The sequence below is a fragment of the Pagrus pagrus genome (assembly GCF_965226575.1).
Source record: "Pagrus pagrus genome assembly, chromosome: 4".
Taxonomy (NCBI): Eukaryota; Metazoa; Chordata; class Actinopteri; order Spariformes; family Sparidae; genus Pagrus; species Pagrus pagrus.
The window spans coordinates 21,814,104-21,886,192 of NC_140188.1; the positions used below are offsets into that span (position 1 = coordinate 21,814,104).

Below are 72,089 nucleotides of genomic sequence, written 5' to 3' on the forward strand. Positions count from 1 at the left end.
TGAGGACCACCCCTGCTGAGGGGAAGAGGAGTGCAACACAGGAGCACCACTCGTTCTGCCCATATTTTAACATCCTCTTTCCCACTTCCTCCTTTACTCCTTCTCTTTCGCGAGTCATTCATTAACACCTGCCCCATTCGCCTCAGCTCTCACTTGTTCTTCTGTCATTAGCACTGTTTTTGATCATCCCACCTTGACTCTTTCTTCTTACATCATACACTACCTTTTTCTTTTAGACCTTTTGATTCTTTATCGCCATCACACCCCACGTCTTCCTTTGTCATACAATCAGTGCATACGTACAGCAAGTTACTGCAAACAACAAACGTTTGATATTAAAGGAAGAGTGTAAGGAACAGTTTGGGAAACACACTTATTTGCGTTCTTCCTGAGAGTTTGATCAGAAGATACCACTCTCATATCTATCCAAGAAATATGAAAACACATCCGGGAGATGGTTAAAAAATAAATAAATCCTCAAATCACAGAACAAGATGTGAAAATATCCCACCTTTACAAGCCGTGCTGATGTCTGACTCTAAGGCCACTGGCTGCGAGGCTAACTGAGCCATAAGCTAATTAGCAAACAGTCGCTAGCTACAGCCAAGGATGGCTGACAAAAAGCAGCAGTTGTTGGTAAGGCGCCTACACATGCACATTTGCTTTGAGGTCATACAGTATCTCTTTAATATCATGTACAAAGTTATGTACTTCATGTGACAAATAAATGTGAGTTAACTGCACTGTGAAAACACAAAAGGAGGTAGAATAACTATTTTCCACAAGTGAACCATTATACACACACATACAGCAGGTCTACTGTATGCTGATGCAGATGCAGAATTTACAGGCATACGTTTGTTATTTGTTTGGTGTTCATGTGTGCAGTATAGTGTTGAAGCCTGATCAGGAAATAGTTTTCACAGCATTCGTTGTGTGGTCCGTGTACATAGCATCTCTCTCACCACCGTCTTTGTATCCATGTTGTAATGCTCAGTTTCCACATAAAAAAAACCCCAAAATAAAACAAAGTCCTCAGAGTCTGGACAGCCTCACAGCCATTAGAATAGGTTAAATTCTAGACACACCAGCTAATGGAAAACTGCATAAATCTAAACACAGACGACTCACATCGCGAGCGGCCCACCCTTTGTGTCAGCGTTGATGGTTCCTTCCTCACTTCCTTGCAGTGAGATAAGGAATTGGTCCGGCCCTTTGGAGGGGTGTGTGTCTTAATCAAGATCACTCTGCAGAAACACAAGCAGAGTGAACAAATTAGACTTGGCAGAGACCAGGGGGGAGTTTATTAGGATTGGGATCTTGGAGGGCGTACAGGGATATGGCCGTATATACAAAGATATCCAATTTAATTTCGCTACTCATATTGTTTTGTCTGTTATTGACTCTGGTGGGGCTGCCAACACTCAGCCGTAGCATTTCCTTTCTTAACATAGTGAGGAAAAACGGAGAAGGGGGTAAAAGACAAATTGCCTTCCTTGTAAGTAAATAGGTTCAGTGTTGGGTTAAAGTACATCCTGCAGTTTCACTGTATTTGCCCTCCTATACCTGCCTAATCCGTTCTTCGCTGTTAATATCTGGCGAATTAATCCTTAATTCATCCCAGGCTGCGATCCAACATCAGATTATAATCGTTTGATCATTAAATCTGCCAGTGAAAGCTGAACTTAACCGTGTCAGTCTGATCTTTTGCATGGCTAAGCAAGGTGTTTGCATTTGAGCTGTCCCAGATCCATTTTCCCCTTAGTAATGCTCGCTGCAGAACGTACTTAATTAACACATACAGCCAGACACACATAAGAAAAAAGCTGACATACGCACACATACACAGATGTGAGCACTGGCTTTCACAAACACAAACAGACAAGGGCACGCAAAAAAACCCTAAGCCAGCCATGAATGCTTTCTCTGTACCAGAAAGTGCACATTAACACATCTTTAAAACCTGACATTTATATCACTCTTTCTCTCCACTCCCCCTCTCAAAATTGTTTGCTATATTGGCTGTGGTGTTGTTGGCTCCATTTGAATCCCCAGCTACTAATTAGGCATTTGTTTTGAATTTTTCTCTTGATTTTGCCTGGTTGTTACTTTTCCCACATTTGCATGTGAAGCGCGGGCACGCCCAGCCATTAAAACTATCTCACGGGGGGAACGACACATGAATGGCACATGAGAAAGGGCAGAAAGGAGTTCGAGGATTATCAAAGCCACGTTCTTTGGAGGTTAAGAGGAGGAGCAACATAACGATGAATGTCTTGTTATTGAGAGCAGAGAGCACTGCTCAGAAGAAAAGTTCACAGACATTCAGAGAACTAATAGGAAACACAAAGATACATCAGTATGATCTCACTATAACTTCTATTTCTGGTGTTACATCGGACACGCTGCTCTAATACATCATTTCCGAAGTCTGTGTTAAAGTGGGACACTAGTCGTGAGACTAAAGATACAGTGCTATATAAATAAAGCCTGTGACGCGCTGCCAACTTTAGATTCCCACTCATCAGCTGAAGTCGTGAAAGGTTCCTCGGCTCCAGCCTACAAACACTAACTCACGCAGCTAGCAGAACTACGGTGACGTATTCACCACACGTCTGAGCATGTGTGCACAGAGCAAACTACACATATCACCTGTGCGTGTGTACGTGTGTGTGTGTGTGTGTGGCTCCCGTGTTGCCTTGACAACCTGCTGCCGTTCCTCTTTTTGTTTGCCCTTGGAGCCGAGAGCAGACTCACACCAACGCAGGAGCAGAAATCGGAACAGAGGGAGGACGGAGAATGACATCGTACTGGGCTTTTCATCTCACCCCGCGAGTGAACGACACCCACGGCTCTCCCACCTGCTTTCACCTGTCAAGCAGCAAATGTAGGCTGATCGTGCTGATATGACTACAGGCGAGGGAAGAGAGAAAAACGTGTCTCATCTGTGAGCGCTGTGTTCTCAGGAAGTGGTTGAACTGCTAAACTGAGTGCAGTACTAGGGTCCAGGTTTGAGGCCAGCTCTTGTGTCTTGACAAGGGCTAAAAGTGATAATGTGTTTGTGTATGTGTGTGTCTTCGCTTTAGATAAGACTATAGACAACACGCTCATATATGAATAAAGCCAGCAGTGGGTTAGCTTAGCTAAGCATAAAGCGGGGAAAGAGGGGGTGAACCAAACCCCCTGGAAGTGCGCCAGGCCTTGAGGCCAATTAGACAGAAGTCCCTGGTGCACATGCACTACGGGCCCCAAAACACAGAAGCTATGCAGAAGATTCGGGTTAGTTTATACCCCTGAAGATTAACTTTTTTGGCTTCATGAACGTAGCCCCGTCTACGACTCTGTATCCAGTTTCTCCTTCATACATCCATGAGGTGAAAACAGCTAGCCTGGTTCTGTCCAAAGGTCACAAAATCCACCTGTCAGCACCTCTAAAAACTCAATAAATAACACATTTTACCTCGTTTGTTTAACCCCTACAAAAACTGGACTGTAGAGATGATACGCTGCAGGTTGACGCAGTTTTTTGTGCCAGACTATCTCTTGGCAGGGAGCAGTAACTTCCTGAAGTCTCCGCTACTTTCTTGCAACCCCATGGTGTCGACGAGGGGGTCTGTCTTGGGATAACTGGTAGAGGACAACACTGTGAAAGAACAAATCACATTTTGACTTGTGACTAAATGGTCGATGTATTGTAACTCAATCGTGAAAACCCAATATTACCTTTAATATTTCGACAAGCACTGTCCTGGGTGTCACATATTGGACTAGCTATATACATCAACATGAAAAATACACTTCAAAATAACAAAAAAATGTCCCAAATGCAAGGTATCATCAGTCATTACAGTAAAACAGTGTTTTATTCTGTTTCAGTAACATCAGCAATATTTTTAAAGGTACAAAGATCCTCTGCCGTTAGTGTCGAACAGGCTGCTTGGTGATGAAAATGTATATCGTGCCCTTCATGCTGCTTTCCACTACACCCCGCAATCTCCGTCTTACCGAGCAGCTGTGTTTGGCAGTAAACATCAGTTGGCTAGTAAGTACAAACAGCTTAAGACTGAGTCAGTGAAAATGACCTGAATCAGCCACCATCCTCCACAACAGAGGTGCCCTGAGAGTTTAGAATAGAAACAGAGCAGAGCAGGTAAACCTGCCCCCGGTGAATACAAGGATCTGTTCCTCCAGCTCTGCTCTTTCTCTCTCTCCATCTCCCTTGTTAAGGGTGTGTGTGGGATATTTACCAGAGTACCAGACACTGTAGCCCTGAGCCCACCAATATCCTGTAAACCCCCTCTAGCACCTTGTCAAACTACAGTGTGTGTGTGTGTGTGTGTGTGTGTGTGTGTGTGTGTGTGTGTGTGTGTGTGCGGTGTGTGTGTGCAGTTCAATCAGAGGAGACATCGTGACTGCTAAAACAATATCAGATGATTGGGGACCATGACGCGCCTGAGGCTCGTTGCCAAGGTTATGAGAGCAAAGAAATAACAACAAACATTCACTATACACACCACAGACAACTGAGAGGTCCAGGCCGCCCATTCATCACTGGCCTTGTTTTAAAGCTAACACTGATACAGTCTCCAACAAATGTTTAGGAGACGTGAAGCCTGAATGTACTACGTCCATTGGCAAATCATGAAATGTAACTTCCAAATGCCACAAGAAAGGTTTTGATGATAGATAACCATCAAAGTACCAGAGTTTGACGTCAGAGATTTCCAGGTTTTTTTTCAAGGTGTTACTAAAACACTAAGCGCTCTGAGCCTACCAAACACAACCATAAAGAGTCCGACTCTGTTGGAGAAGATACTTTAACATGTTGGAAATAAATTGATTCTCAACGTTACCTTGTTATATATACATATATTATTTTCATTATTGATTAATCTGTTGATTATTTTTTCTCAATTAAAAGATGTTTGGTCTATATAATGACACAAAATGCAGAAAAATGATCACAATGTTCCCAAAGCCTGAGTTGATGTCCATTCAGTTTACTGTCATAAAAAACAAATATATATTAAAATCTGTTGAAACTTTGCACTACATTATGTTACAACTTTAACTTTCTTCTGATTTCATTTTAATTTTTTTGTATAAAACCATAAGTTCTATAGGCATAAAACCATAGGTTTTATATGAAACCTAACCATCCAGGCATAAAACCACTTGGTTAGGAAAGATCCTATTTTGGCCTAAATTACTTGTTTTGATCACCACAAACACAGCTGGAGATTGTCCCGAGGTGTCCTTGAAAATATCCTCTACACACAAATGTTGAAAGCCAGTCTCAAACAGCGATCAGTGGCTTGGCAGCCTTCTTGTCTGTAAATCAACCGCCTACCAAAGAGACTGAGAGGACCGTCATCACTAGTACAGTATAAGTTTTGTTCGTTTAGAAAACCTTTTCCTTGGGTGGGAGTTGGTGGAACATTGGGCAAGTCTGCTAACTAAATGTTGACATTTTTGTAACTCTTTAGAGAAGATCAGAGTGCTGACATAAATGATATTGATCAAAACAACAACTGCCACCTGGACAGATGCTATTCTGTCCTCCTGTCTGCATGTGAACAAAGAGGATCTGGAAAAGGTGAAAAGCAAGCGAGAGTCAAAAAGTCTGAGTGGAGACTGACAGCCAGAGAAAATACAGAATGTGTTTTAATTATTATCCTGCGTCTTATCGTCTCACAATATTTCAGTGAGTGTGAACCTTTACACTAAATCTGATGTCATTCATATAAGACGTGGACACATGAGTCATACAGTGAGTCACATTGTACATGGACAGTCATTGTTTACAGGCTCTGACTTTTCCACATCCTCTACTTTCTCTGGAGTAATATTATGAATTCTCTTTATTATTATCGATATTACATTTCAGAGACACTTACCAGGATTAGGTGTTTTCTTCTTTACATTGCTGCTTACTACCTCACATATCATTGGAAGGCTTTGAGGTGTTGACTAATGATGAGCACAGCAACAATTTTCATGCTATATTATAGTCAATATTAAAACAAAGCTCATTAAATTCATAAGAGAGATGGATTTGTTGAATAAACTATTTAAGAAACAAAACAGATAATGATAGACACAATTAATTTTCAAATCCATTTTTTATATACAGCATTAAGTTGGTTTTGAATAGATTGACATTGTTATGCGGCAGACACTGTAACGTTTGTTCAGAAAAGGACTGGGACATGTTTTCATATCACACTTCCTGGTCAGTGGTGGAGAAAACAACACATGCTGTCACCGGGTGACAGTGTCCCTGGAGGGAACAACACTTGTACACTAATGCTTCACTAGCATCTCCTTTACCCATTTTTAAATTTGTTGAGGTCAGTAGGTAGTTTCGCTGAAAAGCAACCATCCAGCTCATCACACCAGTGAATGGATACATTAAAAAAAGCCTTTTATTAAATGCACAATATGTAATTTCTGCTCGGGGGTTCGCTTTCAAAACATCCAAACAAAATGAAAGCCATTTGCCGAGTGTTGCGTTATGAAGTATAAACACCTGGATTCACATCGGATTTTGCTCTGATCCCAAGTGGGAGGGAAGACGGGAGGAGAGCTCAGAGATTAAATTTTAAGTTTTGGGATTAAAAAGTGGATTTATCTTAGCTCCCGTTTAACAACCTGAGTGCAGCTGTGATCCACGGAGGTGACCTCTGTTGTTGGGTGTTATGTCCTGTATTGTTGTTCTTTGACGACACCACAGACAGGAGAGGGGAAAGAAAAGAGAGAGCCGGATTCTCTGGTGAGTGCTGAGTTTAGTGAGAGTTGACCCGAATTCAAACACACAGATACACAAACCATTGGTGTGTGCTGTTGCTTGCTAGCTTAAGGCTAATGTACAGTAATCTGGCTACAATTACAATTATCAATATAATGTGAAGAAATGGCAGTTTTAATGTTATGACGTCTATGTATTGCTGCACAAATATTTACTGAAGATAGCTTGCTAACCAGCCAGCCCCAGCCCGTCACAGTCCAGAGCTCCTGAACTAGCAGTGTAAACACCAACACTCTCCCGAGCTCTCACTCCAGACTGAGCTAACTAGCTAATGGCAGCTGTAGTTAGCAGCAGTTAGCAGTTACTCTGGTGATATGCTGCCCCCTATCTGTTTGGAGTATGAATTTCGATCAATCCTGGTTCAACTTCAACTTGTAATTTTGTTTTGAAAAGTGCTGTATAAAAAGGTGTATTATTATTATTATTATTATTATTATTATTATTATTATTATTATGAAAGGTGAGTTACTTTAGCGACAAATTGCAAAGTCGGGTACAGAGTTTGCAGGCTGACTGCAGAAGGCTGGAATGCAGGCCTGCTGTGGCTAGTTAGCCAGCCAGAGCTAAGGCAGCATGCGGCACAATAAATAAAGTGCAGTCTGTGCTATTCTGTAACATGGTCTGTTCTGTTCTGGTCTCCAGGATAATCAGGACGAATGGAGAGCAGCTGTTTTTTGGAGGGGGGGAGCAGGAGGGCTGGGGGGACGGAAGGAGGAGGGGGTGGAGGGAGTTGGGGGTGCGAGAGCGAAAGGCAGCGTTTTTACATGGGAAAAGAATGTGGATGAAATGAATGGGAAGGGAACATGCCCAAGGCTACTTGTCAAAAAAATAAGATCCGGCCTGATGCGTACAAGAGCTGCAGTGATACAGGAGGTAAAAGTGCAGGTGTAATGTCAAAGATGCAATTAGGAGTCAGATGAGACACTTTTCCACTTTCAGAGATTCTTCGGAGGCTGAGAGAGGCGGCGGCATGTGGCACAAAGGTCAACAAGGCAACCCTTAAAGTCGTGAGCTGCAAGCTGTAGTCACTCGCAGGGCTCCCCTGAGATCCCTGGGTGACTCATGCTACAGCAGCAAGATGTGACGTGCAGCACTAAAGTTTGGGGGGTTTTGAGGGCGCAAAGTGATAATAGGATTGTGTACTCGTGTCCTGTTCACTGCAGTCATTTCAATCTCACTCTCTTCTAAAGCAATCTCTCTGACCTTTTTTTTTAATATCCCAGATCCTAAAGGCCTTTTCTCGCTGCCTCATACTCATCCCTCCTCCTTTAATTCTCCTCACTATCTCCGTTTACCGATCTCCCTCTTGCTGCCTGTGTGACTGCTGTGCCGTCTCAGAGAGAGAAAGGAACAGCAGAGGGGAGATGGAGGGAGAAAAGAAAAAGAGGTGCAGACTCGCGGAGGGAGGGATGAGTTTCACAGACGTGCCACCAGGCTGTACGCATTCCTCAAGGGCTGTGCATCCTGTTCTTTTCGTCCCCACCTCCGCCGAAGCTCACACACCACACGGCACGTACGCACGCCTCACACACTCTCAAACATGTACTCCTCCTCCTCCTCCTCCCACAATGGTGCCCACTCTTCCTCCAGCATGCTCCCTATAGGACAGGAAGTGGTGACTTTTTTCTTTCTTTTTTCTTTCTTTCTGCCTGCTCATTACTGTTTTCCCTCACATGCTGCTTCCTGCAGCACCAGTGTTTTCTCTCTGACTGGGAGAGCTGTTTTCCATTTCACCTGGACGATTGGGAACAAAATGTTTTTGATAAGCTGAGTTTCCTCCCCCCTGCTTGTCATCCCCCTTCATGCCCATCTCTCCCTGTAACCTATTATTGCATCATTTGGCTTTAGGGTTTAGCAGCAGACAGGGACATGTGGGGAGAGAGACAGAGAGAGAGAGAGAGAGAGAGAGAGAGAGGAAAATGACAGGAAATAAGCTAGAAAGAAAGTAGCTAGGCAAACATGGGTTGGATGGGGACTAATGCCTAACTAAAAATGTCTCCATTTGGTTGACGCTGTAACAAGAAAATGATGTAAATCAAGAAAAACGCTATTTAACATACATAACGTCATATGTTTCATATCAGGTTTGCTCTGTGGTTAGTCAGACGTGTGCACGAAAACTGGAAACACTGGTCAGTTTTTTTGTTGTGGGATATGTGCAGCCCAGTCGCCAGAAAAAAATGTCGGCTTTTTATGATTCCGCAAACCATGGATATGTTAACTTCTGTAAATATTATACATACCGCAACAACATATCACCGTTACATGCATATGAGCTGACTTTCATGTCTAAAGGTGGATGGGATAGTGGTGTCATCTCAGTGAGACGGGCAGGCTGCCAAGCCAGAGGCTGCGGTTTTTTGAGATGATGTTTCAACATCTGTAAGCATGTTGCAAATTTGTGGCGGCAAAACCAGGATACATTTGACGAGAAGTCGCAACATCCACAGCCATGTTTGTGGCGACAAAGAACAGGATTTTTTTTAATCCAAGATGTCATCTTTTCCTAACCCTAACCAAGTGTTTTTTTGTGCCTAAAACTAACCAGATCAAAAGCATATGACCAATATTTTTCACAACATTATTATCAAAACTGGATATTTTTGATGAGATGTAGAGACAATTTCCATCCGTGTGTGTGGTGACAGAACCAGGTAAGCCAAGACCTGATTCTGTCCTAACCCTAACCAAGTGTCTTTTGTGGGTAGACCTAACCAGCCCATAAGCACAGTGTTGACCTGAACATTTACTCGGGCAATTGGGTTGATCTGTGTACATTTGAATGGGTCTTTCAACGTGAAATGGTTGTAGAGATAACCAACCACCAAGTGACATCATAATTATGACTTGAGTAATCTGAGCCAATATCTAGAACTTTTCCGAATATCAGAATCAGTGTTCATTCTTAATCTGATTGCCGATGAAATAAGTACAATTTGCCTCCAAAAGTTAGTGGAGGGAAAGTATAAAGTAGCAGAAAATGGAAATACTCAAGTAAAGTACAAGTACCTCGAAATTGTACTCAACTACAGTACTTGAGTAAGTTGCCATATAAACACTATATAGTGTATATAAGAGGGCAGCTCTGGCCGCATTTTTCTGTCTAATCCCGACTGAATCCAAGAGGGTCTCGGGCACGATGTAATTAATGTAAGCTGACGCATTGAGTTTGTGCTACCCTGACACACACTTGTTACCACGGTTACAGCTTTCCTGTATACCCTGATTGCAGACATGTACAGTGTAGATTTCCGTGAAAAGGCATTGTTCTACACACAAAAAAAATATACATGTACTTTATATCTATCAAACCTGACCCGAACCTGGACATAAATTCTTAATTGTTATCGGAACTTGTAAACTGTGAATCATGTAAATCCTTTAATCAAACTTTTAATCTGATTATTGACTGTAATCAGGCTGTTCGGCACATGCACAAATAACTTTCCTTGGGTAGTGACACAGCACAACTTGACACAAACCCTGTATAAACCCCACAGAGTTTACGTGTTTAACTGATATGAAGAGTCTGGACGCAGCAGTTCCTCCATGAACCCATTTGGGGACAAAAATCTGCTCTAACACATTTAGCCCCGGTTGACTTGGATGGATGGAACAAGACATACAAGTTCATTTATCACGTCGGGAGCGGCCAGACATGCTTTGAGTCCCAGCCCATTATATTAAGAAACACTGCAGCACAGAGCGTGAAAATAGGACGGGTGCTCTGATTCATAGCCAGTTGTCATTTGGCAACTGCTGGAATTTAGTCACGTACAGTCTGATTGTTAAAGATGTACACACACACACACACACACGCCTGAGTAAATAAGGAGTGGAAAGGATTTATAATGTCCTGGGTGTGACTGATGCAAAAAACAAGTGTCTGTGAGAACGAGATCGTCCATTTCAGAGAAAAACTGAGTAACGATTAGATGTGCAAGACTGAGCGAGTATTTGTGAAAAGCCTGTGTATGTTTGTGTGGTATGTGTGTGTGTGTGTGCACAAGCTATAATCCTTGAGGCCTTAGGGAGGTGTGCGCACATTCAGTCTTTTCCTGTTGCTTCCCATTAATTCCACCTGTATACACTGGGAATGAGCCCCTGCTGGCCCTCACCCTTCCTGCCTCCTCCCTCCTTCTACTCCTCCCTCACTCTAAATCCCCAGATGTAGGCTTACTGAACACCCAGAGAGACCAGACTGTGCTCTTCTGTTGCACGCTGTTCCTCACTGCACACTGTGTTCTCCAGCCACGACTCCGCATATTACAATTTGAATGGATGGGATGAGCATGTTTATTCAAATCCACATTTGAATGACCATTTCGCTGGGACACGTACGACGGCTGCCACATGGCTGCTCAACGTTTGATAATGTTGCCATGGGAATGAGCACGGGCCTCAGAGAGCTGAGGTGTTGCCAGCTGTGCTGAACATTAACATTGCGTGTGCCTGTTAGCACAGCACTGCAAACACACCGACACTCAAGGTAGTGGCAACATAATATACATTTAAATGACAACACCCGTTGTAGTTACATCAGCTAAACTTTAAAGTCTGATCTTCCTTCAGTTTTCTTTGTCAGATTTCACTTAAACAAGTATAGGTAAGGATGAATTCAAGCTTTATTTCAGACTACAGGCCAACCACATATGAAAGAAAACATACAATAACTAGAATGGCTCTCAGTAGAGCGCATACCTCCGCCAGGGCCCAACATCCAATGTCAAACTTGATCATGTCCCCTCATCCAGATCTGCACCAAAGGTTAATGAGGTCTATATTATAATAATAATCTTTATTTATAAAGCACTTTACTTAAAAAAGTCACAGGGTATTTGTACAGTGAAATAAAATAAGATTCTGTACAGATAAGTTGAAAGGCAATTAAAACAACATAATGCAAAAACACAACACAAAAGTGTATAAAATTGCAAACACAAGGACAATGAAACCAGGCCAATGACAGAAAACATTTAAAAAGAAGCACAAGGCCTAGAAAAAAGAAAACGTACTCAGGCCAACCAGCCCCCTTAAGAATTTATAAACACCCTTTTATAAAAATTAGTTTTTTAAAAGCAAAGCTATTCTGGGCCAAAACCCTCCTCCATCCAGGTTTACTGGAAATCCGTTCAGTAGTTCTTGTGTAATCCTGCTGACAGACCAAACAAACATACAAACAAATGGACATGGGTTAAATGCTTTAATCATAATAAGGCATTCAAAAGATATAAATCATGAAATGTATTCTTGTACCACACAATGCGTACTAGTACAATACCTTCAATTAGAAATCAAATAAAGCAATATCAAAAGAATCTAGAAGTGATAGCTATCTTTTCCTTTTTGGATGTATTCATTTATTTGTTTATTTTTACTTTATTTACGAGGTGGAGCCTGCCTCCATAATATCACACAAACAATGTATCATGTGTTCCAGTACCCTGGAAAACCATAAAATATGTATGCCATGTACCGAGCCTGTCAAAAATAAATGGAAATTAGAAACTGGCGAGTGTATGCAGCTGCAACAGCCAAAGATTCACACACATGTATATATATTTAATTCTTAAAGTTACTCTTAGGCCTGGAGGCTGCAAAATAGGTCCTGAGACAAAATTACCTTTTAAAGTCAGCCTAGATGATTCTAGGTAATATCAGTCATGATATAAAATACATTGAGCACACAACACACAATCCCTGCTCTGCTCAAAGCAGATACTGTTGCCTAAAAGAGGACCCGAACAGATATCTGAAATGATATTACTAATTTTCCAGCCCCTTTGAATCTCAGACATGTCTTGCTGGTTTATGTCTGAGTGTTAAACACGCAACACAGGGCTCAATGTTAGATTTCTGTTGCAGATAAAAAAAGTGTGGAGTCATACTATGAAAAAAACTCATATCAGGATCCAGGTTTTTAACACAGCGGAAAGAAAAATCACACCTTCCCTGTGAGGGAGATTGATGGTGTTTTCACTGGTGACTAATAGGTGAGTGGGCAGGTGTGTTCCTCCTACCGCACATCACAACATTTGAGATGTGTGAAGAGCTCAAGAGCTAAAGAATTTACAAAACTATTCCATAAAAAATACCCCAAATTCCCCAGTGATTGAAAATGAAACTTTCCAGGTACGTATAGGAAAGGAGATTGGGTTCACACTGAATACATGAGCTGGTGAATAATTGAGTTTGGACAAACAAGCTTTTTTTTTGCTGCTCTCATGTCTGAGCCATGACTGAGTGAGAGAGGGGGATCATGATGTTTTAACATGTGCTTGTTAAGCCTCAATTATTAAGGCAGGATCCACGGCACCGTGGCACGTCTAACCTTTTGAACTCAGCAAAGACGAGCTTGGTTCGCATGCATACTGGCATACATGCGCCTGCATGCACGCACGCTCCATATGGCACAATTAACCTTTTGAACTTCAAACAGACACACAGTCGGATGCACATGAACATACATGGATACGCACACATTATAGACTTTTACACGCAACCTTGTGTGAGTGCGTTGAAGGCTCTGGAATAAATCCTTGATTAGAAGCCATCTTTCCGGTCTTTCTTTCTTGAAAGGCTGCATTACACATGGTTCGACTGATGTGAGCAGAAGCTACCTGATTCTCACGCGTTTGAATGAGAGCACTTTGCTAGAGAGAGAAAGGAGTGCTGCGTTATTGGGAGCGACAAAGACCTATCTTCTTTGCTTTTAACTGCCTCTTCAAAGTATAGCGGCAAGCCACAACAGGATGTCTTTTGGGGATTCATCTTATATGATGGGCTGGGCGAGCTAAATATCCCTCCAGACTTGTCACAGCTTTATTCAACGGTTTTTCCTAATTCATGCCATCGATTGGATGCTTTATATTTAAAATGTACAAATTTGCCTCATTCTGCAGCTTTACATATCTTTGGTTGTCAAGTAGTGCTCATGCAAATGCCAACGATTGCATCTAATTGTCACAAAGACAAACACCGAAGTTACAAACTATGAATCATTATGTCCCTCTTATGAGATACGTGTTAGATTGAAATTATAAAGCCCTGCTCCTTGGTTGGCTCTGATCCTGACACAACAAAGCAACAAACAGGCTAATCGGAGGGACATCGGGCGGGTGTTTCTGGACATTTCTGGACTATTGGGAATAATGGGCAGGCCTTTACATCCATTTATCAGAACACTATTCCATCCATATTGCAGCAACATGTTGCTAATTTGAACTTGCTCTTTGAAAAGAGCAAAATAAGAACTAATGTCGCAACATGAACATTTTCCAGTAAGCGGTTGTTTATGACGAGTTATGGCACACTGAGCGAGCAGAATAGCCTCAAAATGACTCCCAGTGGGGTTGTTTCTGATGGGCCAACAACATCAGTTATAAATCCCTAGTTCTTAAGCTAAGTCTTCGTTTTTCTGCTTAATGCCGCAAAATTGATCCGACAACACAGAGAGCTACTTGCCAGGATTATAACGAACTAAAGAAATTACAAAATATATATTCACCAGCAGCAGCGTTCACATCTTAAGAGCAGGTTGGAGTTGGAGCCACAGATGAGCCGAGAGAGATTACCCTGCTCGTGCAGTTTTTCCACTTAATCCGCACCATATATGTTAACTGTTTTTCCACTACCAATCCTGCAGTTGTTTAAACACTGCAGACTGTCCTCCACCCTCCAAGCTCCCTGACAGTGCAGACCAGCACTCCAAACAGATTAGTTCAATTTGATTTGAATCTTCCCGCCTGCTCAGACTCCTAATAGGCCTGTTCCCGAAGTCTCTTTGTCCCTCTGCCTCCTCCACCTCCTCCTCCTAATCTCCGTCTCCTGTCCCCCTCCCTGCCAGACTCAAGTCCTCTGAACCCCAATTATATAAACAGGAGATGACAGCAGGACTGGTGGAGCACAGCCAGAGAGAAGGATGATGATAAAAGAGAGAGAGAGAGAGACTCAAACAGAAACAGAAGGCCTTAATTTTGCTCGAATCGTGCACAGTGACTGGCGGGGACGTAGTATTTCTCTGGTCACAGGTGGACTTTTAGGCCTGCGTGTGTTTGGTTTTTCCATGTCTCATTATGACATTGCTTTGGCACGCTCTGAGAGGGGGATGCACTAGAAGGAAATGTCAGTAAAACAGTGGCAGCTCAGAGGAATTTTGTTATCATTATGGTTTCTTCCTCTTCTGCACCCTGGCACAAGCAACAGTGTTACCTGCTGTTTTCTGTGGTTTCAGGTGGCAAAAACCATCGAAGGCCTTTGGGAAATTTCAGAGTTCCATCTTCACCTTTCACAGCAATAAGCTCCAGTTCACACCCCTTCTTGTGAGGGAAGACAGATTATTATAAAGGTACTTCTGTTTGTTTAGTAGTTGTAGAGATGGAATGTGAAGTATATTTACTCAACCATTGTACTTTAGTACAATTTTGAGGTCCTTGTACTTACTTGAGTACTTCGTTTTCTGCCACACATACTTCTACAGTTCAGAGGTAAATACTTTTCTCTTTACTCCTCGAAATGTGTATGACAACTTCAGTTTGTTGTTACTATGCAGATTTAGTTTAAGGGAACAGTTCACCCAGAAATGAAAATTCAGTCATTATATATTCACCATCATGCTGATGGAAAGACAGGCGAAGTTGTGCAGCATTTTCCTAAACAACTGAAGTAGATGGTGAAAATGTAAAAAGTTATTTAGTTATTTAAACCTTTTAAAAGCAGAAATCTTCACTGTAGCTTCTCTGGAACAAAAGGCGAGCTTTAATGCTGATAAGCGAAGTCCAAAATCCAAATAACAAAAAGGCAGGCAAAGAAAATACCAAAGTAATACAGAAACTATGGACAAACCAGAAAACCACCAGAACTAATCAGGAACACACAAGGGCTGGGGAACAGGCACAGGAGACGCATGGACGAGAACAGACGAACCAACAAAGAGAGAGGGAAGAACACAGGCTTAACTACAGAGGGGATGAGGTGCAGGTGGAGAGTCACTGGGAACAGGGCAGTGCTGATGAAGCTGATGTGAGACAGGTGTGGGGGGGGATCAGGCTGGGGAGGAGCACAGGAACACAGGAGGCAAACAGAACACTGGGAACACAGGTGAGCAGGAAGTAGAAAGTGACAACAAGACACAAGAGGATATAACTACAAAATAAAACAGGAAATAACCAACCAAAACCCGGCTACCCAGCAGATTAGCTATATGAAGAAGCTGAACCATCTGTACCAGCTTCCACATTAAAGTGATGAACACATAAACGCATCAACAATTATAATCCAGTTAAATGTGCAAATACGCCATTCTGCATAGCGACTACTTTTATTTCTGGTGCTTTGAGTACATTTTTATGATCCTTTCGTGCTTTAACTTGAGTAAAAAATGAAATGTTTGACTTTTACTACTTGAGTACAAGATCTGAGTACTTCCTCCATCTCTGGTTACAGAAATAAAACTCACTGGCTGGAGGGACTTGCCACTTCATACTCCAAAGTTCTGTTTCCCAAATCTTTGACTGCATTAAGAGGAAGAAATAAAATCGCAGAGAACATAAAAACGAGCGCTGTAGATAATTAGGCTGCCATAAATCGAGGATGCTGAGACAGTAAAATGAGACATTAAACGGTCACAAGTATTAAGCACGTCACAGGTCGTGAACTCTCCCTTGGACTTACCCGCCACAGCGTGCATACATGCACATGCACATCAGACTTCTCTCCGTGGTCATGCCAAGCGGTGCCTAAAGCTCAGCCTCAGGCAGGGTCTTAAAGGTCACGATCTCTATGCCGCTTTAGAAGGTCGCACAAAGTTCATGACACAAGGCTGACCATATTTGGCTGCTGGCTCTCTTAAAGGCTTAGAGCTGAAATTTGAAATGATAGAGAGGGAGGGAGGAAAAAAAAAAACAGTAACTGGAATGTTCATTGGTTGCAGCTGGGCATCGTTGGAGCAATATGGACCTGGGCTTAATGCAGGAAGTGAGTGTGTGTGTGTGTGAATGCGTGTGTGCATACATATGTGCATGCACGTCAGTGTGTTTACACGGTCATGCGTGTGAGAGGAGAGGAACGAGATATTGGGTTAATACGGACCAAAGCTTAGACATTTCCAGATACATGTGTCTGTGGGAGTGTGTGTGAAAAAAGTAAACACACACGTATGCAAGCTCCGGCGTGCGTGTCTGCTTGCATGCCGGCATGTGTGCGTGTGAGTGACAGAGATATTAGAGCAATATGAGAAAGCTTAAGCCGGAAGTATGGGGATGGAGAGGTTTTTGGCTGAGCTGAGCAGAGCAGCAGAGGGGAGGAGAGGAGAGGAGAGCAGGGCGTCTTAGAAACGGCAGAAAAGCACAGAAAAGAGGTCCACAAATGTCTTTCACATCATTTTGTGTCCAAGGAGACATTTAAAAACGTGTCTTCTGCAATGTATAAGCGCCGAATGGCTCACGTGAGGTGAAATGAAATAAAATGCCTTGTAGTTCTGCACAGAGTTAACTTCTTGAACGAGTCTCTATGTAACTGTATCTCATGTGGAGCAATAATGTGTCACAGCGCACAGCAGATTAACGCAGGCAATGTTCTGCTGCTTTTCTTGGTAACGGCATCATCTATTAGAGCTTCAAACAGCACTACAAGTCTATTACAAGCCTTGATTGAAAAATCAGCAGAGGCAATTTCGCGCACGCTCAATCATCGCAGAACTGCATGTAACAAATCAGTGTGGGAGTGTTTAACTGTCTCGTTTCCTCGTTTTTTTTTACACACTGAATAATTTGTATTGAAATGTTTAATAAGCTACATTCAAACTGATGTGTGTGCGTTTGTATTTGTGGGTGCGCGTTTAAAATCCAATGTACAATGAGCCTCAGATGAATGCTTCCCGAATTATTTGTAGGAGCCTGTTCTCCATTCAGAGTCTCGCTTTAGCTGAGCAAGCGGCGGCGTACGACGCAGAAACACGGCTGCTGTGGGACTGCATCAAACATCATACACAATAATCTTGACTCCTTTGAATAATTCAAAGTTCTGTCGTTGCTCTTATGAAGGCAATCCTTCACTCTCTGCGTGCCTTTATCTTCCCCGCACAGACACACAGTCCTCCTTTCTGCAACCTCATCCCTCCTCTGTCCCCCTTTTCTGCCTCCCCCCCTTGTCTCTCTCATCTCTCCTCTCCTCTCAGTCCCTCCATCCTCCCTCCACACCTTCCCCTTCCACTCCTCCGCCGACTCTCTTTTCTAACCCCAGCCAGCAGGTCTACAAAGTAGTGCTTTCTGTGCGCCAGCAGCAATTCCTGGAGGGCAGTCAGGCAAACAAACCCGGCCAGTGCCCGCTGCATGACTCACAGAGACAGAGACCAAGAGAGAGAGAGAGAGAGGGAGAGAGGAGGCAGAGTTATTAAGATGAGAGGGCAAAAGGATTTTAAGATGTTAAGAGCTGATGAGGGTGGGGGGCAGGTTGGAAAATAAAAAAGTGGAAAGAGAAGGAAAGGCTGTAAGAGAGATTAAGAGGGGGAAGCCAGGAAAGACTGGGAGATAGAGAGCGAGATGGGGGCAAATGGAGGGCAACCTGCGCGATCTTGCATGCACACGAGAGGAGCAGACAGGCACGCAGCCCAGCGAGGAGGCACGAAGAGAGCAAAATAACTTGTCCTCCCCCCTCTCTCTATCCCTCTCTATCTCCCCCCTCGCTCCCTCCCTCCCTTCCCTCCCCTCCTCCCTATCTCTCCCGTTCCCCTCGCTCCTGAGCCAAAAAGCGAAGCTCAGCACGACAGTCTTACACGACACGGTGACCCGGAGCCGATCAGAGAGCAGGGTCGACGGAGGCCGAGACAGAGGGGCGCACCAGCAGAGGAAACGATGAAATGGGAGTAAAGGGTCAAATGTGCTGATGGATGAAGGTTCCCTGCATGAGGATCATTTCTTTAAGTACTTAAAGGATGTTGATCATTATGATTATGTGTTTGTTTACATTTGTTTGTGTTTTTTCAAATTGTTGTTTGTGGTCGATTTTCAGTGTTATTTTTTTTTTTTTTAAATTTGCCACAAGCCAAACCTGCTTCAAACAGAGTTGATCATTTTCACCAGAAAACAATTAAGAATATTTTTTGCGATATTTTGTTTTAAACCATCTTTTTTTTTCTTTTTGCGCACATTTTGGGGTTTAATGCAAACGATCATTTTGCTACAGTGATGTTGCCATGTAATAAGTGGAAGTCTCCAGGAAGTCACTGAGCCCGGCCAAAATATAGCTCCGCACATAACCCACTGCAAAACCACAGCTTGTTGTTTTATCACTTCAGATTTTGCACAAATTAAACAAACAACCGATAACATGTGCTTTAAAAGGGGCCTTTGGACAGAGCCAGGCTAGCTTTTTCCACCAGTTTCCAGTCTTTGTGCCAAGCTAAGCTAATCACCTGCTAGCTACAGCTTCACGATTAGCGTAGAAACATGAGTGTTGTGTCATTTTCTTATCTAAAATGTCAAACTATTCTATTAACCCGCAGGCTCCATGGAAAAAGAATAAAACATAGAATAGTGAGGACATGACCTCATTGTCCACGATGGTTCAGGAAACAAATCAAACCTGCAACAAGAACAAGCCAGATTGAAAGAAAGGAAGCTTAGATAAAAGGATTAGACACAGAAAGATAAGAGATGAGGTGAGAGATACGACAGCACGGAAAAGTTTTCCTGAGAAATGGGATGTGCATGAGCTGCAGAGGAGGAGGAGGAGGAGGAGGAGTTCGGCTGTGCCCCATGTGAGCCGTCTCCAGGCTGGGTAGACTGCTACCTTCGCCAGCCTCCCTCTGGACCGCATTAGACATGGCGCTCAGATAATACACTGCTGGGGATGGGGGAGGGGGGTACAGACAGGGGGAAGGCTGAGCACGGGAGAATTCCTTTCAGATTTTAATACACAATGGACCAAGAAGGCAAGAACAAATAATCAGATGAACAAAACTCCCCTCGGTATGACTGACTATCTGATGTCAACAACATGTGACCGACAGTTAGGAGCCACCTCTCTTACTGTGTGTTGTAGAGGCCAGAAGTTTTTTAAAGTCATTGTTTGAAACAATGAATCGCTTTCTTGCCAATAGTTAGAGGAGAAGATTGATACCACTCTCACATGTGTATGGTAAATACATAGCACAGCCAGTCAGCTTAGCCTAGCATTAAGACTGTAAACTGGAGGAAAGAGCCTGGCGCTGTCCTCAGTTAAAAAAAAAAACACCTACAAGCACCTCTAAAGCTACCTAATAAACACTTTATGTCCCATTTGATCTACACACACACACAAAACAAGTGTAAAAACGACCATTTGATGATATCTTGTTTCTTCACTGGGGCTAGGTATAACTGGTCTGGTTAAAAAAAGTGCATATCCAAAAAAATGTCAAACTATTAGGCTACTTTTCAAAACCCTTTTGTGTTAAGATACACAACTAAGATTAGCCATAAATTACTGCTTTTATGCATTATCTCAATTAGTTAAAGGGCCAATACATAGGAATTTGAGTGGAAAACACTCAAAAATGTACTTAAATTATTAAGAGAATGTGTAGCAATGACAGTTTTGACGTTGTGATGTCTACTGTGTAGCAGAGACATCTACTGAAGTTAGCAAGCTAACCCGCGAGCACTGGCCAATCCCGGTCCAAAGCTCCTGAGCTAGCGGTGTAAACACCAACACTTCCCTGGTCCCTAAGCTCCCAGTCTGGAATAACTGTATGGCTACCTGAACTAACTAGCGAACAGCAGCTACAATTAGCAGCAGATAGCGGTCACTTTGGTGCTGCCCCCTATTTGTATGTATGAATTTGACAGGTGGCCAATTCTTACATATTGCACCTTTAATTAACCATGTCTAACCGACATTATGCTCATTTTGCTGTGACCCAATTAAACCTCCTCCACTTCTAAAGCTTTTGGTGATGTAATGTTTACATGAATGTTCAGGAGGGAGGTTTAACACCATTACCACGACATTGCTCATACATCTGAATCGACATGATTTAAATAAAACACAAGTTCACCAATAGGTCATTTTTTTTCTTTTAGATTCTTTATTTAATCAATGTTACATTAAACTAACATAAATAAAATTTTTATGAACAAAAGGCACACAGTTCAAATATAAACAAAGAGAACGTCTGTACAGTTTGTCACATGTCTACTGTCTCAGAGAGAGAGAGCGGTCCAAGAGAGATGAGTTTCAGGGGGGTTTGTTGACAAGATGCTACAGCGCTGCCGCCGCACTGCCGCAGCACATAGTCTCAGCGTGAAACTGTACACTCTTCAATCCACCCCGCGAGGGACTTAAGCGGTGGGCGCGAAGGCAAAAATGGCCAACCGGAAACAGCACTGGCTTCATGTGAAACTTCTGCATGGGGTTTTACAATATGTGGATGTCCATTTGTAAAAGCTCCCACTGAAACTCATGTCCGTTGTCTGTTTGAAGAGGCCACAAGATTCATGTCCACTAAAGTAAAAGATTCAAACACGCAGCACATAGACTTGGAAAAATAAAAACGTATGGGTCGGAGGCTGGGTAAACACTCACTATTATGATTTTTGTAAGAGATTGACAGGAGTCAGTGTCGCCATGGTTTCTCTATGGAAGCGTTTGATTGGTTGGTTGCTGCTTCCTCATAATAATAATATGGCCAGCTGGTCATTCACAGTACTGGCAGGACGCTAACTGTCTACTACAGCGTTTGTCCTGATGTGGAGTTCATATACAGCCATACGACTAAATGATAAGAGGACTAGGTTTGGTTTTTCCTGCATCTGCTCCAGATCAATAAGGTAGATAAATCCTTGTGTGTCCCATGATCACCACTACAGGCTCCTGTTCATGCTAGATAACAAAGCGTGGTATATGAGTCCAGTCAAGTCTGTTGTTATCCCAGCTGTTGTCTGCTTGTATCCACTTCTGAACGCTGGATGAAACAGTCCTTTGCTAGTCCAGTTCTTTCCAGTTTAATCCGGTCTGGACCAGTCTGTTGTTCCTTACTGCAGTCCAGTCTGGTTGGATCCAGTTGACTTGCAGACCTAAACCACTGAGTATTTGCAAACATGTCTGAAACGGCTTTAACCTGTTTAGAGCGGCAGATGGGTGAAGTTCAGTTGGTTGAAGCAACGGCCATGATCTAAATTTCCGTTCCTCTCCATCTGAAGTGGAAAACTCCACCCATCTCGCACCTCGACAGACTACATGAGCAACGTATGTGCAAATACAGACAGATCCAGGTCTGATCCAGGGCTTAGATGGCGACAGTGCTGGGTACCTCCTCATAGTGAATGATAAAGTAAGGATAGCTCTGGTCGTCGTTGAAGATGACATAGATCTGGGGGTCCACCCAGTTGTCCACACAGGAGTCGAAAAGGTCACTGGAGGGGTCACGAGGGTTGATGGGCGGAGGTCGCCGCATGGAGGGGTTTCCTACAGTTAACCTGCATAAACACAGAGGAGAGGCACAGGGTTAGGACTTTAAAAGAGAAGACACTACACTTGAATGTCCGAACTAAAATGCCTGATTAACACCTCAATGTGAGCTTTGTTCTCTTTGAACCATTTTCTTTCAAGGACTCTGACAAAAGACATGTTGCTGAAGTCAAACAGCCCAAAATCTCAAACTTAACCGGTGAACTTTAACCAAACGATTTTAAAAATGCTGCTAATAGATTTCCATTCAGCTCTGCAACCTTGGAGCCACACAAGAATGAATAATCATCTCAATGTGTATGTGTACGAAATGAGCCAGTGCATTGTAACCAGTTTGTCTTTCTTCACTTAGATATTCACGTCAAGCTCTAAAGACCAGTAATCCATCAATCTTTGTTCCGTTTCCTCTTGGGTCATAAATAAAACATGAAAATAAGAATCTTTACAGAGAAAGGCAGTGACCTTAAAGAGTCTGTGTGCCGGATATGGTTTCAGACAGGAAAGCTGACCACACTGTACAGATAACTTGCTCAGGTCTGGAAGTAACGTCTCTGTCTGTGCCGCGGGACAGATTAAACACAGGTCTGGTGTTGGGGGGAGGGAGGAGAGTATGTATGGTGTCTTTCCAAACCACAACACCATCCTCTGGGTGAGCAGACTCCCTGCCGCAGCCTGTGATGAATGATGGAATCAGCCAAATCAGCTGTTTTACATGAGTGGCTCTCGATTTGACTTGGCATTTTAAGGAATGGGGGTAGTATGGTGTACAGCATGGCTGAACAATGGTTTATGGAAAAGAACCTCACGATTTCCATGACCCAAATTAATGCTGGTGTGTGCTGGAAATTTAATTTGACAGGGCGAGATAGTGATAGGGTCAGAAGCAGAGGGATGTGTTGGATGGAACATACTTGTCAATGTAAAGGCCCCATGTTTGAAGAAACACCGCAAAAGTGCCCTCTTGGATGCCCCTATTGTAGCTAAAACCTGATTAAATGCCCGCTAATGTGCCCTTTCTGCAAACTGGTGCCCCACCACATACAGCCCCTGCCCCTCAAACGTCCACCACTAAAACCCCAATAAACCTCAATTTTGCATTTACCAAACTGTTTCACTTCCTGCTAACACTCGAGCACGATGTAATAGCTAAGATTAAGGCTGCAACTAACAATTATTTTTTCATTATGAATTAATCTGCTGCTTATTTTCAACATTAATCGCTTAATTGTTTCATGCATAAAATGTCCAAAAAAAAGTGAAAAATGTTCAAGTGACGTCTTCAAATTGCTTAATTTGTCCAACAAACAGTACAAAACCAAAGACTCTTCATGTACTATCATGAATGACTAAGAAAAGCAGCAAATCCTTACATTTAGGAAGCTGGAAGCAGAAAATATTTGCATTTATGCTTAAAAAAAGACTAAAAGAATAAATTTGTTTTGAAGCAATTGGAAATCCATTAATTCACTTATCGTTGCAGCTCTAGCTGAGACATACGACTGACACTGACACTCAATCCCTCATATAGTGTGTTTTTTTGGCAGTGTTCAAGTTTCAAGAAGCAAGAGCTGTGAAAAATCCCATCCATCACCACAGAGATGAGAAATGTTCCCACTATCAACTTGTTAACTGCGGCACCCACACACACCTGCCAGTGAGGACTTTGGCCAGGAACATGCAGTGGACTCCTTTGGGCGAGCGCTTGGAGAAGTTGTGGGAGTAGACGGCCTTGCGGGCGAAGTAGGATCCCTGGCCGAACATGGTGGCATGTTTGCCACAGACTCGGGGGTCGAAGTTGTGCTTGCAGATGCCCTCCACCACGTCGGCCGAGGTGCCGTGGAAGAGGTGGCGCTCGCTCAGCAGCCGGTCCATCTCCGACATACGCCGGGACATGTACTCCTTCTTCCTGTTAGAGCAGAGAGAGGCGGGAGGTCAGATGGGATTTGTTGATGAAAAAATAACTGCTTCAGTGCTTATTTTTTTCCTAACTTTACTTGACAACATATAATAGAATAAACAAAACACCCCTCTGTGCTGTTCATCCTTTATGTGAATATGCTGATACACTAAGACAGATCATCTCTAAGGTAATAAATGAGTAAACAGCTGCTGTTTCTATTCAAAGGCTGTGATCACAGCCGCACTTGCTCTGAACCTTGGTAAGAACATCGGGCCTAATCCGTTTTCTTGAGCAACACACACGCACGCACACACACACACACTCTCAGCTCGTTTGATGGACTGAGCGGATCAATCAGGCATGCAGAGGCGAAAGCGTTTCAGAGACAGAGAGGCTGTGACCCAGCCATGACCTCCTGCGACCCTGCAGCTTGTGACCTGACACAGACCGACATTCGCTGCATGCATCCAAGCACACACTCACACACACACACACACACACACACACATGCAAACACACACCTCAATCTCCCGCCATACAATTTGCTCCAAAATTTTAAGATGAAGCTGCTCAACACACAAACACGCAAACACGTACTTATGGTTTCCCTGTCACGACCCGAGTGTGGGAAGACGACATCAACTGACATTCACAGGGGGCATCACTTTCAGAGTCAGCGACACGTACACACACGCAGAAACACACAATACACACAGTGTCAGTCATTGTGAAACCGTGCGGTACCAGTCAGTGTGGGAGAGTTTAACTGTCACAGCTGATAGGACCTGCCTTGCTCTAACCACAGTGGTTAGCCTGCTGTGTTCGCGAGAGGAACATCCTCATCACCAAACAGCTCTCTGTCCTCCGTGTTCTCACACCACTGCCGTCCCACACAGCTGGTACCATTCGGCCTATTTTCTCTTTTTTTCTTCCTCCTTTCATGTTGTTTCTCACCCACCCTGTGTTTGTGTTCTGTCTGCAACAAAATGTGCAGCTGTGTCTTCTGAAATACTCTCGAGTTCAGCGACAGAAATGTAGATAAAGAGGTGAATTTTGTGCCGCAACAGCAAAATACGGAAAAACCACGACAAAAGAGGATTTAAGACAAGGGAGACTGCACCACTTTGTGTCCATCATGTTAAATAAATATAGATATGAAAGACTTTCTGCGCTTCTAATCTAATTAGGTCTCCAAGTGTGGTCAAATCTCTCTCGACTGTGGGAACAAATTACTATCAACTGTGCTAAATCCACCACTTAAACTCATAACACTCTCATGACATAGTAGCTGCTGATCATTTCAGCAGATTTATGTTCAATAGAGCAACCACAAGTGCGTCAAAGTCGAACGCCGCAGCTGCACCACACAGCATGCAAAGGAAAAAAATTGAAGGCACTGAAACCTGTCGACAGTGAACTTTCTGACCCTGACAAAAATGATTCTGTTTCCTTAAAACAGTGTCTGATTGGTTATGATTACTGGAAATGACTTGTTAGGTTAGATTTGCGGTTAGACGGATTGATAATATCTCCAGCAGAGAGGAAGTGCTTAAAAAAAGTGTCGAATAAAATGTTTGCGCTCCTCGTCTCACCTCTTGTACTTCTCCCAGAGGAAGGGGTTCTGCACACGCTGGATCTTGATGATCCTGAACTTAGTCTCCGAAACTGTCTTGTGGAAAAGGCTGTACACCGTCCGGTAGCTGCGGTCTTCACGTGAGACCGGTACCTGCAGGAAGTCCTGGCTCGTCATCATGGGCAACCACGTTTCCGGAAAGAGGCTGGGTGGGTTGGTGGTCGTCGGCGAGAGGGGATGTGACGTGGAGAGATCCATGGATGAGGAGGAGGAGGATGAGGAAGAGGAGGAGGAACAGGGGAGGGGAGATGAAGAGAGGCCGCCCAAAGTCCTAAAAGGAGAAATGAGATATGTGGTTAGAAAATTACAATTGACTTTTCTTTTTTTTGTTTTAAACTTTGTACTTATAGATAGTTGAACTGAAATACATACACACACTCACAAAGTACATTTACTGTATATAAAACAGTAAACACACTCGTAACCTGTTCCTTACAGCTGTATTTTTGTAGTGCTTTGACCTAAATGTGGTAGTGCTTTATTTTACGGGGCTCATAGTTTCCTTCAGTTTCCTAGACAGGAAATGAGATGGAACTGTAAATTCAAAGGACGGTTCCTGCAGGAACTATTTAATGTAGCGCTAATGAAAGGGGAAACTCTTAAGTGACTGCTCGACAGGACAGCCGACATGCAAAAATGTGAAACGTGTCCGCTGCAATGGGGTCCAAAAGTCTAAGACCAAATTGAAATTTGCCGTTTGAGGATTCAGAAAGTCATGGCTAGACTAAATGTTTCTATGAGGGAAGGCATGAACTGTAGGTCTGAAATGCTCTGCAAAAAACTGCATCAGACACAAAGTGACCACACTATCAGAAGATCAATACTCCAAGCTTTGTTCACCGAGAGACAGCTAGAAAAACAACTTGAGGTCATGCACTTTTGGCAGAAAGTATGATAAACCACAGTGTTAGTATCTTATTTATCATTCTACTGCTCAACTCTGGTAGCACATAAACACAATAATTCGAGGGATAGTACCCCAAAAGATAAATAAATAATAAATGAAAACTATGGAGATATGCAGCCTAATACAACAACAACAACAACAACAACAACAACAAACAAGATCCAGGAAACAACCGTCAATCTGGTTTCAGGTGAACTACATATTAAAATGTATTCTCAGAGCATATAGCCAATTAAACAGAACAACTCAAAAACAAATAGGGGGCAGCGTATCACTAGGTAGTTAGCTCCGTTAGCTGTGCAGCTAGCGGGCTGGACTGGGCCCCAGGGAAGTGTTGGTGTTTATATAACTAGCACATTTGGGATAATGAGACCGGGAGCACACATTTATAGTAGGAGCTTCATAATAAGGCTAATGAAAGCATGTGTTTCCAAAGTGTTTCCACTCAATGCCGCATCCTAACGTCAAACAAACCCGCTGCGATGAACCTTCCGAAATCATCGCTCTCCAACTGTCAACAATGACATCACAGCGCTGCTGAGTGGAGTGGAGGAGCTCCACAGCAGCCGCCAGCCGTCAGCAACCAAACAAAACAGCAGGGCTGCGCGACAATGAAACCCAGACACCAAACAAGACGACAGGGAGGCAGAGCGAGGGAGAGACAGGAATGAGAACAAGAGAGAGGGAGGATGAAAATGCCAATTGCTGAGCTGTCATGAAAGTGACAAAAAAAACTATTGTGTCTGGCATCTAAGTCAGTTACAGTGGTTGGGCTGTCAAGTTATCGCTCTGTAAGTGTAAATGCTGTTAGCCCTATCAGCCATAAGAGAGACTGTGTGTGTGTGTGCTGTCAAGAGACTGTGATCAGTGTGACATTTTTTTTTCCTTTCTCATCTCTTTTCTCTCTCTCTTATCTTGTCTCTCCGGTCCCGATCTCTCCCCGCAATCGATGTCTCTATTCCCCGTGCGCTTTGAAGAGATCACAGACAGCCTGCTGCAGAAAACAAGTGTCAAATGAAAAGGGACAGATAACAAGAGAGTGACGGAGTTGAGGGGAGGAAGAGTCAAAAAGGAGAGAAGATTGGGACGGATAACAAGGGAAGGAGGGAGGAGACGCCTGAAAATAACATCATGGGGATAGAGAGATGAGAGAGGGAGAGGGAGAGTGCCAATTGAGCTAATGACCCCAAACTCTTAGCCTAGCACAGATTGTTCCTGATACACACACACTGAGGACACTCGTTGACTTGCTTTCAAAATACTAAATTCAACCAAAAAAACAAGCGTGAACGCAAAAAATTTTACACTCCGCCTGCTTTTTCTCATCACAATGTGACTGTGTGATCATATTCTTGTGATTCACTGAAGCGCGCACACAACAAACGGAAGAAAAAGTCCCAGGAACAAATCCCTCGATCCAAATTCCAGCTCCCCACAGTCACATTTCACACTCCTTCATTCACCAGCTCCACTCTGCTGTGCAGCCAGTCTGGAAACCATTTAGCCCTCTCTCACTTCCTCCCCGACTCGGCTTGTCTCCTTTCTCTCCTCCGTCTCCCTCTTCCTCTGTCTAATTTTCTCTCTCTCTCGCTTTCCTTCCTCCATCCCCTGCTCTCCATTTTGTCCTCTCATGACTGTCGAGCCCCCGGTGCAGGAACAGCTCGTGCTAGCGTTCTGTCTGTGTGGGACACTGGCAGGACACCGCGGCGGCAGCCTGCTCAGCAAAGGAAGTGAAACATTCTGCAAATGGGGTGAGATGACTCCACTCGTTTCCAATCTGGTATCACTTGTTTCAGGGATATCACTGAGGCGAGTGCAGCGGGGCCAATCGCTTCACTGCTTTAAATAAAATAGCAGCTGAAAGATGAAAAGTCCTTAAATTATGTTCTGTCTTCCAGAAAAGACATATCTCATCTTGTTCATAGATTTTCTCACTAGTCATGAGAAAAAGAAGATGTAAGACCAATTTCTATCACTTCAGTGGATATTTCTTGAGTTGTGGGACCTGCCGGATGCATATTTCCTCTGTCCCCTGTCTCATCTGTCCTCATTTGCCTCATTATCTCATTTTCCGTCTGTCTGGCTCAAGCCCACTTCGCCCTGCACATGACGGCTCCTGTGTCCCGGTGACTCTGTCTGATTTGCCAAAAAATCTGAAGTATTAATGTGGGCTTCAAGTTCAGCTGAGGCTGCCAGTGTGGAACGGATTAAAGGTGACTGTGGCGTTCAGAGGCTTTTGAGTATTCAGCCCTGACTGCGACATTAGCATTGTGTACGGACCTCTGTGTGCCTGCCAGTCTCCAAACAGATACTCGCAGAACACAGAGAGCCACGGGAGACAGTGTATCTCATACTGAAGAGCCAACTTTGTGTGTGTGTGTGTTCCTGTGGATGTGTTTCCAGGCACTTAAAGTCGAGGACTTTGTTCTAATAGTCAATGAAGCTTCATATCCGAAATACAAAATGTTCTCTAACAAGGTTGAGATCTGAGAGCCGAACAATCTGCGAGGCTCTGCCAGAGAGTACAACGGGAACCAGAGGAGGGAGTAAAAGACAAAGAGAGACTATCAATCAAGTGAATGACTTTTACCTCTCGACTGAGGACTGACTGTCCTGACACTTTGCCTTACCGGTAATTGGCTACAATTATTGCCGATCAGAATGTTCTGTTATTCTTCGTAGACAGTCCCTTTCAAACGTGCAACACAACCCCGAACTTATCGAGACATTTCCCAGCAGGAGCTAGGGACGAAAATGTCCAAATCAGTCCAACATCGACAACATCAAATAACACAATGTTTCTGATCAAATAATTTAACATTGATATGGTAGCAATACTGTAGGGACGATGACTATTTTGTGATAATATATCGCTTTACTGTAACGCAGCCTTTAAAACCAGGAAAACACAACATATATGCCATATCACAACATGGCGATATCCTTAATCCAAGCTGATGTATAGTCTCATATCGTAATAATGATATCACATCGACATGTTGCTCAGCGAGTGAGTGGGCTGTTTATATAAAAGACTTGCTGAGGATAATATACTGCTCAGAAACAATAGTTTTGGCAACCAGATCACATCAACAACACCAAGACAATTAGCTTATTGGTCAGCTCATTCCTTTATTTGATGGGATTATTGGCAGAAACAAGAGACTACGGCCCAACGTCAGCACACTAACAAGCTCACAACAACAACGGTAGCATGAAGATGTTTAGTAAATAAAATGTTTACCATGTTCATCATCTTAGCGTGTTGGAATGCAATTTTTTTACTAATTAGCAGGCATTCAATCATAAACCAAAGAACTGGACAAATCAAAACTTTGTACTAAATCAAAAATCAGACGATCACCAAAGATTACAGTTTATCCTGAGGGGGATATGAACAGTGATCCAAAATTTCAAAGCAATTCATCCAAAAACTGACAGACTATTACTGTCCCTAGAGCCGTCACGCTAGCATAGCTAAAACAACAAAAACTCAGGATCATAACATCCAGGCTGGGGGTCTATTTGTCAGTTCACCTCAAGAGCAGAGGGGAACAAGGATGTCTTGAATGTCTTTACTTACTGTAGGTGGGGTGTTAGCATCACGGAGGACATGAACATGGGCCGCTTCTTGATCTGACGCCTGAACCCGAAGACCGCGTTCTGCTGGAAGCCCTCCCTGATGTTGAGGATATATTGGTTCTGGAGCGTAATGAATCGCACCTCCTTAAGACCCCTTGAACTTGCCTCCTCTATGAGCTTCACCACCGGCTGTGGAGGAGCAGAAAGGTAGAAAAGGAAGGGGTGGACAAAGACATGAAGAAGAGTTTAGACTCAACATCCGACTGTTCCGCATTTCCATTCATCGGAGGAAGGAGGAAGGGAGAGCTTGGAGAGGGGAAATGTCTGTGAGGTGTGGTGCAATCTATTGATAACAAAAAGCTAAGCTGGTAATGAGTTTCATCATGAGACACAAGCTCACACGGACAGAAACAAGTCAATCTTTACTGATTTGGTGAAATAAATTGCAATGGTGTTTAGAGGTGTTTAGGTGTGTACAAGCGTGTGTGTGCGTGTCTAAATCGATCCCATCACAGTGGCGAGACAATCGATTGGTGTGGGCAGAGTTAATGTGTCTGGCCTCATGTTCATAGAGCGTGCACTCAAACAAACACACACACATACGTGCACCCAGTGGCTCACCTCGGAGTATTCCCTCCAGCCAAAGTTGTCTCTGCAGTAGTACTTCCACACTGTGTGACAGCTGGGGTTGGGGTGTGGGTTCGTTGTGGGGATGGGTAGAGGGCTGGCTGGGGTGGTCAGTCGTCGGACGCCGTCGAACTCCAGGTCACACACTCGCATTGCTCCGAAGTCTAGGGAAAACACTCGACCCCTGGAACACAGATTGGAAATCGTTGTGAATATAATAACTAACCACTGCAGCCAGCGTGAAATAACATATTACACAGTCAGACGGTCGGATAGCATGTGGCTGTGGCACGATGACCTTGTTGTTAAATGGTTACAGCCGCATGTCTGGTCATGTGGCTGCTGATTAAACCTTAATTTAACCCGAGTGCCCTGGAGCAAGACGACCAAACCTCTAATTGCTCACTCAGTAAGAGTCACACAGGATGACAGTAACTGACGACTGATGACTTTCATGCCACATATTAACATGCAGAGAATACAGGCAAAGAAGACATGTATGATCAAAACAGTATATTTACACTAGGGCTGCAATATACTTGCAAAGTATTTTCATTGTTGATTAATCTGTTATTATTTTTTTAAACAACCGATTGGTGGTTTGGTCATTAAATGTCAGAAAAGGGTGTAATGATTACAGTAACTGATGATTCACGTTGCAATATGTAATAAGTTTAGCCAAAAACATTCAAACATTAACTAAAATGACCAACAATCTGAATGAGAGTTCTGATGTTATAACATCAACAAAGTTAGCATGCTAACCGGTTAGCCACATCCCATCCTAGTCTAAAGCTCCTGTGCAAGTGATGTAAACACCAACACTCCCCTGGTTCTCCAAACTCCCAGTCCAGACTGCTAACTACACGGCTAACTGAGCTTACTTGCTAATGGCAGCTACAGTTAGCAGCTTATGCTAAGCTAAGCTAACCAGCTGCTGGTTGTAGCTTCACATTTAGCGTCGGACAAGAGAGTGGTATCAATCTTCTCATGTAACTCTTGGCAAGTAAGTGAATAAGCAAATTTACCAAAATGTCAAACTGCTTTCCATTTTTGTGGTGTTGACATTTACGCTACAGATCATTGATGCTGTAACATGTTTAAATGTTAACATCTGGTAAGCAAATAAATGGTGGAAACATAATGTAATCATGTACATACAACCTCCCTTAACCCCTCTCTGTCTCGACAAGCGGGGTCAAAATCCCATTGTCTATGTGTGTGTGCATCAGTCTCTCTACATTAGTCGTCCATAGGGCCTCTGGCAAATCCTTTCTGGGTCAGACATACCACTCACATAAATGTGGGCATCATACATTGGCACGCTATGCCATGGACTGCAGACAGACAGAGAGGGCGAAAAACACACACACACACACACATACATTCACACCAAATACACACAGAGAGACATGCAAACTTTGAAAGACAGCCACATGGCCAAATCACACAAAAACATGCACCCAGCCTGATGGTGTTAATGGGTTCATTGATTTTTGCTGGGAAACTAATTGGATGTAATGTCAAAGGTTAGACGCGGGTGAGTGTGTGTCTGTCTGCAAACGTGTGTGTGTAAAGCAGGTTGTGTTCTGCCTCAGGTTTGTTCTAAATAAAGCACATTAAATTAAAGCCTTTAGATGTTTCCCATCTAAAACACAGACAAGCTGAGAGGAAGTGCAATGAATTATTAGTTCAGCGGCCGCGAGAAGCGAAAACCTCATATCAAGTATTCAGTTTCATCTACTGTAATTACAATTACCGGTCACTGGGGTCACAGGCACACGTGCACATGGCAGTTTCGGTCAGGAAGGTGCTGATAATAGCTGCTGAGTCATTTTTTAAGAAACATAAACGCACATGGATACAGATACTAATTATATACAGTATATTTAAAGACTGTTTCTGCTAAGTCATGGGGTGACTGCATTTGTGTAAGAGGAAGTGAAATAGGAATTCATTCACTGAACACGTGCAGAAACAAAACAGCAACTAAGGAATGAGTCAGTCATTATCAGATCACCCTGTTATCAGTGAAGCGCGGCAGATATATTGCGCAAATGTAGGTTTCCGGTACCGTGATTAGGCCTTCATTCTTATTTCAGTAATGGATCACGACCTATGAAATTTTTTCTAAACTGCATTCAGGCATTCGGGTGAACACAAAAGTGTGTTTCCATTTCATACAAAAGAAACAGAGAATGAAATTTGAATACAAAGGCAGAGAAACAGATGAGAAAGGATGATGGCGGCGGAAACAAATTAACTGTGAAAACAGTAGATCCTTTATTTCACCTCTGGTCAGCCCTGTTCTTTCCTGCTCTCTTTGTTTTCTTAATTTCTCCTCACTTTGTTCTCTCGTCTCTGTGCTCTGTTCTCTGTTTCACTGTTTCTTTATGTCTCTCCACAGATCTCTGTTCTCTGTACTTTGTCTGAAACAGGAGGCTGGTTGCACCTGCATGGCCTGCTCTCTCTTTCACTGTCTCAAAGCACAGAACACTTTCTGCCTGCAACAGTATGTTATGATCACAAGGGCTTCTGCGTGTGTGAACTTGAGAGCGTCGTACGATGCACACACACACATATTCTGGTTTTATTATAAGGAAGTTAAGTTTAACTGTGTCACATTTACAGGCAGCCTCTGAGCCTCTCTCTCTCTGACACACTCAGATGAAGACGGGTCTCCAGAGAGGTCAGTCCTTTTTTCCCTACCCTCGCTCCCAGACTAGTTTGTGCCGTTCTAAAAATAAAATTCCGCCGGTTAAATTAAGTGCACTGAGATTCTGTGCTTTCACAGCGAGGCCAATCAAAAGTTGGAGAAAGACACGAGGCACACCCACCCTGGCACGGTCAACACTTTTCAAGACCGTGCTTGAAATGTTGGACCGCTCCGAGCTTTGTGCGAAGGTTCACACATGCAACGGAAAATGCAAATCTAAAAGAGAAGGTTCGAAGCTGTGTATTTTGGTCTTCCAGGAAAAAAAGACTGCAAAGCGCTGACTAGGGAGGGGTGTTTGTATGCTAAAGGTGAAAGAAGAAGGCCCTTGAGCGAAGCACGTGGCGCTGAAAATGCACCAAAACCTGCTCTGTTCTTGTAGCGCGCAGCTCCCAGGTGTGAGTGTGTGGATCAGAGCAGAAAAAAAAAATAGAGACACCATGTTCAGCCAAACATTCCCCTGGATAAATAAAGGTTAAGAAAGCTCCCTGCACTGTCAAAATGGCTGTTAATCCCTTACACTGCCTTCAGCACACACACACAAACACACGCACAACTTTGAACTTTCTCACGGCTGCACACACAAGGACCCACATACCAGCATCAGTCATGCTATTGTGAACGTCACAGGCTAGAAAAAAGAAAGAAAAAACATGTACGCACGCCACGCACACATTCATTCAACAGATTAACACACACACACACACACACACACACACATACACACACGTGCACGCAATCTTCACCCAGTCAAGCCTTGATAAGTCAGTCAGTCAACCAAGTCTGCTGACGAAGGCTTCTCCCTCTCTCACACACACACACACCACCTTGATGTCATAGGTAAGTGTTATTTCCTCATGTTCACTAGCTATTCACTTTCTAGTTATCTGTTTAAATGTGCTTCATTTGATTTCTGTTTTTTTGGCTCTTAGACAAATAACACGAAGCCAACCACACACACAAGCACACACACACATGGAGCGAGAACAGGAAGAAATGTACTCTGTCGTCTCCTGCACGTCCTGGATTGTTCCTTGTTAAGAGTGTGTCTCTGTCCTCCTCTGTAGCAGGTCATTAAGCTCATAGTTCAGGGTGTCCTCGCTCTCGGTCCTTTGAACCTCTCTTTGAAATTCTAAAACTCTACCCCGGGCAGAAAGCGTGAAATAAACAGGGCGAGGGGAAGATATAAATGAGTTTGACATTAAAAATAACACGAATGATCTGATCGGAAAAAAGAGGAGAAAAACAAGCACACACACATTTCCACGTCTCTCACACCTATTTAGGGACAATTGAGGAATGAAAAAGAGATACAAAGAGAGAGAAAGAGGAGTGACAAAAGGAAAGGTGGAGGTAAAGGCAGACTCTGAGTAATAAAGGCAGAGCGACCCTGACCTCGCCCCACTGATTCATGGCATGGGCTGTCTGACACACACACACACACACACACACACACACACACACACACACACACACACACACACACACACACACACACACACACACACACACACACACACACACACACACACAAGAGTGAACACACACGGTCTGATTATCTTGACACCACCTCTTCTTTCACACACGCACAATCAGCACATGCAAAGAAGCCCTCTCAGACACAACCATCCTTGATTTTCTTTGATTGGTGACACAATAAGGGGGTGTTGGCATCCTCCACGCCGCACACACCAATGACTTTGCTCACACACACGCACCTTGGTGTCAGGTCGCTCTGCCCTCGGTGTCCGGTGACTTTTTATGTCAGTTAATGACGAGCAAGGCTTTTATCACCTGGCCGACAAAAGAGTCTCTCGCTCTCTCACACACAAATGAAAAATGGGTGCTTTGTCATGGTTACGCAGATGTTTTTCTTACGCAGATATTACTGGGAGCGGGCCCAACTATAGGAGATTTGGTTTTCCTGTAAATAACAGACAGATCACGTAATAGTCTTTAAATCAGCTGAGGAGCATTAGATGTTTTCTTATATTTTCTCCCCCTCACACACACACGCACACGACAGCACAGCATGGATAAATCTGTTAGCAAAGCAAGTGTACAGCCGAAGATTATCACGGTATAACTTTTAGAAGCGATGACTGCGACATTCCTTCTTACTGCTGAGTTCATGACTAAGGCGGATTAGCCAGACTTCCATTCCTGCTTATCATATGGATGGGATTAACCTGTGCTATGGATCATACACACATGGGAACAGCTCGGCACAGAACACACACTCACATACGTATTACAAAAGGCCATGCAGGACAAAGTCAGATGCAGGCACACACACACACACACACAGGAAAAAATCCCATCCACTCCCTCTCTTCCGCACACACACAGGGCAGGAGGCAAAACAGGCCTGTGTTGCCATACCGACAGAAGAGCTTGTTAAGTCATCTGCTGCTCTTTAGATCGCTAACGATGTTATCATTTGGCTGTGGTTACCACAGTGATGCCTGCGCCCGGTTGGTGTGTACTTGCGCGCATGAAAAGACAGGCTGGGTTCTCTAAAGAAAAGTATCAAAAGAGCTCACACACACACACCCAGTGCAACACAAAGCTTCGGGTAAATGACTGAACCGGGCGCTGAATAGCCAGAACAGTGTGAACAGTGCTCAGTTTACTGACTTTCACGTCTGTCATCTCATCACCCGATAGGCTGCTCGGCTCTTAGAGCACCAAAGCCAACGGTGCGTTTACCCAGCGTCAACACATCAACGAAACACACAAATTAATAACATTCACGTCCACTAGAGGCAGGTCACCACCTTATTGCAGTTGTAGCCTGTGGTGCTGGATTAGACCAGGGCAACAATAGAATAAAGCTCTTTTTCAAACCAGGAATTAGCCTGTGTTTACTTCCTGTAGATGAACTGCTACAAAACCCCTACAACCCTGCCTGTGTGTCTCAGGAATGGAAATGTTATACGTCATGTTAAATGTTTTACATTGTGTATTCACTCCACTGTTCTCAAACAGTCAAACCTGTTTTTAGGGTCAGGGTTACAAAAACTTCTTATACACATTCTTGGGTTGAGCGTTACGCCTCGAGCGCTTCACAAAAAATGTCACTCCAGAAGAGGCAACAGGGAGGATTATGATAAAGCACAGCCACGATGAGAATTGTATTTCGGAGCTACGTCCTTACTGGTGACATTTAAAACTGGGTGACGGTGCCTGGGATGATATAATTAAGTGATTATCTAGCTTGTGAGAAAAGTTGGCCGTGTGTCAAGAGGCTTCAAAAGCTAATTATCAGATCAAATGTGTGAGTCGGACTCAACTTGTAGAAAATCAAAAGAAAGATCTCGATTATCTTGTGTGCTAATCAAGCCAAGAAACAAATACAGATATCTGTGCTGCGTAAAATGTTTTGTGCACGTTACAAACTAAATTACTTCTGCTCAATACTGTCACAGCCGCAACGAACGATTTCATTGTTGATTAACCTGTTTCTTGATTAACTGATTGGTTGATTTTTGTCTGCAATTTGTAAGAACTGGCATCCTGTTGAATTCAAATCAAACCAAAGAGGGAGCAGTATATCGCAGGAATAACCAACTGCTGCTTACTATATCTACCATTAGCTAGTTAGCTCAGTTAGCGGTGCATCTAGCAGTCCAGTCTGGAAGCTTTGAGCACCAGGGGAGTGTCGGTGTTTCCACCGCTACCACAGGAGCTTCGGCCAGAAAAAGGTTGGCGATTAATTTAAGAGTTGACAACTAATCGAATGATTGTTGCAGCTCTATTCAATATAAAGGAATATAATCATTTAAATCACAATAATGACAACAAATGCATCTCAAACATACTGGTGCAATTATTGCGGTGTTTCTAGTTTCTACTGGAGTTTCAGGCAAGTGTGCCAGATGGTCCTGTCTGACTGTGTGAGAGCGTAACACACTCAAAAGGTGTCTGAAGAATTTGGGTTGACACCACCAGGTGCATATCCTGTTTGTGGAGCAATATGCACTTTGCATAGAGTTTCAGTTGAAAACATGAGTCAACAAGTCAAACATGAAGACACATACAGATCTCTGAGCACACAAGCAAAACTGTGTGTGCGTGACACACATACATATAAACAAAGAGAAAACACGCGTGGTCGCTCAACGGACTCGGTTAATCATGAACCACGAGTTGATGTGATGGACGTGGTAGATAGTTCAGGATGATAACGCTGTGTCATTGACGTGACTATGAGAGTGTTCATATCTGCTGATTACATTAACACATCGCTAAACATAAAATAGTTAATGTGCTGCATTTTACAACTTAAATTGCTTTAAAGACAATAAAATTAAATAGTGAAACAACAACTCTAACCCTAATGCAACTGCAAATGGTATGACATTAAAGGTGAAATATGTAAGAATTAACCACCTTTACAATTCATACTCCAAAAAATAGGGAGATATTACCAGAGAAACCGCTAACTGCTGCTAACTGAAGCTGCTGTTAGCTAGTTAGCTCAGTTAGCCATGCAGTAAGCGGTCCAGACTGGGAGGTCGGAGAGGTTTAATGGAGAAAATATCTTTGACATATCATCAAATCTGCAATGTCTTCACATTCTGTCAATATGCGATGCTAAACATTGCCTCTTATCGTTAACTTGTGTGATGCGTACTAAATATCTTTGGGTTTTGGACTGTTGGCCAGACAAAACAAGACTCCTGAAGAAGCCATGGTAGGCTTTATGAAATAGTAAAAAATAATCATTAGTCTTAACAAAACAAAAATACACAAAAAGCAGACTGCTGGCAATATTTTGCAAAATCTTCACTAATATGGTGACATGGGATTAGGGCTGCAACCAATGATTATTTTCATTTTCATGAATAATCATTTTGTCTAAAAGAAAATATCACAAAATGTGTAAAATGCTCATCACAATTTCCAAGAGCGATCTTCAAATTGCTTCTTTTGTTCAATCACTGGTCCAAAATCCAAACACTCTTCATTTACTGTCATAAAATGACAAAGAAAAGCAGCAAATCATTACTTTTAAGAATCTGGAACCAGCAAATGAGTGACATTTTGCTTGAAAATTGACTAAAATTGGAGCTCTACGTGGGACACTGCAATTATCAAGATATGAGGTCCATGCTGAAGGAAGGTGGGACTTGGACATGTGGGCTATAATGGAGGGGACATCTCGAGTCATGTATATCTCTCAACCTGTGTTTCCAAAAAAGTCAATGTAGTGAGCACGGACGTTCCCACTGTGTGTGAATGTGCCTGCATACAGTACGGTTCCACAGGAAGCGCTGCGTGCTCCTTTATGTCACCCCACTGGGGTTTGCCAAGTGCTTGCATGTGTGTGTATCTATGTGGGTGTGTGAGAGAGTGAAAGAGAGGTTTATCTGCTGTCTGCTAAAAGGCGTGCGTGTGAGCACTGCAAGCCACTGAGCTCCTCTGTGCAGCCCATTCGTGTGAGCGTCTGCGTGCCAAGCAGTGCGAGTGTGCGTGTGTGTACACAGTGGTGTGCATGTTTATGACCGAGGGAGGGAGAGAAGCTGCCAAGTGCGTCTGTGTCAGTGACCGCACAAGGCAACTGAGGGTCATTGAAGTTCACAGCTTTGTGCCGTGAGTGCCGTAAAGTCTGGTTTGAACGGCGCTCCGGCCAATCACGGGGTGAGTTTGGGAGCAGGGAAATACAGGAAATAGATAACCAATATCAGGGCTGGGTGATGGAGTGCCGTGTCTACACAAGGGCACGATAGCTGGTAAGATACAGATTAACTAGAAGACACGTCGAGGCCAAAACACACAATCCACACTTTCGCACGTGCATTAATAAGCCACATTTACTGCATTGCGAAGTGTGAAAGTAGCACTCAAACAGGCACATTCACTTGGCTGCAGTCCATCAGCCACACATGCACAGGACAGCTGTAGAGTCACCGTGGTGAGACCAAAGAGGAAGCTCGGGCCGAGGTCTACTGTTTCCAACACGCCAAACCAGAAGTGCTTATCATTCACGAGCAGCCTATCAGCTTACTGCACCATTGTTGCCATGTCAAATATTTGTTAACTCATAGGTACTTGTGACGTGACAACAATGCACCTATCAGTTTACCACACAGTGGCCTTTTCAGCAGGCCTTACAATGTACTGTATCTTTGCAACTTTTTCAATTCACTGAGAGGATTTCTGTCAGAATTTTCTACTTGTTCTCGAGGGACTATTATAAATATCATTTGAGTGTTGTTATCCATAATAAACAGTCGTGATAGAAACCGAAGCTCCCCTGCAAATGCGCATATCACACTTTCAGTTCCTATTCTGAAATGATTGAACCGAAAAGAGTTCACAGATCCAGAACAGAAATACAGAAACACTCTGTAACTGCTTCCCCCAGCAGTAGCTACCTGTTTCTAACCAGAGGACGTACACACAGTATACACACACACACACACACACACTCACTCACACACACAGTACAGGATAACACAGCCTGCAGGTTGCAGCAACCACTGCAGAGGGACACTTACTGAAACTTGAGCCTGACTTGCTCATTGTCCGGGTTGCAGTACAGTCTCTCCAGCTGTTCCTGGGAGTCGTCTGCTATGCTCTGCCACGTCTGACTACTGCTCCTGCGGATCTGCCAGTGGTAGGGCAGGACGGTGTGGTGGTGGGCACAGTCATTGCCATAAACACACTGTCCTTGGAGGAAATCCACACAAATGTCCACCGAGTCCGACTGATGTGTGTGATACTGGAGCTGGGTGAGCAGCTCAAAAACCAGGTCAAGGGAGGCCTCTTCACTTTTATCCTGAAATAGCACTCCTTTGTCAGGCTGCAGGATGAGGGGATGGGGGTCTTGGAGGCTGGAGCAGTCTTTGACTGGAAGGTTTTTAGCCCCAGAGGTTAAGAGGTCATTGCTTTTGATGCCCCCCTCCTGGTGAGGAGCCTGGGGTGCAACTATGGGAGGTATATCCCTGCTGGGGGGCGTTATTGTCACTGGGCTCCCAGCCGCCCTGAGGCCAGGTTTCGGCTGAAAGCACCGGCTGTCGGGGGTCGGATCAGTGATCTTCGGGTGCTCTCCTCGTCGCTCAGTCTCCTCCAGCTCCGCAGTAGTATCGGCTATTTCCAATTCACCGTCCCGGGTCAGCAACCCAGGTACTCCAGCTCCAGCTGTGGCATCGTCAGCAGCTCCTGGGTCTTTGAGACACACCTGGCCCATGCAGTTCTGTTTCACCACGGCCGCAGCGCACAAGGTGCCCGGGGTCCGGCCCGGCTGGTTCCGGGGAACAAACACCCCATCCCCGGACACCAGCGTGTCCGTGCTCAGTAAAGTGGTCAGTATAGGATCCTCCAGGGCGCGGTGAAGGCATTTGGCGTCCAATTTCCTCTGCGTCTTCTTGAAATAAGGTTTCACCAGAGGTATTTTATCCGGGAGCCCCATGATCGGTTCCTACAGCCCGACAGTCCTGAGGGAAAGAGAAAGAAAAGAAACGGGTTGTCATCAAACTTAACACCTATAATCCCCCCAATCTCAGTTTCCAAGGTGAAGTCATCCCGGCGCATAAAGACATGATTAACAGGCTGCCTGGACGCGCAATTATGCCATAAAAATAACCGTGAAAACTCATCTTTCCTTTCCTGGAAAGGAAAAGCCCTCCCCGCTCTGTGTGCTGAAACGAAACCTGTCTAACCTCTCCGACAACAACTACAGGCTGATCCCGTAATGACCCTGCAGATATAACAGGAATAACGCAGCAACAAGCCACCATAATGATCTGCTGACACAGGCACATTATCAGATGAGCCTTTATTGGAGTGTTACAGGAGTGTACAGCCTGTTAGAGTGACTCTGGTTTCAAGAGAGGAGAGACGGGTTCACGGCGCGCCTCGCAGCCAGGAACTGAAGCGGAAAAATATTACCTAATCCCGAGTACAGAGTCAGCAGCCTCAGATTAATCATATGAAGGGAAAGAAAGGGGGGAAAAAACAGGAGGATACACAGATAATCAGTGTATTTGTGCTTTTATTCTGCGGTCTTTTTGGTCTCTTTGCTCACGTCATGCCTGCAATTACAGCTGCGTCTCCGAGCAGGAGCGATAAAATCAGCACTGTAACAAAACCTCTCTCTCCCGGGACCATATATTTTGATCACGGGAGTCCGATACGCGGCCCCTGCCGTCTACGTGCCGCTTACACATCGCTGCCCGAGCAAGTTTGCACGTAGGCTACAGTCTACACACACACACACACACACACACACACACACACACACACACACACAGGCACTGCGGCGGAGCAGCGACAAAAGATAAATTGAGCACCCCGGTTGCTCTTAAACGTCCCCGCGGCTCTACAAGCAGCTCTCCCCCGCTTCACGAGCACTCCTCCGACCCGGACCCGGAGCTGTGCGGGACTTCTCTAAAAGCCTGAACACCGAGGCACTGCAGTAGTCGGCCGGGGTGATTTTTTTTGTGATAGCGCAGCTCTCCCGGAGCGCATTTCAAGCACAGACGGACACCCTCTGACTGCGTTTCTCCGACAAAAACCCTACCTGCGCGATAAAGTCCGCCCCTCTCCCCCCGGTCTCGACACTCTTCGGTGGGTGAAATCCAGTGCGTACATCGGCGGAGCTCCGTATCCAGTCCGGGGATGATAGTATCCGTGTCTGGACTAGGCTGTAGTCCGGTTGGGTATGTCGCGTCCCTCTGCTGCCCCCGCCGCTCTCATGCTCCGTCTCTATTTCATGCTGTCCGCCTCTCTCTTTGTATCCTTCTGCCGGATAGAGAAGCGCAAGAGAAAGCAGCAGACACCGACAAAGAGTGGGGTAGCACAGCTGTGGCGAGAGGACGCTCTGGCTGCCTCCCGGCTCCGCACAGCCAGGCCCCGCCCCGTAACCTGGTCAGGGGCGGGGCTTCGCTCCAGAGACAGAGGGGGAGGGAGGGAGAGGAGAGAGGGAGGGAGACAGGGAGGGGGGGAGAGTGAAAGAGAGAGAGAGAGAGAGAGAGAGAGAGAGAGAGAGTAGTCTGGTGGTGTGCTGAAGAAGCTTCATGGGGGTGTGGGGACCCTCAGGGGCCCTGGAAGTAATAAAGAAGCAACAAAACATGTCATTACTTCATATATCCATGACAGAAAATGTACTTCAGTAAACGTAGTAACACCTCAACATGCAAAAACTCCACTACAAGTAAAAAAAAAAATGTTTTGGACAGTAAAGTACACATGTATCATTATATAATTCAAAATGTGCTTTTAGATTTGCCGGGTTTACCTGTAAGGGCCCCAGGAAAAACAGAGTTGGGCCCCAAGTCATTTTTTATAACGGCCGAGTCAAGTCAAGATGAGTCCAGTATTTGATCTTCATATAGAGAAAGGACACGGTGTAAGTACCTGTCTAACTATGATGTTATTGGCCAACTTTTCTCACCTGCTCAAACAGTATGACAATGAATTCAATATGTTTTGTAACCGTTGATATTTAGGTCAATAAATATCATGTAACCAAAGAGAAAACGCTTTATAAAAGCTCATTTATGTCTTAATTTATTCTCAATCAAAACAAAATCCCTCCCCATCACTTTAAAACAGAGAAATACTGACAGCCAGACCGAAAAAACACTAGAAAAACTAAACAAAAACAAAACATGAACACAGACAAGTTGTTCAAGTCGTTGTCACATGTGTTAAACTTCCAAAGTCCACTCTCGAGTTTCAAGTCATCAGATCAATGAATCCAGTCCACACCTCTGCTATTGACCCACCCAGCGCTTTGTGTATCCTGTCACCAAGTTCTCATTAACTAGACTGCACACAAATAAGCAGAAAAGAACCAGTCCACCAACACTGGACCAGTTCTACGCAGCTACAGGTTTTCCATTTGTTTAAACGCATATTTATTAAGGAACATGCATCACATGAACGCAATATAAAGGTTCTTAAAACCAGATGCTACAAAAGGAAACAAGACAGTTTCATATCAGGTAATAATACCAGACCTTTAATTTTATACTTCAGTGGTGCACATTCCTGAACAAATTGACTTGCAGTGAAGTCGGGGTTTAAGAGACCCTGTGGGTATGAAGCCCCCCAGGGAAGTTGCTCCTTTTTTCCTGGTTGGTATTTTAGGCTTTAAAAATAAAAGCACTGCGATGATTGGCTCCTTACAAAAGGCGTATTCACCCACCAAATGGATTTTTCTACCTGGCGACACAAAAATGATCGGCCTGTTATTTATCTACAACGCGCTACGATAAATAACTTCATGGTGATTAACAAAGGCATTAGTTATCAATTATTAACCCATTATATGTCTGATAAGAGAGTGGTAATTAGCAATTAATGTTAATCAACAATCAAAACTGCATATAAATATGGTACTTGAGCAAATGTATTCATCTCAAACAAAAGATCGTTTGTGCTGACATGAAATGTGTTAATAATTTGTTAACAAAGTCTTGCTTGAAGACGATTTTGTCACTCATGCAAACAGGTGAAACTACAGTTCATGAGGAACATTTGGATGTTTAATCACACCGGATCATTTCGCATGAGACTAAACATGAAACTTGTTCAGACATAATTATAATTCTAGCAAAGGCAGCTGTGAAGAGAATGAGTCACCTCCATAAGCTTCTCTGGTGTTTATTGGTTTCTAAAAGTAATTAGGAAGGCTGACTCTGTCCTCTGCAGCTGATCTGTCACATTTCCATAAAGGAGTGTTGTGTTTACTGACTGTGCGTTGAGTCAGCTTCCCTCTCCTCCCTGTTTTACCAGAAGTAGGTTTTTAGGAACCTGCTGTGCTGCACCGCCTTCCGCTGTAAGTTTCGTTGTTTGCAGACAAGTTCGCTCAACCAAGCAGTTTCTAGTTTCTTAAGAAAGGGCTGGACTGAAAAATGCAATTTATCACGTAGATTTATACGTCAGATCATCAAAGCAGCAACTCAGGGGTTCTTGGATGTTACGTAACATGCTGTGTGTGGCCAGAGTTATCATTTTAAGCAATTGAGTTTCGACTAACACTATGTGACATTAGATGAGTGGCTTTTAAGTGGCTGTGACAGTCACAAGCTGTGCTCTATTATTCCCTTTCAACAGGAATAAGAGGCACGTTTCTACAACTAGTTTATATAAAGACATCTAAATACTCAGTCAAGCATCTAAAACCTGTTAGTGTTTAGTGTTTGTCTCTGTATGGAGGGGAGATAGCAGTAGGATGAAACATGCAGTCTCGTACTTTTTCCTATTGTTCTAGAAAGTGAAATAACAGGAAATTAAAGCAACCCTCATTTCCCCCTCAGGATCCTTGTGGGAGCCACTATGGAGGAAATTGAATATGTTATTCATAAGATTAATTGCCCCCTTTTAACATCTCGCGTCATTAACCCCCTGAGCTTTAATGACAAGGGTCAAAAGGGCAAAAGCCTCCTGATGTTGTGCCACAGTCATTTACATGCAAAGCATCCTACGCCACAACAGCCACAAACCACCAATGGACCTCTGTGCAGTTTTACATTTTTCCATGTCCAGGCCGCAGGCTGCGGTTCAAGAGGTCAGAGATTAACAGAAATGTGTACAACCATCTCTCAGACAAACACCGAAAGCGTCAAAGCAGCTCCAATGAGGGTTAGTAATTGGGAAATTACAGGCTTGCCTCGGAAGACATGAGAGAGCTGACGTATATGAGAGTAATTGCCTGGTTGCATACCGACGGATCTCGAGCATTCCTCCTCGGCTGACATGCATAACGACGTCCTATTGTTCAAGCACTGGCTTGTCTCAGAGGACGCCCTATAAAAGAGATACCTGCCTGCCAACTCCTGCTCGCTTGTTGTTTTACAAAAGTCAGCGAGGGATCTGAACACATGAAACAACAAGTACTGCGATGATCCTTTAATACATCTGAGAAGGAGTGCTGCTATGAAGTGTAATGACCCTAAAGAAACTATAGTCAGATCAGATTGCAAATAACATAATGTACCATATAGTGTATCTGTACTGGGAGCGTTATTAGAGGATTAACTTGGTATAATTCAGATACACTGACACACAGGATCAAATGTACTGATGCCTCATCAGTCCCTGTGGCAACACTCTCGTCTACAAGTAGTCAGGTCTTGTACTCACAAAGAACTTTTGACTGGTTATAAAACAGTCTCAGTGTAACACTGATGCCTCTGTATGACCTACATAAGCAAACGAGACCATGAGCGAGTAGATAGGCTATTTCTGTATAATTATTATGGATATCCACGTATCTGGGTCGGGTAGGTCATAAAATTAAAACTTTTTTCTTTTGGCAGAGTGCTTCAGATGAACCAAGGGGTCTGACAACCTGAGGAAAGAAGCTCCTCTGTAGTCTAGTGGTACGGGACAACACTAAAACTAAACTTCACTTTGTTTCACCATCGTCAACTTTTGTCCACGGAGTCGCCAGAATCAACAGAAAATGAAACTTTCTTTTAGTAAAAGTAACAATAACAAAGAGTAGAAATACTCTAGTAGAAGTAAAAGGCGTGCATGTATATTTTAAATTGAAGTAAAGTGCAAACACTTTTCATCTATCTTCAAAATATAACTACACCAGAGTACCGGCCAGCTGCTAATTGTAGCTGCTGTTAAGTGTTAACTGTGCAGCTAGCGGTCTGGACTTGGAGTTTACATGATATTATGAGAACGAACAGGCCGGGGCTAGCTAGTTAGCATGCTAGCTTCAGTAGATCTTCAACACAATATAAAGATGTGTTTGACATGGCATCAAAACTGTTATATCTTCACATTCTGTTTATAATTTGAGTTGTTTTTTGTATTAACTAAACTAAAATTAGGACATATTGCACCTTTAAGTTCTTAACGTAAACATACTCATTATGCAGAATGGCATATTTCAGAATAAAGTATATCATATCATTGGTTTCACTACTTTTCTTGAGATTATCTGTTGCGTGGCTTATGATTTTCCTCTTGGAGTCAATAAAGAGTTCTCTTTTTTCTCTTTTGTTGGTTATATTTTGTATTATTAAACTAAATCTGTCAAGTAAAGTAAGAGCACAATATTTGCCTTTTATTAGTAGTGGAATAGAAGTATAAGGTAGCAGAAAGTGTAAATACTCAAGTTTAAATTGTATTTAAGTACATTGAGTTAATGTACTCACTTAGTTTCCTCCACTGCTAAAAAGGTGGTAAAAGGTCAGCTCTCAGTGACAGGAACATAAACCTACTTTTTAAACCTACGCTTAATCCCGAATAAAACTGACAGTAAACTGATTCTAGGAATCAAAACCACATGAAAGGATATTAGGCAGGTCTTTGTGAGTGTCAGCAAAAAGGTGTCGCGTTTCAGCCCCCACCTTCTGAATCTTATCTGTTCACATGCCTGCACACAACGCAATTACTGGGGGCAGATCAGTTAACATGGTGACAGGCCTGCAGCCTTGACACGCCTGTTTTACGCACAAAACAGCTCCACGGCATGGAAACATAAAAATACATTTTATTGTGGTAATTGGTGTTGGAGTGGCAGTGGGTGCCATAAACACTGATGAAAGTCTAGCTGTATAATTATTGTCATTATGGCCAGTAATTTAGTCTCTTTCATGTCAATCGCATTGGGAATATTTCTGGATTTTATACAACTGTAAAGAAAGCGTTGTGTAGGTTTCATAAGTGGAAAGTAGCTCATTATCTCATACATTATAACATTCAGCATACTGAGCACTTTGCTGCTAATCCCTCTTAACTAAACTTCTAATTTAGGACTTGACAGGAAGTAAGTGTTCTGCATACCTCCTCCAGCACATATCAAGCTTCACTGTTATAAAGGCAGTGTGAGTGATCTGACACTGGTGGCTTTATATGACTAAAGATCCAGATATGTGTAACTTCCAACGCCCATATAGCAGGTGCCTTGTTCTGTGAGTCAGCGACACAGCTTGTTCCATCAGATTGAAACTGGTTCCGTGTTTGTCTGAAACAACCTTTCGAGCCGTGCCAAAACCTTTTTTTATGACTAATTGTTTTGTGTGAGAGATGAAACAGCATGAAAATGGAGGACGTCATGCGTAAAATTGCCACATGAAGACTGGAAAAAACCTGTCGATAATGGCAAATGAGGGGTATTTATGTGTTATTTAATGTTTCTATTTCCGCCCCTTTTAATCCAGCCGCAGGAAGAACGCAGCGCATGGAAAACTGAGTGGAGCGACAACGAGAGTAGGAGAGACATGCATAAGTGGACGTAGCAGTAAGATAAGAACAGTACAGTTAAACAGAACATTAAAACACGCCTGCCTGCAGATACTTGTCTCACAGTGGCTGCTTCAAATCATTTGTAGGTCACTGGTTTGATGAAATCCAAACACCTGCTTTGTGTTGCTTTCAGCGTGAACCGTATCTACATCAACACGGTCAACAAAAAGACAAAGACGCCTGAATTAAGGACTTTGTGACCCAAAATGTATTTTACAGAGATATGGGCAATATCAGCAGTAATGGAATACATCCAAGTAGCTACATTTACTCAAGTACTGCATTGAAGTATAATGTTGAGGTACTTTTACTTCACTTGAGTATTTACATTTTCTGCTACTTTATACTTCCAGAAACACTATAACAGAAATCACTGTTATAGAGTGTTTGGTCAGTATCCCATGTCTCTCCTTCCTCTGCTCATGCACTAAAAGACCAAAGAAATGTACTGGTATCCCTGCCCACTTTATCCAATCAGGACAGAGAACTCCTTTAAGAGGCGGTCCTGTCTGCAGGATCCTCCTGTTTACTGCTATGTCTGGTGATTACCGCTCTGTGTTTATGTGGTGAACCAGAGAGGAGGGAGGGGATTTCTAACTGCAAAGCGGACAGGAAGTTAGTTAAAAGGACGACAACGCTTACATAATTTTGAATTAATTTTATTTATTTATAATCAGAAAATACTGAATATTATGTGTATTTTTAGGCCAGGCGGATTATCAGATGACTCCTAGTATAAAACATATATGAACACACATGTAAATATATGTATAATTTACTTTTACTTGTACTTTTGAGACTTAAGTACATTTAATATCAGATACTTTCAGACTTTTACTCAACTACTATTCATATGGGTGACATTCACTTTTAGCAAAGTAATATTCTAACATGATTTCTTTACCTTTTACTCAAGTATGACTGAAGTGAGCTACCTGCAGCCTGCAAAAAGAGATTTACTTCACATTTCTCCTCCAGAAAAATAAAATGTTTTTGCAGGGCAGCTTTGAAATGTAAACATAGTCAGAGGTATTTGAGATGATCAGTGGCTAAAATAGTTGAAATGGTTTTGTGTCTTCTCTTTGTGTGGCGTGTTTCAGTTGCACACATACAGACAAGACAAAGATACTTTTTGTCTGTTGGAGATATGTGCGTGTTAGTGAGCAGCAAATTCTACTTCTGAGAGACGACAGTCAAAAGGTACAAAGGGTTTTTCATTAAAACGGCAGGGAGATGATGTAACCAGGTAACTAACATGGTTGACTGGGATGTTAATGGGCCACAGTGCTGGAGGGAACACTCTGTGGTGGTGCTCACCCATTACAAGGCTCCCTTTAATGCTGCAGTATTAAGTGGCACCAGGAATTTCTCTCCTGCATCGTCTTTCAGCACATCTCAAGCTTACCCTGCACACTCTAGATATCCTCTTGCTCTGATTATAAAACACACGACACAACTTTCTGTCAGGCTACCTGTAAATTCTCTCTCTCTAACAACAGCATATATCCTGAAATACCTTGAAGAGCTATCACAAGCGCGCTAGTTTAAGTAGACTGACTGGAATCCGAAGATACTGGGTAGTTTTAGTGTGTGTGTGTGTGTGTGTGTGTGTGAATGAGATTGTTTTTTGCTGCATGTGTTGTCTGCACACGTGCCAGTACATCAGTTGGCAGACATTAACTTTCTTACACAGTGAGCTCTGTGCCCTGGTACACTCCTACAGCTAGTCACATGTAGTAGCATGTGCGTTAGGGCTTCATACTGTTGATGCAGTAGAGTCTGAAATCATACCAAATATCATCTTTGCATTTTTGTAGTATCTATTTCACCTTCTTTCCTTTTAGCTGGTATAACATCTGTGATGTCATAGGATACAATACATGAAATAGACTGACGTGTGTGTAAGCTGCAGAAATGCAGCCTTAGTTTTAAATATATTAATTAAAGGTGCACAATTGGCCCCCTGTTGAATTTATAATCAAAACAATCAGGGGGCAGCATGTCACTAGAGTAGGCTAACCGCTAACTGCTGCTAACTGCAGCTGCTTTAAGCTAGTTACTGTAGGTCAGTCAGCAGTGCAGCTAGTGGTGGGAGCTCTGAGCACCACAGAAGTGTATGTACCGCTACAACAGGAGCTTTGGACCAGGACAGGCTGGGGCTAGCTGGTAAGCATGCTAACTTCAGTTGGTTAGATACCTCTGCAACACCATACATAGACATCATAATGTGAACACTGTTATTACTTCCCATTCTGTTGATCATTTTAGTTCATTTTTGAATGTTTTGAACTAAAATCTTACATATTGCACCTTTAATTAATCTGACTGAGCAATAACAAAGGAACGAGTCTACAGTCAAGCTAGCAACTCTGTGGGGCTGCACAAAAGCACAGCAGTGCTTTGAGCTAAATGCTACCATCAACATGCTAACATGCTCACAATCAAGGTTTTCTTTATTTGTCACATACACCGAGTGTAGAATGGGGATTATGCATGTAAATTAGCATTCTTGCTAAATCCAGCATGTTTATGCTACATTGTTTATTTCTGTACTTGTGTTCATCAAAGGTGCACTATGTAGTTTTGGGGAAGACATTTTAATTAGAAGAGAAAAAAATCTTCATCGACAGATTTTTTTATGTCTGAACAAATTAAATACAAACAAACAAACTCTTCATTTTCATGACTGAATAAACTGAATACACAAACACACCCTACAGGACAACACAGTGTCATACTGTTTTACTTTGTTTATATTTGGCGGACTCTGCCACCTTTCTAGCTTCAAACCTGTGTTCAGGGGACCTTATTTTCCTCTGAGAACATCTTGTTTCACATTAGGAGACACCGTCTAGACACCAAGGACATTTGCACAAAATATTGTCATGCTGCACGTGGAAATCTCAATCTGGAACAACACACAGACAGACAGACCAGAATCACCCCTGATCACGCCACGAGTGCGGTAAAAAACACATCCATTTGGTCTTCTTACAACGCTGACCATCGACCACCTTATTCTTAATATGTCACTGTGCATAATGCATGTTAGCTTTTCTTAGGACGTTTCAAGCTTCTACACATACATTAACCTTTAGTACGACCTGTCTCAGTGTCACATTGGATCTGTTTGAATGGACCGGAAAGGTGAGAATGACCTACTCGCATACAGGTTCAAAGCGTACTATCAGGGATCTGTGCTGCTATGGCAACATAACAGGAATGCATGTGTGTATGTGTGTGTTTGTGTGAGTGTGTGCTCTGGTGGTCTCTTTGATGATCAATTCCAAGAGTTTGGCATTAGTGTATGTTTGAGGTTCAAGGAGAAAAGGAAGAAAGGTCAAGAAGAAAGAAAGAGGGGGAGAGGGAGACGGGGAGGGGCCGAGGAGAGGTTGAGGGTCAGCTAAACAAAAGGCTCTTTGGCCGTGGTTCCCCGGGTCAGGGCTTAGAGGGCAGGAAGTAGCGCAACAATATCCGGCACTTCAGGTTGGGACCTCCCACCCCCACCGAACCTCTGTCTCTCTCCCTCCCTCACACACACACACACACACACACACACACACACACACACACACAGAGGTCACCCAGTGTGCCTTGACAATGTATGCTGATCAAAGGCAGGCTCTGGCTCTTGGGGAGGGGGCCCAGAATAGGAGATTAGCCTGGGAGGGAGTGTGAGCTTGTGTGTGGGTGTTCATGTCTGCTGTGGGTCAGCAGGTCTTGTGTTATTTCCCCAAAGCCTGCCATTGGTCAATGTTTCTCCAGAGGGCAGTTTCTATGATAACAGGGAGGTTTTTTATCTCTTTAACCGTCACAGAAAGTATTAGACTGCTGATATCAACAAATAGTGTTATTGGTTGCAATGCAAATAATAGTTGTCATTAATGAGTCACATCTAAGACCTTTTTACAAAGAATTCTGGTCTGGATAATAAAGCTTGACAAATTTCTGAAAGAACTGACTCATACGGTACATATATGATATTTGCTCTTTGCGTCATTGGTCACATTACTCATATACCACAAAAGGATTGGCACCAAAATTATCTCTGTGAGTCAAACACAGTGTATTATGTGTAGGGTTAAGAAGGATCTATTGGCAGTTATGGAATATAATATTCACAATTATGTTTTCTTTAGCGGTCACCAAAAGATAAGAAAACGATGAGCTCTTTATATCTACACTGGCAGCCCGCCATGTTGCAACGCCATGTTTCCACAGTAGCCCAGAACGGACAGACCAAACACTGACTCGAGAGAAACGTTTGTCACGCTTTTAGGTGCCACCGTAGGGGAGGGTGAGGTGAGAGTCAGATATCATCACTTTTATTCTCCTACAACACTGGATCCTACATTTCCCATGATGCATCTTGCAGTGTGGCCTCTCATTCGAGCCTCTTTGCCTCGTAAATGCTCACGTCTTCCAAACTCTTTGGAAACTCCTCTTTGTAACAGGATTCTGGTGGTGAATTTAAAGCAGCCACAAGGAAGTTTCATTTTGTGTTGATTCTGGCGGTCCCTGTGGTCAAGAGCGCTACAAGCACCACGGCCTCCTGTCTTAGAGATTTGTTTTGAAAGCTAGTAAGAGACAGATGCAACATATCATTAACACATTTTTTTAGCTGCTTGCAAGAGGCACGATGAGCACACGTATCTAGTCACCAGTAATGCTAGTCACTAAACATTCAGTAACATGTGATGATCATTCATGATTGGCTCACACACAGGCTTAAAACTTTGTTTTGTCATGTGGATGCTTCACATATCTTGCGTGCAGTCAGAAGTAAACGAGTCATACATGACGTACAGTACATCTTGTTTAATGAGTGTGGGTGGCTAGGACTTGGTATGCATTGAGACTTTGACGTGCTTTTGTTTGCAGCCTTTATGATTGAAGAGTGCAGTAGTCATTGTATTGATACCAATAAATAGCTCATGTTGTGTCACATAGATAGAATAATGGTAATCCTAAGTCATCTCCTCATCAGCTACTGAAAGATGTGGTAGCTTCCTCGGCAGAGCCATGACTGTGTTATAATACTACTGTGTCGGTGACATTTGGAAGTGCTTGGAAGCTCAGGTTGCCGGTACATATTTTAGTCAGGTCATGCCTGTTTTTGTTGTGGTTTTGACTGTGGTTGTTGTTGTTGTTGGCAGGGGACGGTTGAACAAGTGGTAAGGAGTCTGGGCAGGTTTGACGTTTACTTTGTTTGCTTCATCATCTCAGATTTAAGCAGAAGTGACACTCCAGAGAATAACGCCTTACACGCTTCGCTGGAGAGAGAGGGTGCAGACGCCGAGGAGAGGGAGGTGAGTTGAAGAAAGAAAAAAAAAAAAGATGGGAGGGAGCGAAAGCAGACAAAGACAAGGGATGACTGTCTAGATCTGTCAAAGACCATTCAATGTGATCACATCTGGATGCAGAAAAGAAAGAAGGGAGAAGCTGATGACGGGGAGGGAAAACTTCTAGAGAAATGTGTCTTCCTGACTCACGGAGAAAAGGAGTGTAGCTCTGCAGCAGGGAGATAACAGAGAGAAAGAGACGGTGGAGGAGAGGAGGCGAGGCCGAGCAGGTGGACAAGAGCCAACATGTCGCTTGGGGCAGAAACTGTGGCTTCAGAGTGAAGAAGTGAGGAGAAGAGGAATTTTAATGACCCAGAAACCAGCCCGGCAGGTTTGGAGGGGTGGAATGCCACAGATACCTCCCTCTTCCTCCTCGAAATCTTCGACTTCACATCGGAGAGAGGAAGGACCCCTCCCCCCACTTTGTTGAGTTAAATATGAGAGGTATCATATAGAAAGGATCATCCTCACCATCGGCTTTTTATCTTGCCTTGTCATGCAATCAATATCCTTCCCGGCAGTGTTTGTCATTGTGTGTTTTGAATCCCAGAGGCCGGTTTCCATTCATGTAGAAAGTTAGTTAATGATTTCTTTAAGTTTCTGTTTACCAGAGCTTACGTGTCGCCTTTCCTTTTCCATCCTCAGCTGATGTCCCAAGCTCAACTTTGATCTGAGCGTGACGTGTCGATCACATTCTGTCAGAGTGGTGTGATCGGCTGTTTTCCTTTCTCTCTCTCTCTCTCCCTCTCTCTCCCTCTCTCTCTCTCACCCCCTGTTCTTCTAATCAGTTTTGGAGCAGATGACTCCACTGTCCTGCTGTAGCTTGGCTGGCAGGGCTGTGACGTATAGGTGTGTGCTCAGTGGGAGGAGGGCAGTTTTGGTTTTCATTCTCCCTCCCTGTTTTGGTTGCATGTCTGGTTGCAAGACATGTTATACAAGCTCATTGTGCAATGATTTGATGTTATTTATAAACCACTTTTATACAACATGATCACTTTAACTGTTAATAATTTCATTGTTTTAAGAGTTATTGATTAAATTATAGACATTATATTTTAATTATATCCTAAACTCTCTTATTGGGCCCATAGATTGATGAGTCATGTGCAGCGTTGTAAAAAGTACCCAAAAGTCATAGTTGAGTAAAAGTTAAAATATGACGTTGGTAAAACTGAAAGTCACTCATAGGAATAGTACCTGAAATCTTAAAGTAGCTGATATTAAATATACTGAAGTATCAAAAGTGTTTACATGTATATATAAACTGTGTACTATATAGAGGATTGATACTTCCAAAATCAAATAAATGGCTCAATGAATAAATTAATATGCCATTAAATGCACCAAATGAATACTGAAAATAAATGTAGGCATGAATTAATTTATACATGACATAAACTGATATTTCTGTTTTAAATAGCTTCTGTATTCATTCCTCTATTTATTTACTTTCCCATTTGTACGTATTTATTCATTTTTAAATCTATTTATTTACAGATTCATACCTGTATTGATTTCTGTATTCTTCTCCTGTGGCATTTTGCAAGATAATACAAAAAAACCCCGACATAAATAAATATGTAAATAAATAAATACATTAACAAAATGAATAAATGAAATGGTAAAACAAATGGGACAGTCAATAAAAAATATTAAAGAAAATTATAAAAATGAAGTTAATTTATGCCTACATTTATTTCAAATATTAATTTTGATGCATTTTTAACAGAATATTATTACATATTTTTTAAAAATTATTTCTTCTGTATATTGTAATCAATGTTTGTTTTGTTTTTCTTGTTTTTTTGCAGATTGCAGGAAGTAATCTGTAAAGTACCTAGTAGCCTAACTGAAGTTATCAATTAAATGTAGTGGAGCAAAAAATTCTACATTTGCCTCCTAAATGTAGTGGAGTGGGAGTATAAAGTAGCAGAAAATGGAACCACTCAAGTAAAGTACAAGCACCTCAGAATTGTACTTAAGTACCGTACTGAGTAAATGTACTTCTCCTTTCTAGTTTAAAAAAATCCCCACAAATGAACTGATTTAATTTTGTCTTCTTTTCCTACTTCACATTATCATGCTCAGGTTACAGGAATCTAATGAGCATGAGATAATTATTATCATTCTGTTGTTGTAATTAGCCCCTCCGCTTAACAGCTCAGTCTGTAAAATGCAGCGATGAATATCTTTATTAGAAATGCATTTGAGAACACTGGTTTAAAGTCAGTTGTAGAGTCAGCAGCCTGAAACCAACCACAACTGCTGTGTCTGAGGCACAAGATGCAGGTTGACCAGTGAATGAACTCGGCTGAGTGGTGCCATCATTGCCATGGCGATCAGTGCTGCCCCTGGCGTGCAGGTTTTAGCCACAGAAACTTGAGGTCCCAGGAAACAGACAGAAAAGAGGACATAAAGGATCTCTTTTTGTTCAGGAAGTGGTGAAGGTTGCTTCGCTTGCATCTCTATAAATGGTGTGAATGGTGGCATTTGACAGGATGCTGGGATGTCTGTTCAACTGTGTAATCAGCCACATACAGTATTAGTCAGTATGACTGAAATAACAGACTGGAGACATGCAAGGGAGATATTTAATCCAGTTTGGAAAGAGGAACTTGAACATGACTTTAATTCTTTTATTTGTCTGATTATTTTATTGGGAGAAAAGTACTTTTGTGTAAATGAAATTTCCCCTTCAATTGTGAACACTAACTAATGACGTGCAGAAAACAATCGAATTGGTCTGGTTTTCTTCTTCAGACATATTCATAACTCTCCTCAGAGTCTTAATATTGATAAGTATGATTGTGAGCAGTTGGCCTGGAGGTTTCAGTGTCAATCGTTTGCTCCATCTGCCCAAAATTTTGCCATGCCAAGATTGCCATGAAATGCATGCAGTATCCCCGGTCCCCAAAGAATGATTCCCAATGATTTTGCTGACCTATCGACCCCTCATCTGTCTTGATCAATACTTTAGTCTCTGGAAAATTATCAAAGAATGTGATGTCCCACCAGATTCGCTGTGGTTTTTCATGGTCTCCGTATCCATCTGTGTTTCCTCTAATCTTTTTTTTTTTTTTTTTCCCAAACTCTGTCTGTTAACGTCTCCTCCTCTGTCTGTCTTGTCCGTCTCTCCCTCTCCCCACTGATCTGTGATACGTCTTTCTTCTACTTATCCTGTCATATAATGTTTCCTCATCCTCCTCCCTCACTGACCATCCATCACTCCCAATGACAAGCACACAAAGACATCAGACGAACGGAGAGAGAAACAGAAAAAAAAACAACAACTAGAAAAGAGAGAGCCAGCTAGTTGGCTAGTGTTAATATTTCAAGTATATTGACTGAAGGAGTGGTGGAGGATGATAGAAAGAATGACACTCGGCTGTTTCCTGACTGGAAAAACAGTTTGGTCGCTCACACACACACACACACACACACACACACACACACACACACACACACTCACGCACAGAAACAGCAATGTTGACAGGAAAACAGCTTGTTGCCAGGACGGAGTATTCATTTATTGCTTCCCCCTCTGCCTCTCTGCATGCACCATAGGGTACGACAAACACACACACGCATTGTTCTGTACGTTGTTCTGTATGTGTTCCTGCTTGCATGGCAACCGCAGCATGCAGGTTATGCAATAAAGCCGCAACAAGTGCCAGAGATGAACTATGAGTAATGGAGCTAAAGGTGAACAGTTTGTGAGTGTTTGTGAGGTTTTTTAAAGGGGAGTGTGTGGATGCTCGATACACATGTTTGCCCACCGGTGTGTTTGTGTGTGGGTTCTAGGACAACTGACTCACACAGGGGGTGAACTCTATCCCCTGTACGTTCTCCACAGGAAGCGTGTGTACAGCGGTCGCCTTTGTGTTGCAGCACGGTTTGAAAGGGAGTCAATCACCTCATTTCCTGGTGAAAGGGCGCAGGGAGAGGAGAGGAGTGTAGGCAGCAGGGTGGTATAATGAACAACAAGTCGTCCTCGATCCACAGTTCACGACCTTTTGAGGGTAAACACACTCCCTGCTGAAGTGTCCTTGAGCAAGACTCTCTCAAGAGGTGCTGTTCCTGCATCCGACCCTGATCTCCTCTTGAAAGGAAGCAAAGCAAGACACAGTTTCTGCACGGGGGAGACACAGGCTATCATATTCATTTAATTAATAATATCACTTAACAGTTTGTGCTCCTCATAGAGAAATATGTAGACTTTAGCTCCACCTCCTGGCATGCTGCTTTCATACACCATGCATGGGAGAGACAGAAGGAGGAGATTGTGTCGAGCAACAAAAGATTTGGGTGAGTTAGTTCCTGTTAAGTAAGAATCAGCACGAGAACATCTCACACGCATGCACAAAACATGTGTGAATGAGCCTGTTAAGTTTTTCCAGAGATCTTTAACACGGACACATGAATTACAGGAATAGTTCAACATTTTGGGAAATACGCCTATTAGCTTTCTTGCTGAGCTAGCTGCAATGATTGATACAACGCTCATATCTGTCCATTTAATATGAATCTGGAGCCAAGAGATGGTAAAGTTAGCTTAATTAAAAGAACTGTGGTGACATGGGGATTTAAAATTTCCCGTGGCGCTGTGCCACAAAAGCCTATCGGTGTTGGCGTTCACACTGACGTCATGCCGTTAGCGTTGCTGATGTCAGGACATTCATGAACAACATAGAGGAGAGGATAATAATCACTAATCGTGGCTGTTTGCGGACACCCAGAGCTGTAAAATAACACATCTACTCGTAACAAGACAGGATAAATAAGGAGCTGCCTCAGATGGAAGTGAGCGAGAAGGTCAGGCTATCTGGTAAGTTTTGGAAATACGTCTCAGCACTGCACAGCATAGCTGTTATCGATCCGGACTCTGTTCAGGGAACAAACATTTTAAAACATACATCTTCTCATCAACTCTCAAAGCAAATGAGTATATTTCTGCCATAATGTCACACAATGACTTAAGAGATCAAAATAAAATAAAAACGGCGGACACATTGCTGGAAAGAGAAGCACAATCGCAGACACAGTGAGATGGAGTAAACCACAGAGGACACAATAATAGAAAGCAGAGACAGTGGGATAGGGAAAATATTTAACAGTGGAGTGGATAGAGGGGAGTCAACGTGAGGGAGGGAAACTGAAATAGAGACAGGGGTGGGAGTTGACACAGCAGTAGGGAGGAGGTGGTAATATGGAAAATGTGCTGCTTGCTACCGGCTTTTTGCAACAGTTAAGTCATAGAGATCGTATGATTCACGAGAGGACTGTTGACCCATCTGGATCACAGCTGCAAGTGTGCTGTGTGTGTGTGTGTGTGTGTGTGTGTGTGTGTGTGTGTGTGTGTGTGTTTGTGTGTGTGTGTGTGTGACCTTGTGTCAGTACACACACCAGTGTCTTTGCTGCCTACGTGTGGGAGATAAAGCTGCCATGTGTAACAACGTTGAGGCTTTCTTGAGAACTGGAGGGTTTATCCCACCCCACCCTCCCACACAAGTCCTCCACAGCAGTATACACACACACACACACACACACAAACACACACACACACACTGTCTCAGCACAGTCATTCACAAAATTTTCTGGGAAATATCGCAGAACGTCCTGGGAACATTCAGTGGGGATGCCAGGAAACCCATAGTGATCGATTTAAAAGAATCCTTTCACAATAAGTATAAAGGACAGAAAAATCTCCCATTGGACCAAAAGCCCGTTATCCCAAAGGCCCAATGCTCTGAAAGTACACCCTCTCCCTGCAGTTAATGACCGCCGGCTCTGTCCATGCTTTTGGTCTTATTTGGAGAGCATTTATTTGCTTATTGAACGAACACGGCTCATGACCAATTGTTCAAATTAACGCTGCCAAGCTTTCCATTCTCGCACAAAATAGCTCTTGATTCAGATAGAAGGGGACAAAAGAGGCTTATCATTTCTAGCTGGTGGCCGTCGACTGAAAATAACATCTGTCACTAGCAGATTCTTTCAGCTATACAGTAGCTAGCTAGCTTATTAAGCTAACGCTACTTTCATGAGTTGGCTGAATGTCTTATGTTTAAGATAACCCATGAAAGGGTATCTTAAGTATGCACTTGATGACTACACACATTATGCTTAAAGACAGCTGTTTTTTGTGCCTTTGCATTTCCTACTTTACCAGCTCATTGGCTTCTTGAATGATTAGCCTCAGTGACTTCTGGATGCTGTGGCCGAGCAGGGGCTTTCTCACGACTTAACCACTGGAACGACAAACACATGTGTACAAGACTTCCCATGTGGCAACTGTGAGCTCATGAGTTCCATTTTAAGGCAGCATGAGGCCAAGACGCCATGTTTCGAGGTAAAAAGTCACCATCTTCGTCTTGTATCGCAGTGTAGAGCTAGTTTGTCGAGGTATTATAAGTGGGATAAGGAACATTTTAGGATGTGTAATAATCCAATATATTAAATCAACATTTTCTTAAACAAACATCGACACGGTGGTCTCTTTTGTGTTTTCTTATACTTTCACACATACGCAATCTGGCAATCTGGAGCATGCTGTTACAATATTGCCTGGATCTAAACACGCACACACAGTCACACACAAACTCCCACACACACCATGAAACACGCCATTGTTATCCTGATAATGCTCTCCGGTGCATGTGAGGCTGTCTGCTTTTCTGGTGTCGGACCCGTCTATCCTTCACGCCAGCGGCTTCATGACCTACTGCCTAGCGTGCCTCTGTCTGCATGCATGTGTGTGTGAGTGTGTGTCTGGAGGCTCCCTGACTGCCAGCTGTACTCTCAACATACCCAGGGAGAGTCTCGCCTCGCAGGATAGGGAAGACACAGAGACCTCTTTCCACGCTAACGCTTCCATGTTAACACGAGCCGTGCACACACGACTGTTTGTGTGTGTGAAAGGGGGAATCAGAGAGTGTGGACCTGTGTGTGTGTGTGTGTGTGTGTGTGCGTGTGTGTGTGTGTGTGTGTGGGAGAGGCAGACGGGATGCAATACAGCTGTGGGAGGGCAGAGGTGACTTGGAGGGCTTTCACATTTCATTAGGACAGCAGTTCACACATGTAAACACACACACTAGCACTCACACACTTCCTGCCCACCTCGTCCACTCCTCATTTAGCATCCGATCCACTAAACGCGTTTTTTCCCTTCTTCCCACATGCAGACACGCACGGCACTCTTCTCATAAGACCCCGGCCCCTGCCTCAACCAGTAGTGCACAAACACACACACACACACACTGACACTCTCTCATGCAAATATGTCAACCTCTCGCATGGAATTGGACATTCACTCCGATTCACACATGCACCTTGAACATACGATCAAAGTGGCACGCACACCGGCAAACAAAGTACTTCTGTATTCACAGTCTTACGTGCATACATGTGGGGTATCATGCAAATCTGTTTTTTATTACCATGCCATCAGTGGCCTCAGCACACAACTCCTTCTTGACACGTCAGTGCACATGCAATGAGTGCATGCCAGCTGAATGTCATCAGGCCAGAATGATGTTTGGAGGGAATGTCTTTGAACTCGTATCGACTACGGCTACAGCTGACAATTATTTTCATGATCGATCATCGATGGACCAAATAGCTTCTTTTGTTCCAAACAACAATCCAACAATCATAAATGACAAACAAGAAGCAGCAAATTCTTACTTTTATGAGGCTGGAACCAAGAAATGTTGGACATTTTTGCTTTAAAAATTACCTAATCTGATTATCAAAATGGCTGGTAATTATTATTTTTTTTAAATCAACTAATTGATTAAATTGGCAAACAGCCAAATGCAGAACTTATCAACAACCAGGGCAAAGGCAATAAGGAAGAGGAGGAAAAAGAAAATCATATTCCTTTGGTTGAGTTTTTTATTCAGAACATTTACAAATGTTCACGTCCCTTTTTGAGAAAAAGAAAATGCTGCATGAAATTGATTAATGCATCCAGTGACCTAATCTGATGACATAATCTTCGATAAGATCCGTGTTGGAGGTGACTCATAACCAGTTCAAGCTGATGTAATTCAATATCCCTATAAACAGAGATGATTATCACACTGTGTCATAAAAGTCTTCATTCTGTGAAATTATATGCTTGTAACACCGTCTAAAATGTCTTTATTAGTTATCCATTCATGTGGCTTTGTTCAAAACACTGCTTTGTTCTGAAACAATTAGCAGAAAGCAATTTGTAAAAGTCTGTCTCATTGAAGGGGAAATAGACTCCCCCCCCCCCACCTCCACAGTGTTCGCCTGTGGTAATACTGTTGGTGTCGCTATCGCAAAGATAGCGTTAGCAACATGGCTACCGCTAACAGCCTGGCTACTGACTTAAGCAAAAAAAAGTAGTAGTAGCAGAGTAAAACACCTGTTAGTATTAATAAGTAGGTAGGTTTTGTTGCTTACTAGTTGAAAGAATTTAATTTTTTAACCGTCTCAAGGCCCAATGGTAAGAAGAGACACATATCAGGGAGGGTACAGACTTTGACACAACACCGGCGCTCTTCATAGAGTGAATGCTCGTCTGTTCACTCTTGTTTTACCTCAGTTTCTATCACTCTCCCTCTTCTTTTTCTTTTGCGTTGGAGAGTTTTCACAATTACTCCAGTTGTACCACCGTTACCTGAGGATAGCGACCGGGGAAAACAAGGCCTCTTCCTGATTTGGATTTGCGCAATGGAGGACGTGCCTCCTTTGTGCCGTAATTTGACCTTCAGTTTTCCGTGAAAAATCGAGCACTTTTATTTATTTTATTAGTCAGGCACAGAGCACATGATTCTGATTCTGAGCACACGATTACACAATGTGGATGCTGTTTAGACGCTGACACATCTGTTTTCTCAAGGACATATTTTACTTCCATCTCCTTGAATTGCTTTTATAAGGGAGAAACAGGATGTATATTGAAAAAAGGACATGCCAAATGGTACATTAAACAAGGACTAATGCAAAAAATAAATGGAATATTAGACGAAAATGAGACTGAAACTAAAACGAACATGATGGTGGTCTTTTTACAGGATCTAAATGTGGTGATATCTGCAGTAGACCCAGACTGTCTGCAGCAGCAACTTTGATCCTGGTTTTTATAAGGAGTAGGTCAGACATGCAGAGTATCCAAGACGAATTCACACATGTTCTCCAACCACACCGTCTGATCGCTCACGCTCCCCATATGGTGCGCTGTACACATCCAAAGACATCACAGCGCCGTGTTTGTATATACACATGTGCAGGATGTGTGCAGCCGAACAGCTGTGTGCACAGACGATCAAACAATCCCACCACATTTACCCCTCAGCTGACATTTGATACACTACACATTCTTAGCTTAGCACATACACATAAAGATATTCTGATGGAAACACACCTACTGATGTGCTTATCCTTTTGGGGTTTACCAAACGCCTAACTACCATTCAGTCCTTCACTGCCTTTCAGCACCACTCGCTCATTTTGGTAACGCTCCACCTGAATGGGACCTTTGGGGAAAAACCAGACGCTCGTCTTTCAGTTTCATGTTTGAAAACAGCGACACTAAAAGTTCCAACGACACAAAAAGGACGATATCATCTGCAAACAACAGCGGAGCCGCTGTAATGTCACTGAACTGGACGCATTCCAGACCTTTCTGGCATCTTGGTATCTCATCCATGAACATCATAAACAGCACATCTGACACCCAGCTTTGAAAGAGCTTGACTTAAGGCCAAGAATGCAAACCAAGCTCTTACATCAAGTGTGTAAAGACTGCCTAAACTCCTGGCTCTCCACACTCCACACATACTTCTCTCAGGATGTCTTCGCCTTTTACAAATCCATAAAGCGTGCTGACACAATTAGCTAAGCTCTCATTATTCACGTAGTATCTCTGAGACTGTGAACAGCTGGTCTGTAGTTACATGACCAGGATGGAATCTGTGTTGTTCTTTGTGAATCTGAAGCGCAGCATTTGGTCTGGATCACGTGCACCCTGTAACCACCAGGCCGTGCAGTGCTAGACACCGGGGCAGTCAGGCTGCTTTCATGACAGACATATTTTGGCCACAGCATCTCGCAGCTGCTGCCACAACAGCGAATAAACTGCCAAACCTTCTAGTCAACATCCTCAGGCACACGAGAAAAAGTTTCGCAGAGGTGGCAGTTGAAATACATTATTTTGAAAGCGAGCAGTTCCAGCACATCTTTACAGCAGGTTTCTAAATCTTCCTGTCATTCGATACAGCTCACCAACAGTTGCCCTCGCAACGGTCAGCACAAATGTTTTCATTTCAGGTTCCAGCGGCAAGAGCCAGTTTCTCTGGTTATAGTCCGCAGCATCCAAGTATCATTCTCCTCTTTATCTCAGCCAGTAGTTTGGAGACCGTGTAAGTGTAGTTTTACTTTCAAACAAAAAGGAGCTGCTCAAATCAGTAATTTTATGTTAGTGCTGGATAAAATGACTATGTGCAATGCGAAAGAAGTCACTCGTGATGATGAAACCACAGAGAATGAGCAAGTCTGCAGTATGAAGCATTTTAGCATCTTTAAGCACATTGTTTTGTTTTAGCATCCCACAAATTAACAGTTTTTGGTTCACTCTAGCCACTTTTATCAGCATGATTTTTTTGCCACAACTGGCTCTGTGACAGTCTCTTTAAAAACATTGCACAGTACTCGCCCAGCAGACAAAGTTAGCCACTAGCTCATGAACTTGCTGTGCAATAAGCGGCTAAAGAAGCAGACATGTCGATCAGGAGTTGGTGGAGACCAAAACAAAGCAAAAGGAAAATTAACAGTAAAATATACACTTCTGTTCTGTCAGCTGTGCACTGGACATCAGGGGACAGAACCACCCAAGTTAAACGTTTTCTGAACAGAAAACACAATTATATCATGATATTTATACATTTCTTCACTAGAAATGACATATATACAGCTAACAACATCATTTCTGTGACATAATCGTCAGATTTAAACATTGAAACTGTAGCGAAGCACTGGCATTGTGTGCATATGACTATCCTCAGATTATTTTCAAGTGGATTTTCGCAGAGACCCGTGTGCGTGACAGAAAAAATAGGTGAGATTCTGAATTATGGGCTGCTACATCCACCTGAGCTCAGGCGATGCACACGCTGCTCCTGCAGGTAATGTTGCTGAAAGTGGCCTGCTTTTCAGTTTCTGTGTAAAGTTAGCAGTTTCCAGTATTTGTGCAAACATGTCAGCTATCTCTGTGTTGAACACAAAGATTAAACTGATTGAATAACTTTGTTTGACTTGACTGGAAAAACAGAATTTCTCGAAAAGTTTGATTATTCCTTTAACTGATGTTTTCATGTCTAATGTTCGCTGCTCGTCTGCTCCAACACATAAACATCTTCAAAGCAGGAATGTGTGCGTATGAATGTGTGTGTGTGTGTGTGTGTGTGTGTGTGTGTGTGTGTGTGTGTGTGTGTGTGTGTGAGTGTGTGTGTGTGTGTGTGAGAGAGAGAGAGAGAGAGAGAGAGAGAGAGAGAGAGAGAGAGAGGTAGGGCGTGGATTCCTACTATTCTGTTTGTGCTATGCCCAACACTTCCAGCGTCTTTGTTTATAGCTCTCCTCTGCTCTTTTCACACAGAATTGATGAGAAAGACACACACATTAAACAACATTGCTTTTGGCAGGCACTGGGGCACACACACACACACACATACGCACATACGCATGGTCACACACATACTGTGCTCCAAAACCCACCGCAGTGACCTTTCAGATGCAGATGGAACAGCGGCTTCTCTCCGCTGCCAAAATGTCAACATCTTCTGCTCTCTCTCTGCTTCTGAGACAAGCCGAGTTGGCAGCAGGTTAGCCTTCATGTCTCTGCTCATTGGCTAAACATTCACACACACACACACACACACACACACACACACAGACACACACACACGTCCTGTGCACTGTGCTCTCATAATTAGATCTGTTAAAGGATATAAATTCCCACGTAATTCATTCAACAGCAAACAGCCCTGTTAAAAGACAGCCGGGGCCACAGTGCACTCCGTCTGGTATCCACACATTAAAACAGAGCAGTGCGGTCTTATCTGTTTGTTTCTCTAGTGCACAGCGAAATCAGGGGTTTGCTGGAGTGAAGGAATGAGCCACGTGAGCGTTTGTTTTGGGACCGAGTTCTGCCTGGAGGGTCACCATAACTCTGGCAGGGGAAGCTGAGCCTGTGTCATCGCAGCCTGGATAGTTATGAATCTGTACGGCAGGGTCTGGCTGACCTGATAAATAATGTCTATCTGACCGCAGCCACACCTCCACACCTACTGCATGACTCACAGACCATCGCCTTCGTCATCGGCAGGGAAAATCATACACAGTGCAAAAGAAAAAAGGTTTTTCTGTTTTAAAATGTTATCTACCTCTAGCTCCCGGTGACGTATCACTCTCTAGGAGATTTCAAGGAAAGCCTTCTTACGATTACGATCTCCTCCTTGAAAAAAGTTAATTTGATGATTATGAATACATAATCACAAAAAAACAAAAAAAACAAGCAAGTAATCTTGGTTTTGTGTGTGTTTTTTGCCTGTTTTTAATTTCTGCCACTAGGGGTCTCTCAATCAAAACACAACAAACAAAGTCATTCGTGTTCGAAATCGCCCCCTATCACGGATGTAGTGCACTATATAGTGTGTTTGCCATTTTGTAGTGTTGTTCGAATTCTCCGTGGCTGATTTCATCCACTATGTAGTGGACGACAAAATACCCACAATGCACCGCAAAATTGAGTGAACAAGCGACGTGCACTACATTGTGCTCCCGTATCCCACAATGCAATGTTGTCGTGGTTTGTCAGAGGAGAAGAAGAACACAACTTTTTTCGTAAGAAAGTAGCCGATAGCTTACGAGCTAAATAGCTACTGACCACTAACGTTAATTAGCACGTGCTAGGTATGTTACAGCTTGTGCACAACCCCTAGCATTTACAGCTCATGACGAGGACACAAAACAGTAGCTGACAAAACCAAACTCACCACCATTGATATTTCAACAGTTTATTGACCAAGAAACACAACCGCCATGAAAAATTACGTCTTTATACCGTCAGGATTATTTACACGATGCTCGGCGCGCCCACTCACGCCATGAGTATCTGGCGCATCTGCTGACATAACCACGTTCAGAAAATTACCCGTGTAGTGTCCGAATTCTCCTCCCGTCGTACCCTACATCGTGTACATGACGTAGTGCACTATATCATATACACGATGTAGGGGATAGGGAGTGAGTGAAAACAGTGTTGCAGAATTCTCCTAAACAGCTGAAGAAGACGGTGACCTTGTTTTAAAAAAAAAATGTGATGCTTGTGGACTACAAACCTGCACCCTTCTACTCGGTAAGTGGTTGAGTATATAATGATTAAATTGTCTATTTTGGGTAAACGTATCCTTTAAAATATATAACAGTGGTCTAGTCGTTTGTAGACATTTCAATGCAGAAATGTTACATGTCATATCTTGAACTCCAACACATTTTCCTACCAATCATGAGGAAAGAGAACGGAGAAAACAGATCAAAGTTTGGTTTGGTCTCCATCTATCTCTCTCTCACACACACACAGAGTCATATGCTTGCATGCAGGTTCACATGCAAGCGCGCAACCCCGAGGGTGAGGAAACTATTTATGGTGAAAGTGGGCAGAAAGTGTAAACACATGTCTGGCATCCTTTGAAAAGACAAAGTTTCACTCCTTTTTCTCCCTTCATCTCTCTGAGGGACCCCCACCCTTCACTTCCACCCCTCACCTCCACCTCCACCTCTACCATATCACATTCTGCGCCGTGCCTTTGAGCCGAAGGGGGAACATAAATCACAGGACACGAAGGAGATAGGAGTGGAGGAGCGCACGCAACCATTTCAGCAAATGTCTGTGAAGAGGGAGAGATGTTATGGGCGGGGGTGGAGGGGCTGGGTGTATTATGTGTGGGTGGGAGGGCGAACACAATCCTTTTCCTTAACGAAAGCAGGATATGACAGAAGATGTGTCACCAGACCCCGAAAACAGTTGCACGGCGCCTCCAGTGCCATCACACAGGTGCTTCTGTCAGTCTGCTCTCTCCTTTCTAATCTGCTCATTTTACAGCCTCTCCTGTCTCCACTCATCTCTCACCCCGACTCTAAGATACTGTTTGTTATCACTGTGTCACAATCTGACCCTGAGAGGTGATGGTGAGTGAAAAAAAAAAGGGAAAACAACCAATGTTCTGCCTCCTCACACGCTGTATATCCTTCTTCTGGACTAGTTATTCATTCAATTTTCATTCAAATGTTTTATGACCATTTCTTTTGCAATTATTGTGCAGCACAAAAAGTACATTTTGGGCTAGTGGATGGCACATAGCCTTCAGTCTCGCTATACCAATGCATAGATTTACCTGACAACAATGACAGTAAATATAAAACTGACACACAGACTTGTGGTTGACTTTTTATTTATTATTCACATTAAGTCTAAGACCCCTCACAATCTGCTGATGCATCTGGCTAATTGCAGTACATACATTTTTTTTTTGCCAATGAAAGCTTTAACATTACCCACAATCATGAAAATTGTGATAATTTTTAGCCTTTTTGTTTAATGTTGCAGGGCAGCTAGAAATGGTGACTTCCTTACGTAAAGACTTTAAGAACAACAACTCAGAACTGATCAGAGTTGTTGTTGATAAACAGGTAGAAACTACTCACAGTAAGTGACCTACTGTTGCTCTTTGGCCAACATGGTAGCAAGCCAGGAACATGCTAGAGTCAATAACAACAGCTCACTGGGCTAGTTTCCATTTTTCTATTATGTTTACTATGCAAGTAAGCTAAAGCTGACTTTGATTGCTGTTGGGACAATAACTTCAAGAATGAAAACGATGAGTGTTTTTACCACTCATGAATGCATCCTGCCTCCGTGCCTTCTTTCTATGGCAGTCTATACTCTGACAGAGGCGCTATGAATGGTGCAGTACTGTTAACAGCAGCTTCCTCTTCTGCTCTCTGTTCAAAGGTCAGCACTGTCAAGGTGGTCGACTGTTGGTCCACCATTTCATTTCACCTCGACCGTTGAACTTGACACTTGGCCATAGTGCACGTTTAAAAATACTGGGTTATTTGAATAACCCACATGCTGGGTTAAGGCTGCTGGGTCATAGGTTGGGTAGGTTTGAGCTAACATTGAGTTAAAAATAGTGACCCAACACATTGGGTTGGAACTGCGCCCTTAAATTGAGGCTCATCCTTTGCATTCCCGCCATTTTTAGCTTGAACTGACCGGACCGGACCTTCGACCTCACCTTCAACCCTCTTTGCTCCAGGATAATGAAAAACAGGTAAGATAATTAAACTAAACCAATATATTGACGCTGTGTAATAACACCCAATGTTATGCTATCTTAATATAACCAGATAACTAATTTTTACTGTGAGCATGGCGCTCACGTTAGCTTGTTAACTGTTAGCGTCAACATGCTAGCGAAAGCTATTGTGTAAAATTCATGTGGTGCGACATGGGCCTTTGTTATGATGTCAGTATGGATGAGCTGGTCAGCTTTGGTCATTGCTGTTAAAATAGCATGATAGCGATAGTGTGCCAACATTATCTGTGGACATTTTATTAAGTTAGCTAGCTCCCTTGTCAACTTTCCCAGGTGCTGCAAGCTAGCTAGTTATACACTGTTAACTCTGTGTTGGTAAAAAGGCCAGTGTGTATGGGGTGTAACGGTGCGTGTATTGCTACCGTTTGGTTCAATAACATTATGTCCTATGAACCTTGTCCTGTACAGGCTGAACTGAATATGGACCTGGCTAGTTTTTATAAGTTTGGACAGTACAGCAGTTGTTGCCGTAGCATGCTAGGCGGCTTAGCCAGGTTAGCCAAGCTCATGTAGTGTTGCTTCACTCCCAACAGTAAACACAATTGAGTAACTGGTTACGGGAGCATTACGGTTTCTCAACACTGTTCAGCTGAAGTGGGGTATGTCAATTACAACTACATCAAGTGTGTGGTGTGACCGGGACTGGACTTGACTAAAGATTTCTTGCGGTGGTGAGTGAATATGAAAGTGCTTGTCTTGTGTTTTGTGTGTTTTCAGCGTCATGTGTTTTATTTCTTCTTATTGCTAACTCTGCAAAGCACATATCAAATCTGCTGTGCTTCAATTGTAATGTAAAGCTGACTTGCCTTAAATGTACTTGATTTGTTTCAGTTTGACAAAAATTTTTATATTTATGGGATAAGCAGTATTTGAAAAAGAAACCGGTGAATAAATGTTGTATATTACGACCTCACTGTCGTCCTGAGCTCAAACATCAGCTCCTTTTCAGCTGTAGTTAGCAGGATGAAGCCGTCCCTTTCTCTGGAGACAGCTCAGAGAGGAAATTGAGAAGCCAACAGTTTTGAGGACAAGAAAAAAAAAATCTAACTTTCTCTCTGAACCCTCCAAGTGAAGAATTCATTCCACATGTCAGTGATAAAAGATTAATAAATGTCGTTCCTCTTTTAAGCATCAGAGGGATGTTGTGTGACCACGTGCCTGCTCAGTCATACTTTATACCATTTTGTGAATTATTTTTGCAGCGGCCGGGGACTTCCATATTATTTTCCAACACCGTGTAAAATGGCTTAGCTCTGTTACCACTTATGTTTTAGAAACCTTTTAAAATCCAATAAGCCTGGACTCATTTAAATGAATGTCACACACGCCTCATGAGATTCTTATTCATCTTCTCTCGTGTGTTTGTCCTCCTGATACAACTGTGTGTGACTGTAGTAATCATCAGTCATAAACACAGTACAATAGTACGTGCTAAGAGCTTCATGTTGATCTCACTGCCTTGGAAAGCTGATGGCACAATAGCGCTATTTTTACACAGTATCATTATCACACACACACACACACACACACACACACACACACACACACACGATGTTGTGGCATGCAGATGTAGGAGATGCAGGTCTCCTGCAGCTTAGCTTTGGGCGAGTGAGAGAAGATAACTCAAAAATAATTTGTCACTATGAGAGGTGATCTGTCATAAAGGCTCCTTAGGGTGTGATCATAGTGAGCTAAAACATACCAGCACTGCCAGGCAAACTGCCCTGGAGGAGTACACTGTGTGCCTCTCTCTGTGTGTGTGTGTGTGTGTGTGTGTGTGTGTGTGTGTGTGTTTGTCCCTGTGGTCATGTCTGTGGTGTCACCAAAGCCAAAGTAATCTGGCACAAACATACGCGCTCACACACAAGGGAGCAGCCGTGCCTGGCATTGTGTTGGCAGGCCTTTTGGCATCACCTCCTCCTCCCTCGCCTCCTCCTCTTCGACTCCTTCCTGCACCCCTGAAGTGCACGCTTAATCCCTAAGCTCTATCCCCATTTAAAGACAGGGACATCACGCAAACCTGCCTGTCCGCATTGCATTCTAAAACACTCACACACAAACCCATGCACTCACCAGTCACACGCACATGCTGTTTGCTCCTGCAAACGCAGGGGAAGACATAGAAGAGCTCAGCGGGGGGTTAAGCACTGCGGTGGCAGCAGCAGCAGGACGAATATCTGTCTGTTTTTTTTCCCCCCCTGGCCTGAAAATGTCTCCAGCGGCAGGCATGTGACGGGCTCGGAGGACACGATAAGGAAGAGAGAGGGGACTTTTGCAGATGCTCGTGCTCTGCTAATGCGTTATACATCTGTAGCTGTGTGGTCACACTCTCATGCACACCATGGACTGTGGCATGTTTGTCAGATGAGGATGTGTGTGCGTAGAGGAGGAGTTTTAAAATAGGATCTCGAATATGTGTGTGCACTTGAGACCAGGCCTGTGGGGTAGAGAGAAGTCTCATGTACTTACCTGTTTATGAAGTCTGAGATTGAATTTGTTGTTGTTCTTTTGAGGGAGAGATTGCTCGCTTATCCCTTCAGCCTCCTAAAAGTCTCTCCAGTCAGTTTAAAGTTTTGCTGCAGGGCTGAAAACTCATTTTCTCAAGAAGTAAGTCACATCTCTCTTCCCACTGAATGATACCTCTCTGCACAATGTAACTGCTCTGTAAAATCCTGAAACACCAAATAAATACTTTGTCTCTGGCACTTTAAGTTCTATAAGCACAACGAGGCCGTGACCCTTCTCTCCTTGATTGTTCGTAATCCTTGTGATTTACTGTTGCTGGTCCCTCAGGAAATGTGCGTCAGCCGAATACCTAAGCTGACATGCACAGACATGTAGATGTTGACCTCTAGTGGGCAAAATGTGAATCCTGCAAGCACGTCCACTCTGCGCTCTGCTGCAGGAGCTCTAGCAGAGTGATTTTGGAGATTATTCTTCAAACCCTCACTAAAATAAGCTTTATAATTTTCATTTCATTTTTAAGGTGCTGCAATGAGAGAAGTACTTGTGGTGTTTCCGAGGAGGAAGGTGGATATGAGAAGTAAAAAAGCATTGCACGAGAACTTGGACTTAAAGAGGAAGGCAGTGAGTTTTCTGTACCACCATAAAGGTTATTTATTTTACCAGTGTAATAATGACTGGCAACGGTTCTCTCAAATAAATGTGCTGATGTGAGTGTAATGAGATGGGATGTGGTGGGGCAGTGGGCATGATCTATGGAGAAGTAAGAATACTGGAGAAAAGAGGAACATTTGATGTTTCATATCTATAATAAAGCATCCCAATCGCCTGGAGTGATGTACATCTGGTCGTTATCTGCATGTTCGTTTGAAACAGTTAAGAAGTGTTCATACGTCCCATTGATTTTTTTTTCCTCGTCCCCTTTTCTTCCCTTTATTGTGTTTTTAAGTTATCTTATTTTAATATGTCGCTCAGTAGAGTATCAGTTGATATACAATATCTGAATATTCTCAAACTTTAAGAACTTAATAAGGTAAACTGAA

The 72,089-nt window shown here is 43.1% G+C and overlaps 1 protein-coding gene across 1 annotated transcript; it reads right to left on the reverse strand.

Annotated features, from left to right (window-relative positions):
- Positions 1-20,850: 20,850 nt before the first annotated feature.
- On the reverse strand, positions 20,851-42,472 carry tiparp (TCDD-inducible poly(ADP-ribose) polymerase). The gene is made up of 7 exons (XM_084351354.1): positions 42,145-42,472; positions 40,121-41,059; positions 30,899-31,088; positions 30,279-30,466; positions 25,748-26,059; positions 23,904-24,161; positions 20,851-22,263 (listed from the first exon to the last, which is right to left on the reverse strand). The coding sequence occupies exons 2-7, from the start codon at positions 41,032-41,034 to the stop codon at positions 22,074-22,076; spliced, it is 2,052 nt and encodes a 683-aa protein (XP_084207480.1). The 5' UTR covers positions 41,035-41,059; positions 42,145-42,472; the 3' UTR covers positions 20,851-22,073.
- Between the last annotated feature and the right edge of the window lie 29,617 nt (positions 42,473-72,089).

Excerpts from the sequence above, each read along its gene's own strand:
- tiparp (XM_084351354.1), bottom strand. The coding sequence starts at position 41,034 with ATGGGGCTCCCGGATAAAATACCTCTGGTGAAACCTTATTTCAAGAAG. Across the intron at positions 26,060-30,278 it reads ATGCTAACACCCCACCTACA|GACTTTGGGCGGCCTCTCTT; the intron begins GTAAGTAAAGAC and ends TTCTCCTTTTAG. Across the intron at positions 22,264-23,903 it reads GCCAAAGTCCTCACTGGCAG|GTTAACTGTAGGAAACCCCT; the intron begins GTGTGTGTGGGT and ends GTGTTTATGCAG.